The sequence below is a fragment of the Saccopteryx bilineata genome, chromosome 2, assembly GCF_036850765.1.
Source record: "Saccopteryx bilineata isolate mSacBil1 chromosome 2, mSacBil1_pri_phased_curated, whole genome shotgun sequence".
NCBI lineage: Eukaryota > Metazoa > Chordata > Mammalia > Chiroptera > Emballonuridae > Saccopteryx > Saccopteryx bilineata.
Genome location: NC_089491.1, coordinates 355,702,257 through 355,774,345, shown reverse-complemented (window position 1 = coordinate 355,774,345; position 72,089 = coordinate 355,702,257). Strand labels below are relative to the sequence as shown.

Genomic DNA, 72,089 nt, shown 5'->3' with positions numbered 1-72,089 from the left:
GCATTGCCAGCACCCCCTCATGTTTCTACTCATTCACACCCTCCTTTTTCCCAAAGGTAACCTGAGATCTGTCATCACAAATTACAATAGTTCCACCTATATTTTTTTCTCAAAAAATTTTCAGTTATTTTTACGTGTTTTTTTTTTCCAAGATAAACTTTGGTTTTATTTCATTGGTTTTTTTTTTCTTACGCCTCTAAATCTTCATTTCTCCATGCATTTTAAGATCATGCTACTCTCTATGACATTGAGTATTTGTATCTAAAACAAGGACTGGCTTCTCATTTGAAGTCAACTTTTGTGTGTCTCTCAATAGGGTTTAGAAGTTTTCACAAGGGGCCTGACTAGGCAGGCAATGGAGCAGTGGACAGAGCATCAGACTGGGATGCAGAAGATCCAGGTTTGAAACTCTGAGGTCACTGGCTTGAGCATAGGCTTACCAGCCCGAGCAAGGAGTCGCTGGCTTGAAGCCCAAAGGTCACCAGCTTGAAGCACAAGGTCACCTGCTTGAAGCCCAAACTCACTGGCTGGAGCAAGGAGTCACTCACTCTGCTGTAGCTCCCAGGTCAAGGCACATATGAGAAAACAATCAGTGAACAACTAAGGTGCTGCAACAAATATATAATTGATGCTTCTCATCTCTCTCCCTTTCTGTCTGTCTGTCCCTATATGTCCCTCTCTGGCTCTCTGTCTGTCAAAAAAAAAAAAAGTCTTCACAAGGATACTGATTGGCTCAGGGTAAATTTTACACAAATGATTTGTGCTTTTCTGTATTTTCCAATGGGCTATTTTTAGCATAGAGCAAAATTCTGGGCCTTGGATATTTATGTTGAATCCAGCACTTAACCAAATTCCCCTATGGCTTCTAACAGTTTTTGTCTGCTCGTTTAGAATCAGTACCAATGTAGTCACATCATTCGTGAATGACACTTGGCCTCCTCTTTTGGAGTATTTTTGTCTCTTGTGTAATCTCATTGACTTGTGCTGTGAGAACAATGTTAACTACACTGTAAGGTCACCCATAAGGCCCTGGGAGGAATTGTAGTTGTAAATAAGTGACTGAGAGAGTGAAGGTGGGGGTTCTCAACAGCTGCACTATTGACATCTTAAACTAGATAAGTCCTTGTTGTGTGCTGGGGGAGGGGTGTTCCTGTACGTTGTAAGATGTTTGGGAGCCTAGCTGACCTTCACTTACTAGATGTCAATAACATCTTCCCCCAAGGGCGACAGTGGGTATGTCTTCAACTATTGCCAAATGTCACCTACAAGGAAAAACCATCATTAGCTGAGAACCACTTGTTTTAGGGAAAGTAGCTGGACCCCCTGTCTCTAAAGCTGATTTTGAGCAAATCACCTCAAGGCATTTCTCTTTTCTGGTCTTTTCGGAGGCCCTAGGGCTGTTGGGCCCTTTCAACCTCACCTTCATTCCACCCTCCTTGACCTCATACTCCCAGAAATCCAGGATTTTTTTAAGGTCACTTTTTGCAAGTACAGCTTTCACTTTGAATGCCCTGCATTTAATGAGAACGCTGCTACTTTTTTACACTAGTTTGAGCTGAGCTTAACTTTTTAAAGTATGCTAAGAAAATATCAATCTGAATCAGATAGAGTATTTTCATTTCCAAGTCATAGAAAACCCATTCAAATTCCTTTAAACAATAAAGAGAATCTATCAGCTGGCATAAAAATAGCCCAGTGGTAGGATAAGCTTCAGGTACAGTGTGCTCAAGGCTCCAGTTTCATTTTTCTGTGACCCTCTGAACTCTACCCTCCTCTGCATGCTGGCTTTGTTGTTTGGTTGGCTTTTCTCTAAACTTGGCTGTCCAGTTCTAAACCTGACATTTGTACATCGTATAGCTCAGAATAGAAAGTGTCTCTTCCTATAACCTTTGAAGAGTTGGATTAGACCATTCAAGGACTCTTTATCCATAATTGAAGCAATCATTGTAGTAAGGAAAATGGTTTGCTGAGTTATTGTCCAGCCCTAATCATTATTCTCCAGGGTGGTACAATTCTACTGGCCAGCTTGGGGCTAAGGAGCCTCCCTTAATTAAGGACAGGGATCAGTGCAACTCAAATCCTGAGCTGCAATGGGGCAGGGGTGCAGCTGGAGAGTATACCACTTACTCTCATTAAGTAGGGTTAGCTAGCTAGCTAGCTAGTTAGTTAAGTAGTTTTAATTAAAAATGAATATTAAATTTGGTTAAAATTCTGTTTTGCTATCTATTGAGTTTGTTGTGTGGTGTTTTTCCCCCTTGGATATATTAATATAATATATCTTATTAACAGATTTTATCATTTTGAAAAGCTTTTGAACTGGAGGAAGAATCCAACTTGAAAGTGGTATTTGATTCTTTTACTAGGCTATGGAAATATCTGCCATTATTTTTAATTTAAGGTTTTGTTCTTGTCCTGAGTGAGATTGCTCTAAACATTTTATTTTTGTGTTAACTTTGTTAAATTTTGGGTATCTGGCTTATGCTAATTTTATAAAAAGAAGTTGGAAGCCACCCTATTTCTCTCTGTTCTGAAAGGGTTTGGGTAGTATCAGAGTCATCTGTTACTTGAACATTAAAAAAAATTTACCTTTGAGACCGTCTGGATCTGACGTTTTTATGGAAAGCTTGCTTTCTTTTTACAACTTTCTTCATTTCTTTAGTCTATGTCAGTTTTCTATCTTTTATGGAGTCAATTTTGATCAGTTATAATTTGTGGAAAATATATCTCTCATCTTTTCAAATTACTTTCAATGAATTTTTGCAAAGTATTTTCCCATTTCTTTTTGAATTTTTGTTATTTTCTCCTATTTATTTCTATTGCAGCACAATTAAGATTTATCAATTTTATTGTTTCCCCTCATAAACTACTTTTAAAATTCATTTCTTAGCTCTACCATTTTTGTTTTTTAATTCATTAAAAGATATTTTCTTAATTTTTTTTGGATTTATTTAGTTGCTGTTTCCTTACTTTTTGAATTGGATGCTTAACTCATTTGTTTTCATTCTTCCTTGTGTAACATGCCCCCAAATTGCAGGGTTTGGGTGAGCAAACAAGAAATTCCACTTATCAGCTGTGCAAGTGAGATGAGCAATGGAGCTCCATGCAGAATACATAAACAAAGTGATCGAGAACTGGTTACATGAGGGACCACAATAAGGATGCATTAGGAGTGGGTGATGAGACAGAATATCCTTTGGAGGAGCATTTATTTGGTGAGAGCTATGCCTTTAAGGAAGACCCCACTCTAGGGGTTGCATGGCCAACAGTCTCCTCAACCTCAGCTAGTAGATGGGTTAGAGGGGGATTTGTGAGTTCTCTGAAGTTTGGAAGTACAGACAACTAAAGCCTTAACTGCCCCTGAGAAAGCTAAAGCAGTCTGTGACAGCAGAGCAGAAAGCTGCACCTAGAAAGTCAGAGCATTCCCATCAGATAAGACTGAGGGGAGCCAGGGAGGCAGAATAAAAAGGCTCTGCCCAAGAAACAAGAAACAAGAGTTGTAGCTGAGTGATACAGCAGAGGGACCTGTTAGAAACTTAGGAAAGTGCTATGTCCCAGACTTAACCAGATAGTGGGAATATTATGGAGAGCAAAACAGACATGGTCCCTGACTTTGTGGTGTTTACAGCCTGGTGGGGAAGACAGACAACTCAGGAAACAATAACCATTCAGGGTGTCAAGTGTTATGACTGGAAGGCAAGGTCTCATGGGAGCAGTGGACTGGGAGCCCAGCCTGGGGGCTGAGGGGGAAGGGTGGCACCTATACTGAATAATGAGGTATCTAGGTGAAGGGGTGGGGCAGGGACAGATGCTAGCCGAAGAGAACAATATGTAGAAAAGCCCACAAGTCAGAGAGAACCATGGATCCTGCGAACAGACCAGTAGGGCTAGAACATGGACATGAGGCGGGGAGATAGAGGGTTGCTGCTGAGCCATGGGACCGGAGGAGGGAATAGAGACCAAGTCATGAAGTGCCCAGTATCCAGGCTCTGTCCTGAAATCAGTGGTGACCCAATGACGAACTCTGAGCAGAGTGGCCACAGTTAGGTCTGCCTTTCAGGAGAATTTCCTGGTTGCTGTTGGAGAATGGGTTGAAAGAACACACCTGGAGCCAGAGAGCTGAGGTAGGAGGCCAGGTAACAGTCCAAGCAAGAGAAGGTGTTGGTTTGGGCTGGGGATAGAGAGAAATAAACAAGCTCAAGAGACAACAAAGTAAAATTGACATGCCTTGGTGACAGAAGAGGGTGCTGCTATGACTGAGGAGAGGTCCTGGCCAGTAACAGACCACAGTTCGCAGTACTAAGAGGTCAGAACCAAATGGTGGTGCATCTGAGTGAGTCTGAGGAGGGAGAAGCAGGAAAAGATCCAAACTAGGTCATCAAGGAGCCTAGAATGTGCTGAGGAAGGAAGCCAGGTAGGGTCAGGGCACCAAAAAAGTGAGCTTCTGGGGAAGTGAGCCAAGTGGAGGTGGGACAAGGAGCACACTCCCAGCCCACCAGCTGGGATCCTGCTGCCCTTTACTGTGGGTTAGGTTCAGTGCAGGAAGGATAGCACTGAAGTGCAGTGGAAGTGAAGGCCCACATCACAAGGTCGGAGCGCAATGCCTGCTCAACAGCTAGACAGCAGGCTGGAAGTGTCAGGTTCTCAGCTGCTCCTGTGAGCAGTCTGGGTGTCTCCGTCTGGCTGTAAGGTCTGGGTGAGCTGTCAGCTGCAAGCGACTGCCAAGGAAGCAATTTGCCTTCTGTGACTACATTAATAGAAGCTTAGTGTCCCGATCAATGTGGCTGAGGGTTCCGTGCAATTGGCACTTGTCAAGCTGTATCTGGAACCTGGGTGCTGCGAGGAGCCTTCTCTGAGGGTTCCCCAAACCCAGGTCCAAAGAGCTTACACTTTCCCTTTGGAGGACAGTGACCCCACCTTCTTGGCTACAGGGCTTGGCCCCCCAGGAGATGACCCACCCCCAGCAGAATTGGCTGGGAGGCTCTGAAATAAGCAGGGGTGCCAGTCCAGTATTGCCAGATCACCTCACTTTTTAAGATAAGTCAGAACTTCAGGCTTAACATGAAACCGAATGATGATTAAAGGTTGGTCTAAATGTGCTAAAAAAAAAAAAAAAAAAAAAAAAAAAGAATGACATGTCAAATGTGTGTATGGACTGAATCAAGCCCACAACCCCAGTCTGTGACTTTGATCTAACCATGACCTCTGTGGTAGCTGATTTTATGTGTCACCATAACAGGCCACAGGTGCCCAGATTAAACATTATTTCTGGGCCCTGGCTGGTTGGCTCAGTGGTAGAGCATCAGCCCAGCGTGTGGAAGTCCTGGGTTGATTCCCAGTCAGGGCACACTGGAGATGCACCCATCTGCTTCTCCACTCTTCCCCCTCTCCTTCCTCTCTCTCTCTCTCCTCCTCCCGCAGCCAAGGCTCCATTGGAGCAAAGTTTGCCCAGGCACTGAGGATGGCTCCACGGCCTCCACCTCAGTTGCTAGAATGACTCCAGCCACAATGGAGCAACTCCCCAGATGGGCAGAGCATCACCTCATGGTGGGCATGCCGGGTGGATCCCGGTCGGGTGCATGCAAGAGTCTGACTGCCTCCCTGCTTCTAACTTCAGAAAGATACAAAAAAAAAAAAAACACCCCATAAAACATTATTTCTGGGTGGGTCTGTGAGGGTTCTCTGGATGAGATGAGCTTTTGAATCGGTGGACTCAGTAAAGCAGATTGCCCTCCCCAGTGTGGGTGGGCCTCATCCAATCCATTGAGGGCCTGAATAGAACAAAAGGCAGAGAAAGAGGCAATTACCCCTTTTTCCTGACTCACTGCTTGAACTGGGATATTTTATCTCATCTTCTTTGGCCTTAGACCAGGGGTCGGGAACCTATGGCTCGTGAGCCAGATGAGGCTCTTTTTATGGCTGCATCTGGCTTGCAGACAAATCTTTAATAAAAATAATAACATCAAAAATATAAAATATTCTCATGTATTACAATCCATTCATTTCCTACCGCTCACGGTCATGGTTGCAGGTGGCTGGAGCCAATCACAGCTGTCCTCCGGGACAACACCAAATTTTTATTGGATAATGCCTAATGTACACGGGTTGTTGTATGGCTCTCACAGAATTACACTTTAAAATATGTGGCGTTCATGGCTCTCTCAGCCAAAAAGTTTCCCTACCCCTGCCTTAGACTGAGGTTTACACCATCAGCTCCCCTGGTTCTCAGGCCTTCACACGCAGACTGGAACAACACCACTTGCTTTCCTGGGTCTCCAGCCTGCACACAGCAGATCAGGGACTTGTCAGCCTTCATAATCGCATAAGCCAATTCCATGGCAAAGAAATAAACACATAAATAAATAAATAAATAAATAGGCTGAAATTAAGGTTTCAGCAGAGCTGAGTTCCTTCTAAAGTTTTTGGAGGAGAATCTGTTCTCTTGACTTTTTTACCTTCTAGAAGCTGCTTGCATACTTTGGTTCATGGCCCCCTTCTTCCATCGTCAAAGTGCATGTCTCAAGCTTCTGGCTCCCTCATTATAGCTCCTGACTCTCACCATCCTGTCCCCCTCTTACAGTGACCCTTATAATTACATCTGGCCTTACATTTGCCACGTAAGAAAACAGATTCCCATTCCAGGGATTAAGATGTAGATATCTCTGGTGAGGGGGGTCATTATTCTGTTCACCACACTTCTCAACCTTCAATCTGAAGGACTGTCCACCCCAAAATGCTCATTATTTGTCTATCTTGGTGGGTGAGCCTGGCCACTGAATCCTGGTGAGCTGTGATGGCAACAGGCTGACAGACAGGTGGAAAGACATGGGCAGAGGTTCAGATCTAGAGCCAGAGCGGAAAGACAGCGCACAAACGCCTAAGTGCGTGTGCGGGTGTCCATGTGCGGGTGCGTGTGTGCACGAGCCGATGTGTGCATGTACATGTGTGGTTGTGTGTGTGTCACAGCAGGAGAGGCAGGGAATCCTGGTCCACAAGCAGGTTCTCTCCCCCTTCTGCTCACTGTCCCATGTGTACTGCTGCCTAAGCACCTTACTCTGAGTCCACTCTCTGAAATATCAGGTCAGCATCTTTCCCCACCCCCAAGTCACTTACCAAATTTGATCAGCTGTGGACAGAACCCATTAAACAAATGCATCTCCCAGTCTTGATTTACTGGAAGAAAATAAGAGATGTTTTCCTTTCTGGGAAGGTATCTTTCTTTGTGTGCTAACATGCTGACTGCCTCCTGCAAGGTTTCTGAGTAACCCATCTCAGTCAGGCTACCCAGAGTCGTAGAATTAGAGCATAAGCACCGAGAAGAGGCTGGTGGTCCACTCAGCCTGGAGACGGCCAAGGATTTGAACAGGCAATGCCACCCGGCAGGAGATGAATGGTCACCAAAAGCCTGTATCATAGCTCTAAGGAACCAAGGATCAGGGGATGCTCAGAAGTTGAGACTGTCTGGGGCATGAAAATTGACATCAGTAGGTGACAGGACTTTGGGTGCTGCCCACCTCATCCCAGACCCAAGCAGGAGCTCAAGGTGGGGCCACACTGGCCAAGGAGCTGCTACGGAGCTACAGCCCAAACATGTGACCTGAACTCAATGAATAAGGCAGCCTGCACATGGTTCAGAGGACAGTCAGGATTTAGACCAAACTAGCCTCAACTCCTGGCTCTATAGCACTCACTAGCCCTGGGATCTCAGGCATGTCATCTAGCCACTCTGTTGCCTCAGTTTACTCATATGTAAAATAGAAATACAACCCACTTCTTATAGTCAGTAGAGGAAAAAAGTGACAGTACATACAAAGCCAGGAGTATAGTGTTTGGCCTAGAATGATTATTATTCATATTTGTAGTGGTAGTACATGAGGGTAGGACCAGACTAGTAACCTGAAGCCTTGACTCCAACTCCGAGTTCTCAGGGAGACACTAGAAAGGCCTCAATCCCTCCTCCCTGAGTCTGGGCTGAAGGCTCCAGGGGCCTGGGCTGGGACTGCACCTGACGTGCACTCCAAAGGCCCTGCCTGTGGGGTGCTGAGCCGAGCAGGTTATTCAGCATGTTACTCCCACTGCAAAATGCAGGTCTGAGTCACCTAGAACCAAGAGGCCCTGTCCCGGACACCAGCAGGGCCTCTCTCTCTAGGCAAAGCTGGTAAGAGTTCCTTTGAGGCTAGAACACAGCAGCTCAGTCCCAGGCTCCCCGGTCAGTTTTGAGTGGACAGAGAACATGACACTGGAATAGGGAAACCAGTGTGGTTTTGGGGACATGGCAATCTCCCCTCTGGGCCACTGCTGCCTCCCTGGTAAATGTAGGAGTTGGGCCCTCTGAGCCTTTGAGTTCCTGGAGTCAGTAGCACACAGACCTGCTGTCCGGGTCACTCCAACAGAGAAGGGGTTTGTCAGTGTGGAGACACAGCTGACCCTTGTTCTTGCCACTGTCATGAATAAGTGAGCAAATGATGTCCCCAGCCAGGAAAAAGAAACCAGAAGGAAGAAGATCATGCTGTTTAGTTCTGGCCCCCAAAACAAATGAAATCTCTAGCCTTCCCCAAGGTTGGCCAACTTCACAAAGCCAACTCTATCCCTGACTTCTGCAACACTGATGTCTGGAAGGCAGTCACAGTCTCTGAGGGTGTTATGACAGGTGAGTTCCTGACTCTTTTCCACCATAAAGGACCCAGATCTTCCATCCTCAAGGAATGGGCTTTTTCTTCTCGGCCTCAACTGCACCTTGCAGTCAGCTTGCTCGGCCTCCCTGTCAGTCAGATGAGCAAGCTGACTCTGCAGGGGCCTTCTCAGGAGGTTTCATCTAGGAGACTTCCCAAAGTCCTGGGTCACACCACTTATAGATTTGTTATGAGTTCTCTTCAAAAAAATGATCATGCTCGGGTTTTGGGGCAACATCAGCTGCACACTTACACACGTGAGTTATTTCTCTTTCCTCACCACAAGAGAGCAAAGTCACCAGAAATCAGGCAAAGGTCACTTTCAGTTCTCCATCAACAGAAGCAACAGAAAAAGCCAAGCCTTCAAGTTCTGGTTCAGCTGCCTTGATCATGTGGCTTTGGGTGAAGTGGCTCAGCTTCCTGACCTCCATTAGTCATCTTTAAAATGGGAATGATGCTATCACCACCGCTACTTCCATCTCAGCATACCTCAAGACCTTGTTGCAGACCTGGCCATGTTAGATCCTCAACTTCCCCTCCCAGGCCCTCCTGGAAAAGAGAAGGCCTACTCCGGGTCCTCTTCCTGGCCTTCCTGATCCACAGCCCTCCAGTTCCCAGCCTCCGCTCAAACCTAATTTACCCAGAGCCAAGACATGCCACGGGCCAGCGCGGCTCCTCATAACTGTGCGGAATTAAGGAAACATACTCATTAAGAAAAATTGGGACTGGGAGGACTCTTCAAATGCTGATAGCAATATCTGAGAGCTCCATAGTCCCAGTTTGCTTTATTATATAGCCATATGGAAATCAAGGAAGTCCTTGTTACAAAGTTACACATCTGAGGCTAAAGCAGGAACTCTTCCCAAGGCAAAAATAGGATGCATTAGTGAAATCTACCAACATCTGAAAACAAACAGTCAGTCAGAGAAAGGGCATGTAAAGTGCTTCCAGCAACCCAAGGAAGCAAGTGAAATGGGTGCAAATACTCAGTATCACAGCCAATATGGAGGTGAAGGGGGGAAAATTTAGCCTTTTGCTAAGCCTTGAATTTACAAAGGCTTTTTGCCATTACGGTCTACAACAAAGACAAGAAACTCAGGTCAATGGAATAATATGGAATAATCAACCCAAGCAATTGTCTGACCAAATTGACTTGTCAGTCACCCCCCACTTTTCTCCCCTTTCCCTCCCTCCTCTTCCCCCCCTTTCCCTCCCTCCTCTTCCCCCCTTTCCCCCCTTTCCCCCCTTTCCCTCCCTTTCCCCTTTTCCCCCCTCCCCCCCTTTCCCTCCCTTCCCCCCCTTTCCCTCCCTTCCCCCCCTTTCCCTCATCCCTTCCCCCCCTTTCCCTCATCCCTTCCCTCCTCCCCGTCTGAAGAATCCCCCATGTATGCCGCGGGCTTAATCAATAAAACTCAAAATTTATTCTCCCCTTTTCCCTCCCTCCTCATCTCCCCCCCTTTCCCCCTTCCCCCTCCCCTTCTCCTCCCCTTCCTCCCCCCCCCCTTCTTCTTTCCAAGGTAATCACAGCTTCAACTTTCACATTCATTTTTAGGTGGGGAAAACAAGGCCCAGAAAGGTTGAGAACCAAAAAGTACTTTTTGCTTTTTTCCCTGCACTGGTCTGCAAACCCCAGCTGGCGAGCCACGTGCTCACTCAACTTGTGCCTCCCCCGCGCTGTTTATCCTGCAGCGCGTCTCCCTGGCGCCTGACCGACCAACACCCCCGCATACCTGCACCTGCGTCTGCCTGACCGACAAACACCCCCCGCCCCGCCCCCGCGTACTTGCACATGCTCTGCTGGTAGGCAGCACCATGGATTCACTTGCAAAGCCAGCTGCCAGAGACCCCGCGTCCTAACAGTGGGCTTGAGAAAGTTGATCAAGTAGACGGGGGCCGCGGGGTCTCGCTTACCCTCCAACCCCCGAATCCCCCCAACCCTCGCTCCGGGGGAACTTCAGCTCCACGGGTATTGGCCGTGAAGACGCGCCACGCTCTCCCCAGTGTGAGCCGCACAGGGCGCAGGGCGGAATCAGCGCCCGCACCCCCGTGCGGGAAGGGGGGTTAAAGGGGGAAGGGAGGGAAAGGGGGGAAAGGGGGGGAAGAGGAGGGAGGGAAAGGGGGGGAAGAGGAGGGAGGGAAAGGGGAGAAAAGCAAGCAGAAGCGCACCTTCAGGATTTAGAACTCAACGGTGGCCAAAAAGCGGATATGAAACCGGGGCGGACGTGGGAGCTGGCTCAGCAGGAGCGGTCGCGGCAGCGGCACAGGGAGCCGCGGGGCTGGCGGACCTCCCGGGGGGCCTGGGCGAGAATCCGCCCGCGGTCACAGCAGTCCGGCGTGAGGCTACAGCGGGGGCCGGCCATGGCCTGCCGGGGTTGCGGCTGCAGCTGCGGCCCGGGCCACCTGAACGAGGACAACGCGCTCATCGTGCTCTACCTGCTGGGCGGCGCCGCCGTCTTCCCCGCGCTGGAGCTGGCGCACGAGCGCCTGGCCAACTTCAGCCGCCGCCACAACCTGAGCCGCGAGGAGCTGCGCGGCTTCTTTCGCCACTGAGGAGGCCACCGAGGCCAGCATCGCGTGGACAACACCCGGTCGCGCTAGGACTTCACCGGCGCTTTCTACTTCGAGGGCACCGTGGTGTCCACCATAGGTACGTGACCCGCACGGGACAGTGGAGGGGCGGGAGGACCCAGTCCTAGTAATTTTTACAGAAAGGAGTTAATTTATTGTCAGGTCTGATTCACAGGGCTTCTAGCACATGCAGCGAATGCTTGGTGGAAGTCTGGCCTAGGCTAGGGAGGGGGGTGTGGGCACATATGGCAGTGGGCTGAGGTGTCCAGCTGTGCTGGTCAGTTAATCAGTCTCTTGTTCCTGCTTCTTCATCAGAGCCTGGGATGGGGGTATTGGACTGGTGGGGAAGCTCCCACACAGAACTTGACTGAAGAGAGGGTTTTGGTTGGCCACTGTTAGAACTGATCTTCCTGTCTTAATTTTTAACCTGTACAAGAGTGAAGCAGGAAGTTTTGTATATTTCTCGGGAATAATTTTATATGTTGTAACAATGCATATGTTGCATTATAATTTTCTTTTTAAAATTTATTGTGTTTACATAGATTCTAGTGTTGCCCCGATTGATCTCCCTGCCCCCGTATCCCCCTCAACATCTTTTTTGCCCCCTCCTCATAGCGCTATCCCCCCTTCCCTTCAGGTTTATCCCATCCTATCTCCCCTTTCCCTCTGTTCTCTTTTCCTCTGGTCCCTTTGATACCTCCTCTGTCTCAATTCAGTTCCTCAGTTCATATTGTTCATTGGATTCCTCAAATGAGTGAGATCATATGATATTTTACTTTTTCTGCCTGGGTTATTTCACTTAACATAAGTTTCCAGGTCCATCCATGTTGTTGTGAAAGGTAAGATTTCCTTCTGTTTCCAGATCTACGCTATTGTGAACAATGCTGCCATAAACATGGGGGTGCATTTCTCCTTTTGGAACAGTGCTATGGTGTTCTTAGTGTATATTCCTAAAAGTGGGATAGTTGGGTCAAAAGGCAGTTGGATTTTCAATTTTCTGAGGAATCTCCATAGTGTTTTCCACAGTGGCTGCACCAGTCTGCATTCCCACCAGCAGTGCAGGAGGGTTCCCCTTTCTCCACATCCTCACCAGCACTTATTCTGTGTTTTGTTGATGAGCGCCATTCTGACTGGTGTGAGGTGATAGCTCATTGTGGTTTTAATTTGCATTTCTCTAATGATTAGTGATGTTGAGCATTTTTTCATATATGCCTATTGGCCATCTGTATGTCTTCTTTGGAGAAGTGTCTATTCATCTTTTGCTCATTTTTTGATTGGATTGTTTGTCTTCCTGGTGTTGAGTTTTACAAGTTCTTTATAAATTTTGGATGTTAACCCCTTATTAGACCTATTGTCAAATATGTTATCCCATTGTGTGGTTTGTCTTTTTATTCTGTTCTTACTGTCTTTAGCTGTGCAAAAGTTTTTTAGTTTGATATAGTCTCATTTGTTTATCTTGTCTTTTATTTCACTTGCCCATGGAGATAAATCAGCAAATATATTGGTCCGAGAGATGTCGGAGAACTTACTGCCTATGTTTTCTTCTAAGATGCTTATGGTTTCATGGCTTACATTTAAGTCTTTTATCCATTTTGAGCTTATTTTTGTGAATGGTGTAAGTTGGTGGTCTAGTTTCATTTTTTTGCAGGTAGTTGTCCAATTTTCCCAACACCATTTGTTGAACAGGCTGTCTCTACTCCATTGTATTTCCTTTTCTCTTTTGTCAAATATCAGTTGTCCATAAAGCTGTGGTTTATTTCTGGGTTCTCTGTCCTGTTCCATTGATCTATATGCCTGTTCTTATGCCAGTACCAAACTGTTTTGAATACAGTGGCTTTGTAGTATAACTTGGTATCAGGAAGTGTGATGCCTCCCACTTTATTCTTCCTTTTCAAGATTGCTGAGGCTATTCGTGTTCTTTTTTGGTTCCGTATAAATTTTTGGAATATGTGTTCTATATCTTTGAAGTACGTCATTGGTATTTTAGTTGGTATTGCATTGAATTTTTAAATTGCTTTGGGTAATATAGACATTTTAATGATGTTTATTCTAACTAACCTTGAGCATGGTAAATGCTTCCACTTGTTTGTATCTTCCTTTATTTCTTTTATCAATGTTTTATAATTTTCCGAGTACAAGTCTTTAATCTTCTTCCTTAAATTTACTCCTAGGTATTTTATTTTTTTGGTTGCAATAGTGAAGGGGATTGTTTCCTTTATTTCTCTTTCTGACAGTTCATTATTGGTGTATAAAAATGCCTCTGATTTCTGAGTATTAATTTTATATCCTGCCACCTTGCTGAATTCATTTATCAGGTCCAGTAGATTTTTGACTGAGCCTTTAGGGTTTTCTATATACAGTATCATATCATCTGTAAATAATAATAGTTTTACTTCTTCTTTTCCAATTTGGATGCCTTTTATTTCTTCTTCCTGTCTGATTGCTGTGGCTAGGACTTCCAGAACTATGTCAAATAAGAGTGGTGAAAGGGGGCACCCCTGCCTTGTTCCAGATCTTAAAGAGATTGCTTTTAATTTTTGTCCATTGAGTATGATGTTGGGTGTGGGTTTGTCATAAGTGGTTTTTATCATGTTGAAGTATGTTCCCTGTATTCCCACTTTGCTGAGAGTTTTGATCATGAATGGGTGCAAGATTTTATCAAATGCTTTTTCTGCATCTATTGAAATTATCATGTGGTTTTTCTCCTTCCTTTTGTTTATGTGATGAATCGCATTGATTGATTTGCGAATATTGTACTAGCCTTGCCTCTCCAGAATAAATCCCACTTGATCATGTTGTATGATTTTTTCATATATTGTTGGATCTGGTTTGCTAACATTTTGTTGAGGATTTTAGCATCTAAATTCATCAGAGATCTTGGGCTATAATTTTCTTTCTTTGTGTTATCTTTGCCTGGTTTTGGAATCAGAACTATGCTCGCCTCATAAAAGGAGCTTGGAAGTCTTCCTTCCTCTTGAATTTTTTGAATAGCTTGAGAAGGATAGGAGTTAGTTCTTCTTTGAATATTTGGTAGAGTTTACTTATGAAGCCATCAGGCCCCGGACTTTTCTTTGTTGGGAGGTTTTTGATAACTGTTTTGATCTCATTTGGTATAATTGGTCTTTATAGGTTTTTTGATTCTTCCAGACTGATTTTTGGAAGATTGTATGTTTCAAGGAATTTGTCCATTTCATCTAGGTTGTTTAGTTTTTTGGCATACAGTTCTTCATAGTATTTTCTTACAATATTTTGTATTTCTGTTGTGTCAGTTGTTATTTTTCCACTCTGATTTCTAATTTTTTTTGAGTCCTCTCTCTTTTTTTCTTGGTGAGTCTAGTTAAAAGTTCATTGATCTTGTTTACCTTTTCAAAGAACCAGCTCCTAGTTTCATTGATCTTCTGTATTGTTTCTTTAGCCTCTATGTCATTTATTTCTGCTCTGATCTTTGTTATTTCCTTCCTTCTACTACATTTGGGCTTTACTTGCTGTTCTTTTTCTAGTTCTTTTAGATGCAGGGTTAAGTTGTTTATTTGAGCTTTTTCTAGCTTCTTAAAGTGTGCATTAAGTGCTATGAACTTCCCTCTCAGTACTGCTTTTGCTGTGTCCCATAAATTTGAGTTGTTGTGTATGCTCATTATCATTCGTTTCTAGGATTTTTTTTATTTCTTCTTTGATCTCATTCTTCATCCATTTCTTATTTAACAACCTGCTATTTAGTTTCCATGTGTTTGAGAATTTTTGAGCTTTTCTGTTGTGGTTGATTTCTAGTTTCATGCCATTGTGATCAGAGGAAGTGCTTGATATGATTTCAATCTTCTTAAATTGGTTGAGACCACTTTTGTGCCCTAATATGTGGTCTATCCTAGAGAATGTACCATGAGCACTTGAAAAGAATGTATATTCTGCTGCTTTAAGGTGAAAGGTTCTGAACATATCTATTAAATAAAGTTGATGCAGGCATCCCCAAACTATGGCCCACAGGCCGCATGTGGCCCCCTGAGGTCATTTATCCGGCTCCCCGCCGCACTTCCAGAAGGGGCACCTCTTTCATTGGTGGTCAGTGAGAGGAGCACTGTATGTGGCGGCCCTCCAACCGTCTGAGGGACAGTGAACTGGCCCCTTGTGTAAAAAGTTTGGGGACCCCTGATCTAGTCTGTCCTTTAAGTCTGCTGTTTCTTTGTTAATTTTTCTTCTTGAGGATCTATCTAGTGATGTTAGTGGGGTATTGAAATCCCCTACTATTATAGTGTTGCTGTTGATCTCGCCCTTTATATCCATCAAAGTCTGCTTTATATATATATTTAGGTGCTCCTATATTAGGTGCATAGATATTTATAATAGTTATATCTTTCTGTTGGATTATTCCCTTTATCATTATGTAGTGGCCTTCTTTATCTCTTACTATATCCTTTGTTTTAAAGTCCAATTTGTCTGATATAAGTATTGCTACCCCAGCTTTTTTTTTCATTTTCATTTGCATGAAATGGTTTTTTTTTTATTTTTTTACCTTCAATTTATGTGCATCTTTTGTTTTAAGGTGGTCTCTTGTAGACAGCATATGTACTGTTTTCTTATCCATGTTCCTGTTTTCTTATCCATGCAGCTACCCTGTGTGTTTTGATTGGATCATTTAATCTGTTTACATTTAAGGTTATTAGTGATATGTAGTTGTTTATTGCCATTTTATTCTTTAAAGCTGTATTCCTCTTTTGCTAAATTCTTTTCTCACTTTGATCTGTTTACAACAGGCCTTTCTTTTTTTTTTTTTTTTTTTTTTGATTTTTCTGAAGTTGGAAACTGGGAGAGACAGTCAGACAGACTCCCGCATGCGCCTGAATGGGATCCACTCGGCACGCCCACCAGGGGGCGATGCTCTGCCCCTATGGGGGGTCGCTCTGTTGTGACCAGAGCCACTCTAGCGCCTGGGGCAGAGGCCAAAGAGCCATCCCCAGCGCCCTGGCCATCTTTGCTCCAATGGAGCCTCGGCTGTGGGAGGGGAAGAGAGAGACAGAGAGGAAGGAGAGGGGGAAGGGTGGAGAAGCAGATGGGCACTTCTCCTGTGTGCCCTGGCCGGGAATCGAACCCGGGACTTCTGCACGCCAGGCCGACACTCTACCACTGAGCCAACTGGCCAGGGCCACAACAGGACTCTTAACATTTCCTGCAGCATTGGTTTGGTTGTAATGAATTCCTTGAGTTTTTTTTTGTCTAGCAAGCTTTATTTCTTCTTTAATTCTAAATGACAGCCTTGCTGGATAAAGTAGTCTTGGTTGTATGCTCTTCTTCTGCATTACTTTGAATATTTCTTGCCATTCCCTTCTGGCCTCAGTGTTTCTGTTGAGAAGTCCGTTGTCATCCTTATGGGGGCTCCTTTGTAGGTGATAGCTTTTTTTTTCTCTTGCTTGCAGCTTTAATATTTTCTCTTTATCACTTAGCTTGGTATTTTAATTATGATGTATCTTGGTGTAGATTTCTTTGGGTTTCTCTTTAATGGACTTCTTTGTGCTTCTTGAACTTGGGAGAGTTTGTCCTGCATTAATTTAGGGAAGTTTTCAGCTATGATATGATTGAACAAAGTCTCTATCCCTTGTTCTTTCTCTTCTTCTTCAGGAACTCCTTTGATGTGGATGTTACTTCCCTTCATGTTGTCACAGAGCTCTCTAAGAGTTTCCTCAGACTTTTTTTTTCTTTTTCATTTTTTTTCTTTTAGCTTTCTCAGTTCTTTTATTGACAGGACTTAAGGTAAAACTTGGTCTCATCAAAGGCATATATTTCTATATAGGTGTATGTGTGTTGAAGACCAAGTATTTTCTCCATTTAGTTGTGTTATGCTACACATGAACACGTGGTACCTGATGAAATTCACTTCCCTTCTTCCCAAAGATATACCAATATTGCCAGAAGAGTTGACTCCCTGGTCGGTATTTTAAACATTTACTTCTTGTTGTCCAATCACAGGATCCTCCTCTATACCTGGAACTAAATAGAGGCTGAAGCTTGCAGTGTATCCTCTCCATTTCAGTAGAGTTGGGTTACAGATGAAATGCCACTTGAGATCATCTCTTTAAGGGGTGTGGTGTCAGACTCTGGCTTCTAACTTTGTCACGAATTTCATAAGACCCTAGGAGAGCCCCAGGATCCGGCAATCTAGGGCAAGCGCGCCCTCTGCTGGCCAGAAGAAATGGGGTGCCTGCTGGTAGACGATTTGCATCCTTTTTCCATCCAAAGCTAAATTGGGAAAACTCATTGAGATGCAACAGGATTTTCATAAAAATATTTTAAGAATAAAAAAAAAGGATTTGAAGTAACATGGAAATTATAGGAAAGGAGAAGTAGAGCAGGTAACAAATAAGATATGACCAGACACAATCGCTTCCAGGAGAGGGATAGGGCTATTGCTCTCGATCTTCGGTTAGCTAATTAATTCAGGGGCCCTCAGATCTGGCCTGTAACTCACCTTCTAGCCCCCTGACTTTAACAACAGAAAGGGGCTGCTCTCAGTGATAGTTTTTCCTGCCAATGCCTAAAAATTCAGGTAACCAAAAGGAAAAAAAATTCCTAAAACATTTAAAGTGCTCTCTTACAGTTTGCAATATAGCCTTCTGAGACTTCATATTCAATCTAGTAAGTAATGGATCAGTTCAATAATACATGTTGGGTGCTACATGCCTGGATCTCATTTTAGACTTTTAGATTAGTTTACTTAAAAACAACAGGATTGTTGAAGGAGACAAACAATTTCTGGTGAATTTTCTGTCCAAAATATTGGATGGATTTGAGAAAAGAAGCAACATAAAAGACCCAGGGTCTTCATCTGTTCTCTTGTGGAGACCGAATGGGTGGGAGGGTAAGGCCCCCTTTCTTATGCAAAACAGCAATCTCTTCCTGTAAGGCCAAAATCCTTTCTGCCTGGAGTTGGACCAACTCAGTGACCTTCTCTCTTGCCACAATATCGGCTTTCCGAGAGCTCTGAAAGACATTGCCCTGCTGGTTCCGTAGTGTATTCAACTGAGAATCGAGCTTCTTCTTTTCAATACATAGATCATTCACCTGGTGAAGCTTTTTGGTGTGTTCTTTTGTCTTCGTCATCAGTTCCCATCACGCTTGAGCAATCTTTTCCTCCCACTTCTTCATTTCCTTTGCATTGAATAGCTCCTTTCGAAGTTTTTTGATCTTGAGTTCTTCAGGCGTTGTATTCACAGAAAGTGTCTGAAGAGCTGCTAGGTCTATCACACGACCAAACTTGCTAATCATTAGTTGACGGACTGTTTCTTCTATTTTGTGTATAGTTTTTGCCATGTCTCTCTTCTCTCGAAAAAGCTGTTTACGTCTCTGCCGGAATTCTGTGTTAAGTTTCTGCTGCTTGGAATTCTCCTCCTGGAGTTGTACGATTCGTTCCTGAAGCTGTCCCAAGGAGTGGTTAGAAAAGACCAAAGTTCCAGAAAGATCACTGGGTATTTCTCCAGATATCACATGCTCTATCTGGTGCAGCTTGAGCGGAATTACAACCAGCAGTTCATTCAGCCTCTGCTGCTTCTCTCGTTGATACGCCTCCAGGGCCTCCTCTGCAGCATTCAGATTCCTCACCACAGTTTTGACTTTTTTTGGACAATGTATCATAATCCTTTTTGAAGTTATCAATAATTTTCCTTTCTTCTACTAAGGCCGCCTCAATGTCCAACCTTTTCTCTCGAAGTTGAAGCGCCAGTTCAAAAAGACCCGCATCACAATTGGTTGGACAGATAGAATAATCAAAGACCTCATCTTCAGATTCAGACTCATCTTCTTCACTCTCCAGGCTAGATTTATCCTCACTCTCCTCATCTTCATCGGCATCATGTTCAACCTCCTTTTTCTTTATCCGCTTTATCATCTTCTTTAGGACCTTCATAAGGAAGCTGGCAAATTTATTATCTTCTCCAAGGACTGTTTGGAAACCAGCATAGACGGCTTTTTCTTGATCCTGGAGCCTGGTGATTTCATTCTTTTTCTCTTCCATATCCTTAAGAATTTCGTTTATTCTCCATTGCATATCCTGTTCCTCTTTGTCTAATGAATTAACAAGCTCTTGAAATAGGTTCTCCTGTTTTTCAAAATTCTTGAGGAGAAGCAGTTCTTGAAATAATGTGACATGGTGTAGGTCAGATAATTTCACCTGAGTATCTAGTTTCAGTTTCTGATGTCTCAGGAAATGGAATTCTGCATCAAAAGTGACAATCAGTTCTTTGATCCTGTTGGTCAAATACTGTTGCATATACAGATTTTTAATCTCTTTTCTCTTCATAATCTCTAGGTCTACATCAATTGGATCTGCTTTTGCAAATTCCGTTAACTTTGGAATATCTAGAGTGACCGACGATGCCTTTGATGATCTAGATAATGAATCTCGTGTTGTCAAATCCCCATCCTTTACAGAAGTGAGTCTAAGGAATCGTCCACTTGAGCCAGTGGACCCTTCCTGTTCCACTTGAGGGGTCTTTCCATCCTCATATTTCATCTGCTGTTGCTTAAAAGCTAGGAGAGTTTCTTCTCATCATAGTGAAATCTCTTTTCAGGAACTTCTTCTGGGTGTATCTGAGGGATTTGCGGAATGGGGATGTGCTTGGATACGTGAAGAGTTGACTGAATGTTCACAGCTCTTGTACCAGGCACTGTATTTCCTCGATGACAGCCACTTTAGGTCTCAAAGAGAGAGGATGGACTTGTTCATGTGCTTTTTCTTTGCATAGGTCATAGAGTCTAGCTGTCCCAGTTCCTCTTCTTTCTTGGCAGCATTTATTCTCATGTGCTCAGGTATCTTTTTTTTTTTTTTTTTTTTTATAATTTTATTTTTTTAATGGGGTGACATCAATAAATCAGGATACATATATTCAAAGATAACAAGTCCAGGTTATCTTGTCGTTCAATTATGTTGCATACCCACCACCCAAAGTCAGATTGTCCTCCGTCACCCTCTATCTTGTTCTCTCTGTGCCCCTCCCCCTCCCCCATTCCCTCTCCCATTCCCCCTCCCCCCTGTAACCACCACACTCTTATCAATATCTCTTAGTTTCACTATTATGTCCCACCTACGTATGGAATAATACAGTTCCTGTTTTTTTCTGATTTACTTATTTCGCTTCGTATCATGTTATCAAGATCCCACCATTTTGCTGTAAATGTTCCGATGTCATCATTTCTTATGGCTGAGTAGTATTCCATAGTGTATATGTGCCACATCTTCTTTATCCAGTCATCTATTGATGGGCTTTTTGGTTGTTTCCATGTCCTGGCCACTGTGAACAATGCTGCAATAAACATGGGGCTGCATGTGTCTTTACGTATCAATGTTTCTGAGTTTTGGGGATATATACCCAGTAGAGGAATTGCTGGGTCATAAGGTAGTTCTATTTTCAGTTTTTTAAGGAACCACCATACTTTCTTCCATAATGGTTGTACTACTTTACATTCCCACCAACAGTGGATGAGGGTTCCTTTTTCTCCACAGCCTCTCCAACATTTGCTATTACCTGACTTGCTAATAACAGCTAATCGAACAGGTGTGAGGTGGTATCTCATTGCCGTTTTGATTTGCATTTCTCTAATAGCTAAAGAAGATGAGCATCTTTTCATATATCTGTTGGCCATTTGTATTTCTTCCTGGGAGAAGTGTCTATTCATATCCTCTTCCCATTTTTTTATTGGATTGTTTGTTTGTTTGTTGTTGAGTTTTATGAGTTCTTTGTATATTTTGGATATTAAGCCCTTATCTGAGCTGTTGTTTGAAAATATCATTTCCCATTTAGTTGGCTTTCTGTTTATTTTGTTATCAGTTTCTCTTGCTGAGCAAAAACTTCTTAGTCTGATGTAGTCCCATTCATTAATTTTTGCCTTCACTTCTCTTGCCATTGGAGTCAAATTCATAAAATGCTCTTTAAAACCCAGGTCCATGAGTTGAGTACCTATGTCTTCTTCTATGTACTTAATTGTTTCAGGTCTTATGTTTAGATCTTTGATCCATTTTGAGTTAATTTTTGTACAGGGGGAGAGACTGTAGTCCAGTTTCATTCTTTTGCATGTGGCTTTCCAGTTTTCCCAGCACCATTTATTGAAGAGGCTTTCTTTTCTCCATTGTGTGTTGTTGGCCCCTTTATCAAAAATTATTTGACTATATATATGTGGTTTTATTTCTGGACTTTCTATTCTGTTCCATTGGTCTGAGTGTCTATTTTTCTGCCAATACCATGCTGTTTTGATTGTCGTGGCCCTATAATAGAGTTTGAAGTCAGGTATTGTTATGCCCCCAGCTTCATTCTTTTTCTTTAGGATTGCTTTGGCTATTCGGGGTTTTTTATAGTTCCATATAAATCTGATGATTTTTTGCTCTATTTCTTTAAAAAATGTCATTGGAATTTTGATGGGAATTGCATTAAATTTGTATATTGCTTTGAGTAATATGGCCATCTTGATTATATTTATTCTTCCTAGCCAAGAACAAGGTATATTCTTCCATCTCATTATATCTTTTTCAATTTCCCTTAACAATGGTTTATAGTTTTCATTATATAAGTCCTTTACATTCTTTGTTATGTTTATTCCTAAGTATTTTATTTTTTTTGTTGCAATCGTGAAGGGGATTATTCTTTTGAGTTCCTTCTCAGTTGTTTCATTGTTGGCATATAGAAAGGCTATTGACTTCTGTATGTTAATTTTGTATCCTGCGACCTTACTGTATTGGCTTATTGTTTGTAGTAGTCTTTTTGTGGATTCTTTGGGGTTTTCGATGTATAGGATCATATCATCTGAAAAAAGTGATACCTTTACTTCTTCTTTTCCAATATGGATGCCTTTTATTTCTTTGTCTTGTCTGATTGCTCTGGCTAGAACCTCTAGTACCACATTAAATAAGAGTGGAGAGAGTGGACAACCCTGTCTTGTTCCTGATTTAAGGGGGAAAGCCTTCAGTTTAGTGCCATTTAATATGATGTTAGCTGATGGTTTATCATATATGGCCTTTATCATGTTGAGATATTTTCCTTCTATACCCATTTTGTTGAGAGTCTTAAACATAAAATTGTGTTGTATTTTATCGAAAGCCTTTTCTGCATCTATTGATAAGATCATGTGGTTTTTGTTCTTTGTTTTGTTGATATGGTGTATTACATTAACCGTTTTACGTATGTTGAACCATCCTTGAGATTCTGGGATGAATCCCACTTGATCATGATGTATTATTTTTTTAATATGTTGTATTCGATTTGCTAGTATTTTGTTTAGTATTTTAGCATCTGTATTCATTAGAGATATTGGTCTGTAGTTTTCTTTTTTTGTGCCATCCTTGCCTGGTTTTGGTATGAGGGTTATATTGGCCTCATAAAATGTGTTTGGAAGTATTGCTTCTTCAATTTTTTGGAAGACTTTGAGTAGAATAGGAACCAAGTCTTCTTTGAATGTTTGATAAAACTCGCTGGTATAGCCGTCAGGGCCTGGACTTTTATTTTTGGGGAGGTTTTTAATGGTTTTTTCTATTTCTTCTCTACTGATAGGTCTGTTTAGGCTTTCTGCTTCTTCTTGACTCAGTCTAGGAAGGTTGTATATTTCTAGGAATTTATCCATTTCTTCTAGGTTGTTGAATTTAGTGGCATAAAGTTTTTCATAGTATTCTACAATAATTCTTTGTATATCTACGGTGTCCGTGTTGATTTCTCCTCTTTCATTTTGGATTTTGTTTATATGAGTTCTTTCTCTTTTTTCCTTGGTAAGTCTTGCCAAGGGTTTGTCAATTTTGTTGATCTTTTCAAAGAACCAGCTCCTTGTTCTATTAATTTTTTCTATAGTTTTTCTGTTCTCTAATTCATTTATTTCTGCTCTGATTTTTATTATCTCCTTTCTTCGGCTGGTTTTGGGTTGTCTTTGTTCTTCTTTTTCTAGTTCCTTAAGGTGAGAAGTTAAGTGGTTCACTTGGGCTCTCTCTTGTTTGTTCATATATGCCTGAAGCGATATGAACTTCCCTCTTATCACTGCTTTTGCTGCATCCCATAAATTCTGATATGTCGTATTGTCATTTTCATTAGTCTGTATATATCTTTTGATCTCTGCACTTATTTCTTCTTTGACCCATTCATTTTTTAAAAGTATGTTGTTTAGTTTCCACATTTTTGTGGGATTTTTTTCCTCTTTTTTGCAGTTGAATTCTAGTTTCAAGGCTTTATGATCAGAAAATATGCTTGGTACAACTTCAATTTTTCTGAATTTGCTGATGTTGTTTTTGTGGCCCAACATATGGTCAATTCTTGAGAATGATCCATGTACACTGGAGAAAAATGTATACTCAGTCACTTTGGGATGAAATGTCCTGTAGATGTCTATCATATCCAGGTGCTCTAGTGTTTTGTTTAAGGCCACTATGTCTTTGTTGATTCTCTGTTTGGATGACCGATCTAGAGCCGTCAGCGGTGTATTGAGGTCTCCAAGTATGATTGTATTTTTGTCAGTTTTTGTTTTAAGGTCAATAAGTAGCTGTCTTATATATTTTGGTGCTCCTTGGTTTGGTGCATATATATTAAGAATTGTTATGTCTTCTTGATTCAGTGTCCCCTTAGCCATTATGAAATGGCCATTTTTGTCTCTGAGTACTTTTCCTGTCTTGTAGTCAGCATTATCCGATATGAGTATTGCTACACCTGCTTTTTTTTGGATGTTATTTGCTTGGAGTATTGTTTTCTAGCCTTTCACTTTGAATTTGTTTTTATCCTTGTTACTTAGATGAGTTTCCTGTAGGCAGCATACAGTTGGATTTTCTTTTTTAATCCATTCTGCTACTCTGTGCCTTTTTATTGGTGAGTTTAATCCGTTTACATTTAGTGTAATTATTGATACTTGTGAGTTCCCTATTGCCATTTTATATCTTGCTTTCTGTTAGTTTTGTGTCTTGTTTGATCCTTCTCTTTCGTTTTTCTATCTTTTGTTTTTATTTGGTTGTATTCCATACATCTTTCCTCTGTTGCTATCTTTTTTATCTCATGTGCTTCTGTGGTGGTTTTTTCAATGGTGGTTACCTTTGAGTAATGAAAAGGGTCCCTACCCTGTTCATTGTAGCGAACTATTTTGTGAGTACTTTTGCACTCCATCGTCCTTTGCTACTGTTAATCTCCATCTTCTCCCCCTCTTTCTTTTTGTTGTTGTCACAGTTTAAATTTGGTTTTATTGTGTTCTTCTTGGAGCTTTTACTTGTGGCTCTGTTTTTTTTTGTTCTTTGTATCTGATTGGAGAACCCCCTTTAGTTATTCCTGGAGTGGGGGTTTTCTGATGATAAATTCCCTCATCTTTTCTGTATCTGTGAATGTTTTTATTTCTCCTTCGTATTTGAAGGATAGCTTTGATGGGTATAGTATTCGTGGCTGAAAGTTCCTCTCTTTCAGGACTTTAAATATTGGGGTCCACTCTCTTCTAGCTTGTAGAGTTTCTGCTGAGAAATCTGATGATAATCTAATGGGCCTTCCTTTATATGTTGTATTCTTCTTTTCCCTGGCTGCCTTGAGAATTTTTTCTTTGCTGTTGGTTTGTGTCAATTTCATTATGATATGCCTTGGAGTAGGTTTGTTGGGGTTAAGAAAACTCAGAGTTCTGTTTGCTTCTTGAACTTGAGGCTTTAGTTCTTTCCACAGGCTTGGGAAGTTCTCATCAATTATTTGTTTAAGTATGTTCTCCATTCCATTTTCTCTCTCTTCTCCCTCTGATATACCTATTATTCTTATGTTATTCTTTTTGATGGAGTCAGATAATTCTTGTAGGGCTATCTCATTTTTTTTAATTTTTGAGTCTCTTTCTTCTCTCTGTTGTGCCTCAAGTTGCTTGTCTTCTATTTCACTAATCCTCTCTTCTATCTGACCTGTTCTATTAGCTAAGCTTGTTATTTCGTTTTTCAGCTCGTGAATTGAGTTTTTCATCTCTGTTTGATTTGTTTTTATAGTTTCAATTTCCTTGGACATATATTCTTTGTGTTCATTGAGTTGTTTTCTGAGCTCCCTATATTGCCTTTCTGTGTTTTCTTGTATATCTCGGAGGATTTTTAGTATTTCTATCTTGAATTCTCTGTCATTTAGCTCCAAGGTTTCCAATATATTAAATTTTTTCTCCATAGATTTTTCCTCATCTAGCTGTGTTACCTCTCTTTCTTTTGTATCCATGATATTCGATTTTCTCTTCCTTAATGGCATCTGAGGGTGGTTTTGTTGATAGTATTAATGAGATTTAATAAAGAATAAAAAGTTAAAAAAAATAAAAATAAAAAAATAAAAAATCGGAAAGAGTTGTTTTTTTTTAAAAAAAAAATTAATAATGAAATAAAGAAAAATAAAATAAAAATTAAAAAAAAGGAAATTATTCCCCCCCTCCTTTTTTCCTCTCCTCTCCTCTCCCCTCTTTTTTGAGAAAATCTTGTGGTGGACTGTGAATTATAACAAACAATGCCTGTGATGGAGGGCCTGAATTGGGGAAAAGTAATAAAGGGGCAAAAAAAAAAAACAAAAAAAAAAGAAAAGGAAAAAAAAAAAAAAAAGGAAAGAAAAAAGAAAAAAAAAGAGCGTATGGACCCACAAAAAGCAAATAAGGAAAAAATTGGGGTCAAGAATGAAATGATTTGCTTTTAGGTGTTGGTTGTCTAAGAGTTATGATGAGAGGAATAAGAGGAAAACGGAAAAATGGGGGGACAAATTAAAAAATTACTATTGTATTTAGTGGAATAAGAACTAGATAATATGGAGAGCCAGGGATGAGAGCACTGCTAGTGAGTTAAAAAGGTGAAGTAAAAACCCCCCAAAATGCCACAAACATAGGTTTGAGTCCCAGATAAGATAATTTGTTTGTTATTGAGGTTTGAATGAGAGGAGATGTAAAGGAGAAAGGAAGAAACTAATATAGAGGGAGAAAAGAAAGAGAGAGAGAGAAAAAAAGAGGTAACCACTAAAAGAAGAAAAAAGAAAGGAGAGAGAGAGAGAGAGTTAAGGGTTTTGGAGTGCAACCCTCATAGAGAAAAGGGAAGAGAAGAGAAAAGATAATGGGAGATGTAACACTTATGGGTAGTGTAGTTCAAGGAGAGGAGAGAGTAAGACCGGTAGAGAATTAATCGGCCAAATTGGAGGAGGAAAAAAAAGTATCAAGAATGAAGATAAGAGAAACAAACGAACAAATATAATAAAATGGGATAGGTTATAAAGTCTGCAGATTATTCTTGATTTTGAGAGGTTATCTTCTTGCTTTTTCTTTTCTCTCCCTCTTCCTGGTCGGTGACTCTGTACCCCGGGTTCTGCCCCTTTGGCACGGTCAGGTAGAGGTTTGCAGTTGATAAGTCTCTATGGCAATGTCATGTATTGTGCTTTAGTCTCGGCAGTCGAAGCTCAATAGCATTTATAGGCTTCGACAGTGAGAGAGTCCGTGTAACGCAAGCGGGCGCCCACTTCCGGGGTGCTTGGAGGAAACTCTCACTCACTGTCTGCGACCAGGATATCCGGCCAGCAGTCTCACGCTCTGAGTGAAACCCCCAACCGCAGGGAAAAGTTGTAGCATTGGAATTGAGTCTCACTCCGTCCCCGTGCGCGGCTTTTGCAAGGCGCTGGGGCGGCTCGAGATTCCGCTTTGGCCCACACAAAGGCCCCTGACTCTGCCCCTCTGTGCGATAACACGGGCGTGCACTGCCGAGGCACTCGGAGGAATTGCTCACTCCTTATCTGCGTGCGCAAACCAGGATATGAGGCCGGCCGCGTTTCCCTGAGTGAAACCCTCACCAGCACGGAAAATTTCCACCGTTGGAATTAGTTCTCCCTCCCGTGCGTGGCTTTCCCAGGAAGAAATTCTCGCCCGCTAACTGCGCACTGACCAGGAGACCGGGTAAAATGGCCGCTCTGCTTTTCTTTCTTTGTTTGGGTTTGGCGCAAGTGTTAGCTTGTATTGCCCGGGTTGCCACAGGATCAGTTTTTCCTCGGCTTGGATCTCCGTGCCACAGCCTGGTTCAGCCGTTTGTGCCGTGGCCTGGATCTATTCACCCCCTTTGCCCGCCTCAGTTTCTATATTCACAGTTACCAGAGAAAGCCGCCCTGTTTAGGTTAGTGAGGAAGGAGGAGCATTTCTTACTCCCTATTTCCTTCGGGGTTTGGTTATATATTTAGCCAATTTTTCACTCAATCATACCTTTGGGTGTATTGCGAAGCATCTGGAAGCTCCAAGTATAGGTTTTTCTGTTTCTGGTTGAAGATCTTGTTGAGTTTTGGGGGAGATTTATCGGTATCGCTTCCTACCCCGCCATTACTCTGACGTCATCCGCCTCAGGTATCTTATAGTCTGGGGCTGTCTTTAGATTGAAGTCTCCCATGTACATCTGAGCCTCTTTGATGGCTTGAATATTTTTAAGATCTTCATAGTTATCAGCCGGTTTACTTTTGTCCAGTTCCTCCCATTCTTTTTTTCGCTGCTGAATCTTCATCTGGGCCCTTTCAGCTTTTAACTTAAGTTTCTTAGTTTTCTCAATTTGACTGCGCACCATAATTTAACTCAGGGTTTTAGGCCGAAAAGGCTACCTTTTTCAATAATTGATTCTTCTGGTTGACTAATACTTGCACCTATATCCTTCTGGCTGTCCTTTCTTCCAGTTCCTTCTTTTTGAAACTTCTCCCATTTGCTTGGTCTTCTGTCTGACTGACCTTTTTGGATTTGGAGTACTTAGAGCACTTCACAAGCCTGTAGGAGGATATCTTGTGACCACTTTCTATGGCATAAACCACAATAGTATCACCTTCCAGAGGATCATGAAACCTATTCTGTAACTTCTTTAGGCCGGTGATATTTCTCTTTTCCCAAAGCCAATTCCTTTTCCACTTTTTTTTTTTTTTTGTATTTTTCTGAAGCTGGAAAAGGGAGGCAGTCAGACGGACTCCCAGATGCGCCCGACCGGGATCCACTCAGCACGCCCAACAGGGGGCAATGCTCTGCCCATCCGGAGCATCACTCTGTTGTGACCAGAGCCACCCTAGCGCCTGGGGCAGAGGCCAAGGAGCCATCCCCAGAACCCGGGCCATCTTTTGATCCAATAAAGCCTTGGCTGTGGAAAGAAAAGAGAGAGACAGAGAGGAAGGAGACGGAGAGGGGTAGAGAAGCAGATGGGCGCCTCTACTGTGTGCCCTGGCCGGGAATTGAACCCGGGACTTTCAAATGCCAGGCCGACACTCTACCACTGAGCCAAACCGGCCAGGGCCCATATTACCTTTCTTTATTCATCTTTTTAGCTCATCACTTCTTTCCTTAACTTAAACTCTCCCACTCTTGATACATTCCTTTCACAGCCACGTGGCCAACCTTCAGCAGACTACAGTGTCTCTAGGACACCCGGAATGACACCTCCTCATCGAGAGACTGCTCAAGCTCAGTAGTCAACGTCTGCTCAGTTCACACTTCAATCTTTGGACCTGGGGCTCAGTGTCAACCCACATCCTATGGAGGAGGATGCACAACCTGCAGCAGACTAGTTCGTCCAGAGCACCCTAAGGTGTCACTTTCACATCTGAATTTTCTTCAAAGTTTGAAATGAAGCTTGCCCGGAGTCATGGAAGGTATTATATAATTATCCCTGTATCCAGAACCAGTGGAACTACTTTCTTCTACAACTGAAGAGAAAGCCAGCACGAGTGTGTGTAACCTCTCTTTTTGCAGGAATGAGACGCTGTCCTGGGTGGCTCTCAGCCCAAAGCAAACTCTCCACACCGGGCCTGTGCTGCAGCCCGGCACGGACAGTGACACCTTTGCCATTTTGTAAGTTTCCCCTATCCTGATTTGTTCTCTGCATCCTGCTGCTCAAGGCAGTCTTTTCCTTAGGTCTTGGTGAGCTTCCCACATCCTCCCCAGCTCATCATGACTGATGTGATTTCCTCTTGTCCTTGAACTCTCCTTTTCTTCATTACCCTTCTTACTATTGTTCCCAGTTTACCAGTATTTTACTTGAAATTGCCCATATTATCTATCCTTATTTATCTTTTTAGCTCATCACTTCATTTCTTAACCTCCACTCTCCTACTTTTGCTCCAATTTCTTTTACAGCAATTTGGTCATGCTGCAGCAGAATGTAGTGTCTCGAGGACACCATAAATGCCACCTCCTCATGGAGAGACTACTCAAGCTCAGCAGTCAACCGCTCTTCAGGTCACAGTCCAATTTTGGACCTGGGGCTTCTGTCAACCCACAGCCTCTGGAAAAGGCTGAACAACCTGCAGCAGAGTAGAGCTCCTGCAGAACACCCTGAGGTGGCACTTTCACATCTGGATTTTCTTCAGAGTCCGCAGCCAAGCTTGCCTGCCATCATGGAAGGTATTATATCATTATCTCTGTAAACAGACCAGCCCGACTACTGTCTTCTATAATTGAAGACAAAGCCACCACGAGTGTGTGTAACCTCTCCTCCTGCAGGAATGAGGCTCTGTCCTGAGTGTCTTTCGGCCCAAAGCTGACTCTTCGCAGCGTGCCTGTGCTGCAACCCAGCACCGACAGTGACACCTTTACGGCCTTGTAAGTTTCCCGTAACCTCGTTTGTTCTCTGCATTCTGCTGCACAAGGCAGTCTTATCCTTAGATCTTCGGGAGTTTCCCACTTCCTCCCCAGCTCATCTTGACTGATGCGATTTTCTCTTGTTCGTGAGGTCTTCTTTTCTTCATTACCTTCGTACTATTCTTTCCCGTTTACTAGTATTTTACTGGTAATTTCCCATATTATGTATCATTCTTTTTTTCTTTTGTGAATCTGGAAACGGGGAGGCAATCAGACAAACTCCTGCATGCGCTTGACTGAAATTACCGGGCACGCCCACCAGGGGGCGATGCTCCGCCCATCCGGGGCCGTGCTCTGTGGAGACCAAAGCCTCTCTAGCGTCTGAGGCAGAGGCCACAGAGCCATCCTCAGCGCCCGGGCAAACTGCTCCAATGGAGTTTCGGCTTCGAGAGGGGAAGAGACAGAGGGGAAAAAGAGGGGTAGGGGTGGAGAAGCAGATGGGCGCTTCTCCTGTGTTCCTTTGCCTGGACTCGAGGCTTGGACTTTTGCTCGCCAGGCCGACGCTCTGGCACTGAGCCAACCGGCCAGGGCGCATATTATCTTTCTTTATTCATCGTTTTGGCCCATCACTTCTTTCCTTAACCTCAACTATCCCACTTTTGATGCATTCCTTTCACAGCAATGTGGCCAACCTTCAGCAGACTGCAGTGTCTCGAGGACACGCGGAATGACACCTCCTCATCGAGAGACTGCTCAAGCTCAGTAGTCAACGTCTGCTCAGTTCACACTTCAATCTTTGGACCTGGTTCTCAGTGTCAACCCACATCCTATGGAGGAGGCTGCACAACCTGCAGCAGACTAGCTCGTCCAGAACACCCTAAGGTGTCACTTTCACATCTGAATTTTCTTCAGAGTTTGAAATGAAGCTTGCCTGAAGTCATGGAAGGTATTGTATAATTATTTCTGTATCTAGAACCAGTGGAACTATTTTCTTCTACAACTGAAGAGAAAGCCAGCACGAGTGTGTGTAACCTCTCTTTTTCCAGGAATGAGACGCTGTCCTGGGTGGCTCTCGGCCCAAAGCAGACTCTCCACACCAGGCCTGTGCTGCAGCCCGGCACCGACAATGACACCTTTGCCATTTTGTAAGTTTCCCCTATCCTGATTTGTTCTCTGCATCCTGCCGCCCAAGTCAGTCTTTTCCTTAGGTCTTGGTGAGCTTCCCACATCCTCCCCAGCTCATCATGACTGATGTGATTTCCTCTTGTCCTTGAAATCTCCTTATTTTCATTACCCTTTTTACTATTGTTCCCAGTTTACCAGTATTTTACTTGTAATGCCCATATTATCTATCCTTATTTATCTTTTTAGCTCATCACTTCATTCCTTTACCTCCACTCTCCCACTTTTGTTCCAATTTCTTTTACAGCAATGTGGTCACGGTGCAGCAGAGTGTAGTGTCTCGAGGACACCTTAAATGCCACCTCCTCATGCAGAGACTACTCAAGCTCAGCAGTCAACCTCTCTTGAGGTCACAGTTTAATTGTGAACCTGGGGCTCTGTCAACCCACAGCCTCTTGAAAAGGCTGAACAACCTGCAGCAGACTACAGCTCCTGCAGAACACCCTGAGGTGGCACTTTCACATCTGGATTTTCTTCAAAGTCCGCAGCTAAGCTTGCCTGAAATCATGGTATTATATAATTTTCTGTGTAAACAGACCAGCCCAACTACTGTCTTCTATAATTGAAGAGAAAGCCACCACGAGTGTGTGTAACCTCTACTCCTGCAGGAATGAGGTTCTGTCCTGAGTGGCTTTCTGCCCAAAGCAGACTCTTAGAGCGTGCCTGTGCTGCTACAGTGACACCTTTACGGCCTTGTAAGTTTCCCGTATCCTCATTTGTTCTCTGCATTCTGCTGCACAAGGCAGTGTTATCCTTAGATCTTCGGGAGCTTCCCACATCCTCCCCAGCTCATCTTGACTGATGCGATTTTCTCTTATTCGTGTGGTCTTCTTTTTTTTTTTTTTTTTTTTTAGATTTTATTTATTCATTTATAGAGAGGAGAGAGAGAGAGAGAGAGAGAGAGAGAGAGAGAATGGGGGAGGAGCAGGAAGCATCAACTCCCATATGCGCCTTGACCAGGCAAGCCCAGGGTTTCGAACCGGCAACCTCAGTGTTTCCAGGTTGACGCTTTATCCACTGCGCCACCACAGGTCAGGCTCGTGTGGTTTTCTTTTCTTCATTACGCTTCTTACTATTCATTCCCATTTACTAGTATTTTACTAGTAATTTCCCATATTATGTATCTGGTTTTTTTTTCTTTTGTGAATCTGGAAACGGGGAGGCAGTCAGACAAATTCGGGACTGCTCCCGCTGGAAATTCACCGGGCATGCCCACCAGGGGACGATCCTCCGCCCATTTGGGGTGTTGCCCTGTGGAGACCAGAGCCTCTCTAGTGCCTGAGGCAGGGGCCACAGAGCCATTCTCAGCACCCGGGAAAACTTTTCTTCAATGGAGTTTGGGCTGCGTCAGGGGAAGAGAGAGTCAGAGAGGAAAAAGAGGGGTAGGGGTGGAGAAGCATTTGGGCGCTTCTCCTGTGTGCCTTTGCCTGGAATCGAGCCTTGGACTTCTGCACGCCAGGTCGACGCTCTGGCACTGAGCCAACCGGCCAGGGCCCATATTATCTTTCTTTATTCATCGTTTTAGCCCATCACTTCTTTCCTTAACCTCAACTCTCCCACTTTTGATGCATTCCTTTCACAGCAATGTGGCCAACCTGCAGCAGACTCCAGTGTCTCTAGGACACCCGGAATGACACCTCCTCATCGAGAGACTGCTCAAGCTCAGTAGTCAACCGCTGCTCAGGTCACAGTTCAATCTTTGGACCTGGTGCTCAGTGTCAACCCACATCCTATGGAGGAGGATGCACAACCTGCAGCAGACTAGTTTGTCCAGAGCACCCTAAGGTGTCACTTTCACATCTGAATTTTTTTCAAAGTTTGAAATGAAGCTTTCCTGGCGTCATGGAAGGTATTATATAATTATCTCTGGATCCAGACCAGCCTGACTACTGTCTTTTACAACTAAAGAGAAAGGCAGCACGGGTGTGTGTAACCTCTACTCCTGCAGGAATGAGACGCTGTCCTGAGTTGCTTTTGGCCCAAAGCATACTCTTCGCGCGTGCCTGTGCTGCAGCTGAGCACCGACAGTGTTACCCTTACCGCCTTGTAAGTTTCCAGTATCCTCATTTGTTCTCTGCATCCTGCCGCACAATGCTGTCTTTTACTGAGATTGTCCTGAGCTTCCCACATCTTGCCCAGCTCATCTTGACTGACGTGGCTTTTTTTTGGTGCACTATCCCTTATCTTCATTATACTTCTTGCTATTGTTCCTTCACCCATCACTAGTCTTTTACTTATAATTGCCTTGTTTTTTTTTCTTTATTCGTTTTTGTAGGGCAGCTGTGTTAGGCTTGCTCGCAGGGTTACCAGCTGCAAGAATTTTGCCTCATTGGTATGTGAGTGCGTGGCTGCGCCATGTGTGTATATGGCCTGTATACGGCTCTGGGTGCTTGCGATTGAGAGGCTGGGGATTGTGGATAGCAGGTTGCCTGCCTGCCACTCTGGGAGCCATTCTTGCTGTTTGTTTGCTGGAGTAGAGGTTTTCTCCTGTTGTATGCTTGTCTGCTGTTGTGAGACTTTTTTAAACGGAATGGCCCAATTCTTTTCAACTTTGCAGGATCCCCCAGCAATTCCCATTTGGGGGTTGCTTGAATCCACCGAGCTGACCTCAGCGCCCAGGGCCAACACTGAAACCAGTCGAGCCCCTGGCTATTAGAGAGCAAGAGAGAAGGGGAGAGGGAGGGGAAGAGAAGCAGATGGTTACTTCTCATGTGTGCCCTCTCTGGGGATCGAACCCCGGGCATCTCTACACCGGGCTGATGCTCTATCTACAAAGCCAACCAACAAGCGCCATCTTTTCTTTTTTCATATTTATGTTCTAAATGGTTGTTTGGATATAGAAAAGATGGCTGCCTCATTGAAACATCTTTTTGTTAAGTAGTTTTTTAATTAATCTCTTGGTTTTCAAGTATACAGTCATCTACATATTACATGGCTGAAATAACTAACAAAAGGAAGAGAATGAGCCTCAGAGCTCTGATTTCGCCAATGTAGAACCTGTCTCACTTTTTATAATTTTTGTACTTTCTGTTACTTTTATCGGGTTGCAACAGCCAGTAGTTTTCCTTTGTTTAGCGTGAGGATGTAGCGTGTTTGCTACACCGTCGAATGTTGCACTTAAAATCTTTTAATTTTAAAAATACATTTTAGAAATTACTTCAGAAGAAGATGATTCTATTATACAGTGGATTATATCATCTGTGGAAGCAAAGATTGAAGATAAAAGTTAAGAGAAAATAAAGTAACTATAGGAAAGTTGAATCATATCAGAAATGAAAAGGTTAAAAAAAAAATCTTAGCCCCAATTTCTGACCTAGTGACTTTTTCACTGCCCTTGGGATATTTAATTGATAAAAGGGAGTAGTATGGTTTTGTTAAAATAGAAGATTAATTAGTTTGAATTCTACTTTAACCCTTTGAGTAGTGAGTTTTTTTCATGCTCACTGATCCCTGGGAGTGAGTTTTTTTCAAAAATGAAATTAGTTACAGTTATAGTTTTATTAAAGTCATGCTTGTTTGATAACCAATTTATGGAGACAAGAAGAACATACAGTTGCCTTTTTTTAATGTTGCCTTACACATTTTTAAAAAGAAAATTTTTGTTATCTCATGCAATTCTCACATACCTTCCGTCTGTACATAAAGAAGTATTGTTATTAGCAGAATCTCAAATGTGTGCTCGCATATGATGATATTCTTAGGACAGTTTATAGGTATTTCTATTTATTCCTTACGTGTAAAAAATTTTCAAACTGGTATTCCTCAAAACATGGATGCAGCAAAGTGGTTCGTTACGTTCAGTGCACACCACCCTGTGTCCCTCTGTTTACGTCCCTTCTTGTAGTGTGCTGACATATGAAGCATTTTCGTTGTGGCTTATCCTTTGAGGCCGTTGCAAGGACTAGCTTTAGGAAGTGCCACCCTGAAAGACGAAGGCTGTCTCCTACTGACGATGATCGGCCTCCTCTGGGTGATTTCCTGTGTTTCACAGACTCCTCCAAAAGCTGATCCATGAGCTTCAGTCTGAAGTCACATAGCTGTAGTCTTCACCTGATTCACAGTGTGTGAGTTCAAAGCAGCAATGTCAGTTTCATGAAAAAAGTTTTATATACCATTTTATGGTTTTTCTTACATTTCCTGTGAAGCTTATTTGCATATCAGCCTTGTCAGTCAAACCCACATTCTAATTATATCTAACCACACTTAGTGGCTTGGTAATGCTTTGCCCAGTAGTGTAATCACTTATGCCAGTTTTAATCATGAAGTCCTCATGAACTGTAGTTAGCATGTTGACCTCTCTTTTGTCACGCCGTCTTTGAGCTCACATGATTGTACTATGTCTTGAGATGCATTCACCCTTTTTTATATTCTCCAGCTCAAAGTTTAAAGATGTACATGTATGATCGTACTCTGGGTGGTCAGGAGGCATGAGGATGTACACGAATGTTCATACTACTCAAAGGGTTAATGAAAATTTAAAGTGTTTGTGCCTTTAAATTCTTAAGTTTAGAATTTTGACATTTGAATAGATCAATAATATATAATTCTTGAAAAATTTTATAGATATAAATATTATTATAGTACATATGTTATTTAATTCTTCACCTGTTCAAGTCAGGCTCACAGGTTTAGAAGAATTTCCTCTGAGAGGAATTTGAGAGTTAGAATTTTTAAGAAACCTACTTTATAGCTTGGGACTATGTGGGACTAGAACACGGAAGAAACAACAAGCCACTGTCATATCTGCTGCTCACATGCTATGTTGTAGATCAGGGGTCCCCAAACTACGGCCCACAGGCCACATGCGGCCCCCTGAGGCCATTTATCCGGCCCCCGCCGCACTTCCAGAAGGGGCACCTCTTTCATTGGTGGTCAGTGAGAGGAGCATAGTTCCCATTGAAATACTGGTCAGTTTGTTGATTTAAATTTACTTGTTCTTTATTTTAAATATTGTATTTGTTCCTGTTTTGTTTTTTTACTTTAAAATAAGATATGTGCAGTGTGCATAGGGATTTGTTCATAGTTTTTTTTTTATAGTCCGGCCCTCCAACGGTCTGAGGGACAGTGAACTGGCCCTCTGTGTAAAAAGTTTGGGGACCCCTGTTGTAGATGGAGAACAGTGTTCGACTTACTTCAGTGACCCAGGATCCAGAACTTGGCTGTCTCTGGGTCAGAGAATGGGAAATCACAGACCAAATCAACACCACTTTTGGCACTCAGTTTTAAGAAGTAGAGTGTAGAGTAAATTATCAGAAAGCACTGGCCCTTGTAGGATACGTGCCATATAATGAAAACAGATGCAATCAGTGCCTACTTTCTAGAAGTTTATATAAGATTATAGATTATGACTCTGACAGTAGGAAATTAGTATAAATAACATTCATAACATTGATACATTAATATGAAGAAAGTATATCTCATTGTTACGAAGGTCTCCTGTCTATGAAAGGACATGTGATGTACCTAATACTTGTATGTTTAGGGCTTCGAATTTAATCAGAAAGTTTTATATGCTACTAAAGCTTATCCTCAGCTGTTGCTTTATAATATCTGACAGTATTTTTTACCATATCCATGGAGAACCCTTTCTTTCACTTTTCAGATAAACTTTTTGCGTAACAAACACAAAATTTACATCCAAGGAACTGATCTTCCTGACCCAATTGCTACGTTACAGCAACTTGAACAGGAATGTAAAATCAATTCCCGACTGCTTCAGAACATTCTGGGTGGAGGCTTCCAGATGCCTACGCCCATCCAAATGCAAGCCATTCCAGTTATGCTGCATGTGAGTATGAAGGTTTAGTATGCCTCTAACATTCTTTCTTGTGTTTCCTTACTCTCTTTTCTCTGTCTTTGAAATCTTCCTTTCTACCTCATCCCTTCCTCTGTTGAGTTCCTTACCTTGCTTTTAAGGTGTTTCTCCAGTGTGTGTGCCTTCATAAAACTTGTCCTGATCACTACAGCTAGATGTGATTTTTTTTTTTTTTTTTTACCAATACTCCACTATCACCCTGGTCTCCATGGTATTGTGTTTTTTTCTTGCAAAATTTGTCTTATACTTCACACTACCATGTATTTGCACTAATTATATTTATCTTTTCCTTTTACTAGAGCATAAACACTCTGAGGATAGGGACGATGTTGTTTATTCATCCATGATTTAGTTTATAATTTCCAGGAACTATTTTAGAAATACAGAATTTTTGTACTAACCTAATATTTCCCCCCAATACTATTTATTATTGCAGTATACTTTACATATAATAAAATACATGGATTTTAAGGGCACAGTTTAGTGAGTTGCAGTGATGCATATCCTATGTACTCATCTCCCCAGTGAAGAATGTAACACCTCTGTTACCCCAGAAAATTCTTGTGCCCTTTCCATTCTTCCCTCATCCCACCCCTGCCCAGAGGTAACCACTCTTCTGATTTCAATTGCCATATATTAGATTTGTCTCTAGAATGTCATGGAAGTGGAATTATTCATTATTTATTCTTTCATTTCTGGTTTCTTTTACTCTTCATACTGTTTTTGAGATTCGTGTTGTTACTGAGTAGTAGTCTGTTGTATGAATGTATCACGATTTGCATACCTACTTGTTGATAGATGAGTGAACCTAAATATTTGGAAATTTTTTTCTAATATTTCTTTTTGTAGTGATGAGAGCTGACTTTTTTCCCCTACATAACCAAGGTGGCCTTCAGTTCTGGTAGTCATAAGATACCATACTGGTTCTTTTCATTTTCTTCGGGAACTAAAATGAGAATACATTTGAATGATGTTACTGACACAAAAGTAAATTTGCTTTTAATTTTTTTTGAAGATTATTTCTGTCATGACTTAAGCTCAAAGCTTTAAAAATCATAGTAACTTACTGAAGAGTGGAACCTGTTAATTACTCTGTCACTCAGGTTATCATCACTTTTTATTTCTTTCAGCCATTTTGTTACTTATTACACCTTACCTGGGGATTGAGCAGAACAACTATCAGGACAAAAAGTTGGTTTTGTAATTTTGTTTTGATACATAGTTTAGTGGGAACGAACAATTGAAATAATAGAGCCTGGCCTGTGGTGGCGCAGTGGACAAAGCACTGACCCAGAACACTGAGGTCGCCAGTTTGAAACCCTGGGCTTGCCTGGTCAAGGCACTTACGACAGGTAACTACTACAAGTTGATGCTTCCTGCTCCCCCTCCTCTCTCTCTTTCTAAAGTCAATCTAAAAATAAATCAATCTCTAAATAAAATCTAAAAATTAAAAAAAATGAAAATAATTAAGATTCTGGACTGTTTTTGGATTTTAGTTACATTCTTTCCCCTGTTGAAATGGATCCACAGGCAGTACTGAGAAACTCCGTTGGGGTGGTAGTGGCAGGAGAGTATTATATTAGAAAAGTGGATGTGGGAGAAGTAAGCAGAGTGATAACATGAATGATTGGATTTAGCACATATGTTTTATTTGTTCTTTGTTTGGTTGGTACTATTTGACCAGGCTCTGAAAAATTTGTGTAGTTTTCCTTGTATTTAATATACTCTGTTTTTAGGGTTGAGAACTTCTGGCTTCTGCTTCTACTGGGTCTGGAAAGACATTGGCTTTCAGCATTCCCATTTTAATGCAACTGAAACAACCCACCAATAAAGGCTTCAGAGCCCTGATTATATCACTAACACGAGAACTTGCCAGCCAGGTATGAGCTGTAGCGTCAGTCATCTTTCTTATTTGAGGACAATAAAAACTCTCAAAAGAGTAAGGCTGTGTTTTTGTCATGGTCAAGTATTCTGTACAGAGCACACTTTAGGTATATATTTTATTGCATATGGGCAAATCTTTTCTAAAACATGATTTTAACATTTGTGCTTTGGCAAATGCTTAAAGATTCTTAAATTTGAAAGGCTATATTAGCTAGGTGCTCTAAAATTTATTTTTCTAGCCTAGAAAAATGAAAACTTGCCTAAGTTTTTGAGAAAGTAAAACTTTACAGTCATCTGCCCCACCCTCCAATGTGCTTAATGTAAAATACATGTCAAGTATGAAATACCTTTATAACAGGACTATATTCTGAAAACAATACAATATGTAACAGTTTGGAAGAGTTTGGGTTTTATGTCTTGGAACTCTTACTAGACCTGAAGAAACTACTGAATCTTACTAGTCACTGAAGTTCAAGACTGCTGAGATTCCAGGTTAATCGGCACATTATTACAGGTTTAATTTCAGGTATTTATGGAGTGGTAAAGGATTTGTTAACATAAAAGAGATACATCTCATCCAAGTAATTTAGCAGGTAATGTTTTTGTCATTTTCTGTTTTAGATTCACCAGGAGTTAGTACAAATATCTGAGGGGACAGGATTCAGGATACACATAATCCACAAAGCAGCAGTTGCAGCCAAGAAATTTGGACCAAAGTCATCTAAGAAATTTGGTAAGGGATTCATGTTTGAGATGTAGAGCATGAAAGGAAATTTAGAAATTACAAATACCGTAACCGACACCTAAGCGTTTGTAAAGTGTAGTCATGCATAGAATTTATTTGATTTTAGATATGCTACAAGAGATCTCCCCTTTCCCACCCAGTTATAGAAATATATACAGTGGTACCTTGAGATACAAGCAGACCAAAATACAAAAATATTAAGATACAAGTTGTGACTTGGTTCATATTTTTGTTCAAGATCCAAGCAAAATTCCAAGATACGAGTTGTAATTCGGGAAGCTGCTGCTAGTTGGCGTGTTGGCACAAGGGTCCAGTATCAGCAGCACAACACCAGCATCTCGTTCTTTCTCACATGTTACCGGCAGTATCAAGTCAAATCTCATGCGCTATATTCGTTCTTGCATCATTTTTGCATTTTTTACTAACTTTTTTTTTTAATAATTTTATTTTTTTAATGGGGCAACATCAATAAATCAGGATACATATATTCAAAGATAACAAGTCCAGGTTATCTTGTCTTTCAATTATGTTGCATACCCATCACCCAAAGTCAGATTCTCCTCTGTCATCTTCTATCTAGTTTTCTTTGTCCCCCTTCCCCTCCCCCTTTCCCTCTCCCTTTACCCCCTCCCCCCGTAACCACCACACTCTTATCAATGTCTCTTAGTTTCACTTTTATGTCCCACCAATGTATGGAATAATGCAGTTCCTGTTTTTTTCTGATTTACTTATTTCACTTCGTATAATGTTATCAAGATCCCACCATTTTGCTGTAAATGATCTGATGTCATCATTTCTTATGGCTGAGTAGTATTCCATAGTGTATATGTGCCACATCTTCTTTATCCAGTCATCTATTGAAGGGCTTTTTGGTTGTTTCCATGTCCTGGCCACTGTGAACAATGCTGCAATGAACATGAGGCTGCATGTGTCTTTACGTATCAATGTTTCTGAGTTTTTGGGGTATATACCCAGTAGAGGGATTGCTGGGTCATAAGGTAGTTCTATTTTCAGTTTTTTGAGGAACCACCATACTTTCTTCCATAATGGTTATACTACTTTACATTCCCACCAACAGGGGATGAGGGTTCCTTTTTCTCCACAGCCTCTCCAATATTTGCTATTACCTGTCTTGTTAATAATAGCTAATCTAACAGGTGTGAGGTGGTATCTCATTGCAGTTTTGATTTGCATTTCTCTAATAACTAAAGAAGATGAGCATCTTTTCATATATCTGTTGGCCATTTGTACTCTTCCTGGGAGAAGTGTCTGTTCATGTCCTCTTCCCATTTTTTTATTGGATTGTGTGTTTGTTTGTTGTTGAGTTTTATGAGTTCTTTGTATATTTTGGATATTAGGCCCTTATCCGAGCTGTTGTTTGAAAATATCATTTCCCATTTAGTTGGCTTTCTGTTTTGTTATCAGTTTCTCTTGCTGAGCAAAAACTTCTTAGTCTGATGTAGTCCCATTCATTAATTTTTGCCTTAACTTCTCTTGCCATTGGAGTCAAATTCATAAAATGCTCTTTAAAACCCAGGTCCATGAGTTTAGTACCTAAGTCGTCTTCTATGTACTTTATTGTTTCAGGTCTTATGTTTAGATCTTTGATCCATTTTGAGTTAATTTTAGTACAGGGGGACAAACTGTAGTCCAGTGTCATTCTTTTGCATGTGGCTTTCCAGTTTTCCCAGCACCATTTACTGAAGAGGCTTTCTTTTCTCCATTGTGTGTTCTTGGCCCCTTTATCAAAAATTATTTGACTATATATATGTGGTTTTATTTCTGGACTTTCTATTCTGTTCCATTGGTCTGAGTGTCTACTTTACTGCCAATACCATGCTGTTTTGATTGTCGTGGCCCTATAATATAGTTTGAAGTCAGGTATTGTTATGCCCCCAGCTTCATTCTTTTTCTTTAGGATTGCTTTGGCTATCCGGGGTTTTTTATACTTCCATATAAATCTGATGATTTTTTGCTCTATTTCTTTAAAAAATGTCATTGGGAATTTCTCTAAAAACTGAAAATCGAACTGCCTTTTGACCCAGCTATTCCACTTTTAGGAATATACCCCAAGGACACCAAAGAATGGCTCGAAAAGGAGAAATGCACCCCCATGTTTGTGGCAGCATTGTTCACAATAGCGAAGATCTGGAAACAACCCAAGTGTCCGTCAGAGGACGAGTGGATTAAAAAGCTTTGGTACATATATACTATGGAGTACTACTCAGCCATAAGAAATGATGACATCGGATCCTTTACAATAACATGGATGGACCTTGATAACATTATACAGAGCGAAATAAGTAAATCAGAAAAAAAACTAAGAACTACATGAATCCATACATAGAAGGGACATAAAAATGAGACTCAGAGACATGAACAAGAATGTGATGGCAACGGTTGGGGGGTGGGGGGAGGGGGGATGGGGTGAAGAAGGAGAGAGGGGTTGGGGGAGGGGAGGGGCACAAGGAAAACCAGATAGAAGGTGACATAAGACAGTTTAACTTTGGGGGAGGGGTATACAGCACAATCAAATGTCAAAATAATCTAGAGATGTTTTCTCAACATATGTACCCTGATTTATCAATGTCACTGCATTAAATTTAATAAATAAATTTTAAAAAAGTCATTGGAATTTTGATGGGAATTGCATTAAATTTGTATATTGCTTTGGGTAATATGGCCATCTTGATTATATTTATTCTTCCTAACCAAGAACAAGGAATATTCTTCCATCTCATTATATCTTTTTCGATTTCTCTTAACAATGGTTTATAGTTTTCATTATATAAGTCCTTTACATTCTTTGTTATGTTTATTCCTAAGTATTTTATTTTTTTATTGCAATCGTGAAGGGGATTATTCTTTTGAGTTCGTTCTCAGTTGTTTCTTGTTGGCATATAGAAAGGCTATTGACTTCTGTATGTTAATTTTGTATCCTGCGACCTTACTGTATTGGCTTATTGTTTGTAGTAGTCTTTTTGTGGATTCTTTGGGGTTTTCGATGTATAGGATCATATCATCTGAAAAAAGTGATACCTTTACTTCTTCTTTTCCAATATGGATGCCTTTTATTTCTTTGTCTTGTCTGATTGCTCTGGCTAGAACCTCTAGTACCACATTAAATAAGAGTGGAGAGAGTGGACAACCCTGTCTTGTTCCTGATTTAAGGGGGAAAGCCTTTAGTTTAGTGCCATTTAATATGATGTTAGCTGATGGTTTATTATATATGGCCTTTGTCATGTTGAGATATTTTCCTTCTATACCCATTTTGTTGAGAGTCTTAAACATAAAATTGTGTTGTATTTTATCAAAAGCCTTTTCTGCGTCTATTGATAAGATCATGTGGTTTTTGTTCTTTGTTTTGTTGATACGGTGTATTACGTTAACCGTTTTACGTATGTTGAACCATCCTTGAGATTCTGGGATGAATCCCACTTGATCATGATGTATTATTTTTTTAATATGTTGTTGTATTCGATTTGCTAGTATTTTAGTATTTTAGCATCTGTATTCATTAGAGATATTGGTCTGTAGTTTTCTTTTTTTGTGCCATCCTTGCCTGGTTTTGGTATGAGGGTTATGTTGGCCTCATAAAATGTGTTTGGAAGTATTGCTTCTTCAATTTTTTTGGAAGACTTTGAGTAGAATAGGAACCAAGTCTTCTTTGAATGTTTGATAAAATTCGCTGGTATAGCTGTCAGTGCCTGGACTTTTATTTTTTAATGGTTTTTTCTATTTCTTCTCTACTAATAGGTCTGTTTAGGCTTTCTGCTTCTTCTTGACTCAGTCTAGGAAGGTTGTATTGTTCTAGAAATTTATCCATTTCTTCTAGATTGTTGAATTTAGTGGCATAAAGTTTTTCATAGTATTCTACAATAATTCTTTGTATATCTACGGTGTCCATGGTGATTTCTCCTCCTTCATTTTGGATTTTGTTTATATGAGTTCTTTCTCTTTTTTCCTTGGTAAGTCTTGCCAAGGGTTTGTCAATTTTGTTGATCTTTTCAAAGAACCAGCTCTTTGTTCTATTAATTTTTTCTATAGTTTTACTGTTCTCTATTTCATTTATTTCTGCTCTGATTTTTATTATCTCCTTTCTTCAGCTGGTTTTGGGTTGTCTTTGTTCTTCTTTTTCTAGTTCCTTAAGGTGGGAAGTTAAGTGGTTCACTTGGGCTCTCTCTTGTTTGTTCATATATGCCTGAAGTGATATGAACTTCCCTCTTATCACTGCTTTTGCTGCATCCCATAGATTCTGATATGTCGTATTGTCATTTTCATTAGTCTGTATATATCTTTTGATCTCTGCACTTATTTCTTCTTTGACCCATTCATTTTTTAAAAGTATGTTTTTTAGTTTCCACATTTTTGTGGGATTTTTTTCCTCTTTTTCAGTTGAATTCTAGTTTCAAGGCTTTATGATCAGAAAATATGCTTGGTACAACTTCGATTTTTCTGAATTCGCTGATGTTTTTGTGGTCCAAAGTATGGTCAATTCTTGAGAATGATCCATGTACACTAGAGAAAAATGTATACTCAGTCACTTTGGGATGAAATGTCTTGTAGATGTCTATCATATCCAGGTGCTCTAGTGTTTTGTTTAAGGCCACTATATCTTTGTTGATTCTCTGTTTGGATGACCGATCTAGAGCCATCAGCAGTGTATTGAGGTCTCCAAGTATGACTGTATTTTTGTCAGTTTTTGTTTTAAGGACAATAAGTAGCTGTCTTATATATTTTGGTGCTCCTTGATTTGGTGCATATATATTAAGAATTGTTATGTCTTCTTGATTCAGTGTCCCCTTAGTCATTATGAAATGGCCATTTTTGTCTCTGAGTACTTTTGTTGTCTTGTAGTCAGCATTATCCGATATGAGTATTGCTATGCCTGCTTTTTTTTGGATGTTATTTGCTTGGAGTATTGTTTTCCAGCCTTTCACTTTGAATTTGTTTTTATACTTGTTACTTAGATGAGTTTCCTGTAGGCAGCATACAGTTGGATTTTCTTTTTTAATCCATTCTGCTACTCTGTGTCTTTTTATTGGTGAGTTTAATCTGTTTACATTTAGTGTAATTATTGACACTTGTGAGTTCCCTATTGCCATTTTATAGATTGCTTTCTGTTAGTTTTATGACTTGTTTGATCCTTCTCTTTCGTTTTTCTATCTTTTGTTTTTATTTGGTTGTATTCCATACATCTTTCCTCTGTTGCTATCTTTTTTATCTCATGTGCATCTGTGGTGGTTTTTTCAATGGTTGTTACCTTTAAGTAATGAAAAGGATTCCTGCCCTGTTCATTGTAGCGCACTATTTTGTGAGTACTTTTGCACTCCATCATCCTTTGCTACTGTTAATCTCCATCTTCTCCCCCTCTTTCTTTTTGTTGTTGTCACAGTTTAAATTTGGTTTTATTGTGTTCTTCTTGGAGCTTTTACTTGTGGCTTTATTTTTTTTGTTGTTCTTTGTATCGATTGGAAAACCCCCTTTAGTAATTCCTGGAGTGGGGGTTTTCTGATGATAAATTCCCTCATCTTTTCTGTATCTGTGAATGTTTTTATTTCTCCTTAATATTTGAAGGATAGCTTTGATGGGTATAGTATTCGTGGCTGAAAGTTCCTCTCTTTCAGGACTTTAAATATTGGGGTCCACTCTCTTCTAGCTTGTAGAGTTTCTGCTGAGAAATCTGATGATAATCTAATGGGCCTTCCTTTATATGTTGTATTCTTCTTCTTTTCCCTGGCTGCCTTGAGAATTTTTTCTTTGCCGTTGGTTTGTGCCAATTTCATTATGATGTGCCTTGGAGTAGGTTTGTTGGGGTTAAGAAAACTCGGAGTTCTGTTTGCTTCATGAATTTGAGTCTTTAGTTCTTTCCACAGGCTTGGGAAGTTCTCATCTATTATTTGTTTGAGTACGTTCTCCATTCCATTTTCTTTCTCTTCTCCCTCTGATATACCTATTATTCTTATGTTATTCTTTCTGATGGAGTCAGATAATTCTTGTAGGGCTATCTCATTTTTTTAAATTTTTGAGTCTCTTTCTTCTTCTCTCTGTTGTGCCTCAAGTTGCTTGTCTTCTATTTCACTAATCCTCTCTTCTATCTGGCCTGTTCTATTAGCTAAGCTTGTTACCTCGTTTTTCAGCTCGTGAATTGAGTTTTTCATCTCTGTTTGATTTTTTTTTTCTTTTTGCATTTTTTTGAAGCTGGAAACAGGGAGAGACAGTCAGACTCCCGCATGCGCCCGACCGAGATCCACCCGGCACGCCCACCAGGGGCGACGCTCTGCCCACCAGGGGGCGATGCTCTGCCCATCCTGGGCGTCGTCTTGTGTGCCCTGGCCAGGAATCGAACCCGGGTCCTCTGCACGCTAGGCCGACGCTCTACCGCTGAGCCAACCGGCCAGGGCTGATTTGTTTTTATAGTTTCAATTTCCTTGGAAATATATTCTTTGTGTTCATTGAGTTGTTTTCTTTCTTTTTCTTTTTTTTGTATTTTTCTGAAGCTGGAAACAGGGAGAGACAGTCAGACAGACTCCCGCATGCGCCCGACCGGGATCCACCCGGCACGCCCACCAGGGGCGACGCTCTGACCACCAGGGGGTGATGCTCTGCCCCTCCAGGGCATCGCTCTGTTGCGACCAGAGCCACTCTAGCGCCTGGGGCAGAGGCCGAGGAGCCATCCCCAGCGCCCGGGCCATCTTTGCTCCAATGGAGCCTTGGCTGCGGGAGGGGAAGAGAGAGACAGAGAGGAAGGAGGGGAGGGGATGGAGAAGCAAATGGGCGCTTCTCCTATGTTCCCTGGCTGGGAATCGAACCCGGGTCCCCCGCACGCCAGGCCGACGCTCTACTGCTGAGCCAACCCGCCAGGGCCCATTGAGTTGTTTTCTGAGCTCCCTAAATTGCCTTTCTGTCTTTTCTTGTATATCTCTGAGTATTTTTAGGATTTCTATCTTGAATTCTCTGTCATTTAGCTCCAAGGTTTCCAATGTATTAAATTTTTTCTCCATAGATTTTTCCTCATCTATCTCTTTCTTTTGTATCCATGATATTCGATTTTCTCTTCCTTAATGGCATCTGAGGGTGGTTTTGTTGATGGTATTAATGAGATTTAATAAAGAATTAAAAGTTAAAAAAATAAAAAATCGAAAAAAGTTGTTTTTTAAAAAAATTAATAATGAAATAAAAATAAAATAAAATAAAAAATTTTAAAAAACGAAATAATTCCCCCCCCTCCTTTTTTCCTCTCCTCTCCTCTCTCCTCTTTCTTGAGAAAATCTTGTGGTGAACTGTGAATTATATTGTATTAAATAGAACAAACAATTCCTGTAATGGAGGGCCTGAATTGGGGAAAAGTAATAAAGGGGCAAAAAAATAATAATAATAATAAATAAATAAATAAAAGGGGGGTATGGACCCACAAAAAGCAAATAAGGAAAAAATTTGGATCAAGAATAAAATGATTTGTGTTTAGGTGTTGGTTGACGATAAGAGTTATGAGAGGAATAAGAGGGAAACAGAAAAATGGGAGGACAAATTTAAAAATTACTATTGTATTTAGTGGAACAAGAGCTTGATAAAATGGAGAGCCAGGGATGGGAGCACTGCTAGTGAGTGAAAAAGGTGAAGTAAAAACCCCCCAAAATGCCACAAACATAAGTTTGAGTCCCAGATAAGATAATTTGTTCGTTATTGAGGTTTGAATGAGAGGAGACGTAAAGGAGAAAGGAAGAAAGTAATATAGAGGGAGAAAAGAAAGAGAGAGAGAAAAAAAGAGGGAACCACTAAAAGAAGAAAAAAGAGAGAGAGAGTTAAGGGTTTTGGAGTGCAACCCTCATAGAGAGAAAGGAAGAGGAAAGAAAAGATAATGGGAGATGTAACACTTATGGGTAGTGTAGTTTAAGGAGAGGAGAGAATAAGACCGGTAGAGAGTTAAACGACTAAATTGGAGGAGGAAAAAAAAAATCAAGGATGAAGATAAGAGAAACAAACGAACATATAAAAAAATGGGATAGGTTATAAAGTCTGCGGATTATTCTTGATTTTGAGAGTTATCTTCTTGCTTTTTCTTTTCTCTCCCTCTTCCTGGTTGGTGTCTCTGTACCCCGTGTTTTGCCCCTTTGGCACGCTCAGGTAGAGGTTTGCAGTTGATAAGTCTCTATGGTGATGTCATATATTGTGCTTTAGTCTCGCTGGCAGTCGAGGCTCATTAGCATTTATAGGCTCCGACAGTGAGAGAGTCTGTGTTCCTGGAGCCTCTCTCCTAGTCTTTCCTTCCTCAATTACTAGCCTAATAATCCAGCTATGGGGTTGCTGCTGCCTCTGCCTGGATAGTAAGAGGCTCAAAGAGCTGGCCACTCCCCACTCTATTCCTACTCAGCACAGGGCTCTGGGTAAGGCTCAGTCAGTCAGAGCTGCTAGCATAATCAGCTAGGGCTTCCTCCCACTCAAAGACCTCTGGCTCTGCCACTCTGTCTGGTAACACGGTGGGCACCCACTCCTGGGGCGCTTGGAGGAAACTCTCGCCACTATCTGTGCACGCAGACCAGGATGTCAGGCCAGAAGTCTCGTCCTCTGAGTGAAACCCCCCGCCCGCACTGAAAAGTTTCAGCGTTGGAATTGGCTCTCGCTCCGTCCCTGTGTGCGGCTTTTTCAAGGCGCTGGGGTGGCCTGAGACTCCGCCCTCAGCCCACACAAAGGCCCCTGACTCTGCCGCTCCATGGGATAACACAGGCTCCCACTCCTGAGATGCTGGGAGGAGTCTCTTGCCCACACTTCGTGTGCGCCGACCAGGATATCAGGCCAGCCGCCTCACCCTCTGAGCAAAACCCCTCCCACACGGACAAGTTCAGTGTTGGAATTAGTTCTCGCTCCCTTCCCATGCGCGGCTCCCTCAGGGCGCTGGGGCAGCCCGAGATTCCGCCTTTGGCCCACACAAAGGCCCCCAACTCTGCCCCTCTGTGGGATAACACAGGCGGGCACTGCCGAGGCACTCAGAGGAATCTCTCGCTCACTATCTGCACACACAGACCAGGATATCAGACCAGCGGCCTCACCCTCTGAGTGAAACCCCCTCCTGCATGGAAAAGTTCCAGCGTTGGAATTAGTTCTCACTCCCTCCCCATGCGCGGCACCCCCAGGGCGCTAGGGCGGCACGGAGATTCCACTTTTGGCCCACACAAATGCCTCTGACTCTGCCTCTCTGTGGGACAACACGGGCGCACACTCCCGGGGCTTTGGAAGGAATCTCTCGCCCACTATCTGCGTGCGCCGACCAGGAGATCGGGTAAAATGGCTGCCCCGCTTGTCTTTCTTTGGGTTTGGTGCGAGTGTTAGCTGTATTGCCTGGGTTGTCACAGAAACAGTTTTTCCTTGGCTTGGATCTCCGTGCCACAGCCTGGTTCAGCCGTTTGTGCCGCGGCCTGGATCTATTCACCCCCTTTGCCCGCCTTAGTTTCTATATTCTCAGTTTCCAGTGAAAGCCACCCTGTTTAGGTTAGTGAGGAAGGTGGAGCATTTCTTACTCCCTATTTCCTTCGGGGTTTGGTTATATAGTTAGCCAATTTTTCGCTCGGTCATACCTTTGGGTGTATTGCGAAACATCTGGAGGCTCCAAGGATAGGTTTTTCTGTTTCTGGTTGAAGATCTTGTTGAGTTTTGGGGGAGATTTATCAGTATCGCTTCCTACCCTGCCATTACTCTGACGTCATCCCCTTTACTAACTTTTTTTGTGTGATATTATGGGGCCAAAGAAAGTGAGTGTAAAGGACAGTGGTGAGAAGAAAAAGAGAATGATGTCGATAGAAGTAAAGCAAGGAATAATGGAAAAACATGAGCGTGGTGTACAAGTGATTGAACTGGCAAGGCTGTACGACCGCAATACATCTACAATTTGTACCATCCTTAAACAAAAAGATGCCATCAAAAGCGTAAATCCAGTGAAAGGAACTACAGTTCTGTCCCAATTAAGGACAAATATCCATGGAGAAATGGAGAAGCTTCTGCTGGTGTGGGTGAAAGAGAAAGAGCTGGCAGGAGATACAGTGACAGAGACTGTAATATGTGAAAAGGTATGTATTATGTACGAAGACTTGAAGAAGAAAGAACCATCAACCTTAAAAGAGGAAGCAGAATATACATTTAAGGCAAGTCACAGCTGGTTTGAAAATTTCAAGAAAAGATCTGGGATCCACTCAGTGGTGAGGCATGGTGAAGCTGCCAGTGCTGATGTTAAGGCAGCTGAGGAGTACATCGCACATTTTGCTGCGCTTATCACAAAGGAAGGCTACATCCTCCAACAAGTGTTCAACTGTGATGAAACAGGATTGTTTTGGAAAAAAATGCCCCAGAGGACTTTCATCACTGCAGAGGAGAAGAAGCTGCCAGGCCATAAACCCATGAAGGACCGTCTGACCTTTGCATTGTGTGCAAATGCTAGCGGTAACTGTAAAGTAAAGCCACTGCTAGTGTACCATTCCGAAAATCCTCAAGCCTTTAAGATTCACAAGATTCTTAAAGAAAAACTGCAGGTTATGTGGTGCACCAATGCTAGGGCATGGGTTACACAGCACTTTTTTATTGAATGGGTAAATCTTATCTTTGGTCCTGCAGTAAAGAAATATCTTCAAAAAAATAAACTCCCCATGAAAGCATTACTAATCCTTGATAATGCTCCAGCCCACCCACCTGGTCTTGAAGATGACATTCTCGATGAGTTCAAGTTCATGAAAGTCCTCTACCTCCCACTCAACACGACTTGAATCTTGCAACCTATGGATCAGCAGGTCATTTCCAACTTTAAAAAGCTTTACACAAAGCACTTGTTCCGCCCCTGCTTTGAGGTGACTGAGAATACAGTTCTAACCCTCCGAGAGTTTTGGAAAGATCACTACAAGATCGTGATATGTTTACGCATTATTGACTTGGCATGGCACGAGGTTACAAGAAGAACCTTGAACTCAGCATGGAAAAAGTTATGGCCTGATGTTGTTGCAGACAGGGACTTCAAAGGATTCAAACCAGAGACTGAGACCGAGGTAGAAGCGTTGGAGGAGATTGTGTCCCTTGGAAAGTCGATGGGTCAGGAGGTAGATGAGGGTGATGTAAACAAGCTCATTAGGAACATGAGGGGGAACTCTCAACTGGGGAGTTAAAGGAGCTACAGATGATGCAACATACGGAGCTTCTGCAAGAGATTAGTAGTGAGGAGGAGGTAGAGTCGGAGGAAGTGATTTCTACAGTGAAATTAAAGATATGCTGGGAGAAGCTCTCAAGTTTCATTGAAAAGGATCACCCAGAAAAAGTTTCAACTGGTCATGTTCAGCACTTTTTAATGACACTTGTTTGTCACATTTCCGTAACATTTTAAAAGGCAGGCAAAAGCAAACCTCTTTGGATAGTTTTTTATTCAAAAGTCCTGCAAGTGAAAGTGCCGAAAGTGCAGCCAAAAAGGCAAAAGCAGGTGATGAAAATATGAAATGAAAAATATGTAATGTTAAGCTTAGGTTAAGTTTAAAATTAAGAAAGTGGGCCCTGGCTGGTTGGCTCAGTGGTAGAGCGTCGGCCTGGCGTGCAGAAGTCCCGGGTTTGAGTCCCAGCCAGGGCACACAGGAGAAGCGCCCATTTGCTTCTCCACCCGCCCCCCTCCTTCCTCTCTTCTCTCTCTTCCCCTCCCGCAGCCAAGGCTCCATTGGAGCAAAGATGGCCCGGGCGCTGGGGATGGCTCCTTGGCCTCTGCCCCAGGCGCTAGAGTGGCTCTGGTCACGGCAGAGTAATGCCCCGGAGGGGCAGAGCATCGCCCCCTGGTGGGCAGAGTGTCGCCCCTGGTGGGCGTGCCAGGTGGATCCCGGTCGGGCGCATGCGGGATTGTTATGCATTGATAAAGTATACATGTGTGTTTCTTAATTAAAAATATATTTTTTCATAATTTAGGATGGTTTGGGGATGTTTCACAGGGCTAGAACAGATTAAATCTATTTCAGTTATTTTAAATGGGAGAAATTTGTTTGATATACAAGTTGACTGACTTACAAACTCAGTTACAGAACGAATTAAACTTGTATCTCAAGGTACCACTGTACTAGTGGTTCTCAACCAAAGGCAGTTCTGCCTTCCATTCCCACCTTACCCTCCAGGGACATGTGGCAATACCTGAAGACATTTTAAGTTGTCACAACCAGGAAAGAGTGCTACTGATCTATAGTGGGCAGAGGCCAGGGATGCTGTTAAACATCCTACAATGCACAAGACAGACCCTGCTGGCCTCTGCTGGTTGGTTCAGCAGTAGAGTTATCAGCTCAGCATGTGGATGTCCCAGGTTCAATTTCTGGTCAGGGCACACAGGAGAAGTGCCCATCTACTTCCCCACACCTCCCACTCCTCTCTCTCGCTTTCTCTCTCTCTCTGTCTGTCTTCTCCTCCCCTCCTACAGCCATGGCTTGATTGGAGCGAGTTGGTCCTGGGCACTGAGGATGGCTCCATGGCCTCTCCCTCAGGCACTAAAAAATGGCTCTGGTTGCAACGAAGCCAGATCCCCAGACAGGCAGAGCATCGCCCCCTAGTGGGATAGGCCCTTGGATAACGGTTGGGGTGCATGCGGGAGTCTGTCTCTGCCTCCCCTCCTCTCACTAAAATAAAAAAAAAAAAGCCCCTACAACGAGAGCTGTCTGACCCGAAAAGTCAATGTGCTGAGGTTGACAAACCCTCCTTTATACTAAATGCCATGGAACTCCTCTGCAAGCAAGAATAGCTTACATCCCTACCCAAAGAATCTGATTTTCCCTGTCTTTTCTTTTCAACTTCTGAATAGAATTTCTTTTAAAAAGGGTGTTCCTTGGAAAATAAAATGAAAATCAAACTGTTGATTACAGTGTTGTTGGCTCTTAGAAGTTGAGAAGATAGTGAAATATAAAAATAGAGAAGGGATATTCTAGTTTGTATTGTGATAGATACAAAAATATGTTTGTTAACTTACTGACAGGGAAGAACTTTTGTGTAGTTGGTGTAGTAAGTATAACCACTCCCTCCTTTTCCCACTTCAGGGGAATTTAACTAAAATTCAGTAGGCTTAATTCTCTAGTTCAAGAGGGATATACTTGTCTTTGAAACTTGTACCATTTGTTTTTGCTATAAATATTCTTGTGACCACTCCCAATCGACTATTTATTAAAGCAAGATCCTCCAGGAATAGACTTCACAAGGTACAGATGATATTTTAATGTCTTTTATGTGTGTTTTCCATCTTTCATCCTTAATTGCTTGTATTGTTGCCTTTTGGAGCTTGCTGTAGGCCATCTTTCAGTAAGTGTTGATGCTGAGAATAATGGTTTTCATTAAATTCATAGAAAAATAACTATCTGGTCTGGAAGAAAGCTACAGATTCTGATAAGCAGCACATAATTCCCCTAGACCAGCGGTTCTCAACCTGTGGGTCGCGACCCCGGCGGGGTTGCCTAAAGCCATCAAAAAATACATAATGCATATCAGGTATTTACATTCCGAATCAAAACTGTAGCAAAATTACAGTTATGAAGTAGTCACCAAAATTATTTTTTGGTTTGGGGTCACCACAACATGAGGAACTGTATTGGGGGGTCACGGCATTAGAAAGGTTGAGAACCACTGCCCTAGACTTTCAGCAATGCTGTTGGGAGTTTATAAGGTTTATGTGAAGCTTTGTTGTTGCTAATGGAACCTCATAACTTTGAGGCTAATGGAATAAGTATATTAATTTGTTATCTTATTTTGGCCCTTTTCCTGCTTATTTTCCTTGTACCTTTTGTGGTATAGATGTGGGTCTGAGAAGCAGCATTACATCTTGACTTCTTCATGCATCCCCAGTTTAGTGAAATGTCTTGGATCTTCCAGTTTAATACCCACAAGTTGTTTTGTTATTTCTTAGTGTTGAATGGCTGGTAGTAGATGAATTGGATAAACTATTTGAAGATGGCAAAACTGGGTTCAGAGACCAGCTGGCTTCCATTTTCCTGGCTTGCACATCCCACAAGGTCAGAAGAGCAGTGTTCAGTGCAACTTTTGCATATGATGTTGAGCAGTGGTGCAGACTCAACCAGGACAGTATCATTACTGTGTCCATTGGAGCAAGGTAATTTTAAGTGCTTATAATACCATGTTAAGTAAAAATGAAGCCAAATGGTAAAGAATACCCTAGGCCCTGGCCAGTTGACTCCGTGGTAGAGCTTCAGCCTGGTGTGTGGCTGTCCCAGGTTCTATTCCAGTCAGGGCACAAAGGAGAAACAACCATTTGCTTCTCCACCCCTCTGCTTCCTCTTCATCCTCTCTCTCTCTTCCCCTACCGCAGCCATGGTTCTATTGGTTCCAGCGAGTTGGCCCTGGGACTAAGGATGGATCTGAGGAGCCTCTGCCACAGGTGCTAAAAATAACTAGATTGCGCTCTGACCTGTGGTGGCACCTTGGATAGAGCATTGAACTGGAACACTGAGATTGCTGGTACAAAACCCTGGGCTTGCCTGGTCAAGGCACATATGGGAGTTGATGCTTCCTTGTCTTCTCCCCCTTCTCTCTCTCTCCTCTAGAAAATAAATAAAAGCTTTAAAAAAATAGCTGAGTTGCTAAGCAACAGCCCCAAGTGGGCAGAGCATCGCCCATAGGAGGCTTGCTGGGTGGAACCCGGTCAGGGCACACGCAGGAGTCTGTCTCTGTCTCCTCTCCTCTCACTTAAAAAACAAAACAAAAAACCCCACAGGGCCCTGGCCGGTTGGCTCAGTGGTAGAGCGTTGGCCTGGCATGCAGGGGTCCCGGGTTCAATTTCCAGCCAGGGCATACAGGAGAAGCGCCCATCTGCTTCTCCGCCCCTCCCCCTCTCCTTCCTCTCTGTCTCTCTCTTCTCCTCCTGCAGCGAGGCTCCATTGGAGCAAAGATGGCCCGGGCGCTGGGGATGGCTCCTTGGCCTCTGCCCCAGGCGCTAGAGTGGCTCTGGTCCCGACAGAGCTACGCCCCGGAGGGGCAGAGCATCGCCCCCTGGTGGGCAGAGCGTCGGCCCTGGTGGGCATGCCGGGTGGATCCCGGTCGGGCGCATGCAGGAGTCTGTCTGACTGTCTCTCCCCATTTTCAGCTTCGGAAAAATACAAAAAAAAAAAAAAAAAAAAAAGCCCACAGAATACCCTGTCTACTTTCAACTTAATTCCTATGTATAAAATGAAAAGAGAACGAACTCACCATAAATATAAAGGCAGACAACAAAATGGAAAAAATAGTTTTGATACAGTGTAATGTATTGCAGCGGCTTATAGAGCGTTAGTTAAAAAACCCTCAGCCCCAATGTTTGTCTATAAATAAACCCTGCTATCATTAAGAAAAAAATTAATGAAAGTATTTAGCAATATGTAATTATAACCTTAAAAATGGTCTATTTTACTGAAAAATATTACTTTTAGAAATAATTTGCTAAGTAGTTAGACATGAAGATTTATTTGACATGTCAAGGTTTATTCTAAAATAGTAGAAGTGTGGGCAATTTATTGTTTACATTTCTTTATATTTTTCAAACTTTCTTGGTAACACTTGTATAACTATAGTAAAATATTTTTAAAATAACTTTGTCTTTAGGTCAGGTATATATAATTAAGTGCTCATATTGACAATGGAAAAGTTCATTCTTTGGAGTTATAAATTTTTTCATTTATTTAGAATTTCAAGGTGGCAGGGAAGCAAAAATTGGCTCTTACAGACAAGCTGGTGTGTTTTCTTCTCAGGAATTCTGCAGTAGAGATTGTAGAACAAGAGCTTCTCTTTGTTGGATCTGAGACTGGAAAACTTCTAGCCATGAGAGAACTTATTAAAAAGGTATATTTCAGAAAGTCTTGAATTTTGATAAAGTTCACTAAGCTTCTATTACTGGTGGGAGGCTGAGCACCTTTCCACATCATCTCATCATCTTTAATAATCCCGTGGTAAACTGTTCTGTACATTGGGCCAGCTCGTGTCCCGAGGCAGAGCGGCTCAACTGTTAGAACAGTAAGCTCTCTATTCTCAGCTCAGGGTGGGCTCGGAAAAGACTGACCTGAAGCCATGAAAGCTTTTTTCAACATCTGCACGTGTTATCTGCTCCCGCATCTCCCCCCATTCCTCTGCTGGTTTCTTATGGAAGAAACCAGTATTGTAGAATGAGGACAATGACTGGGGTTTTCTCTTTGTATCCCTTCAGTAAAAACTGAGCAGAAGCCATAGTTAAAAGGTTAAGTACTGAAGGCTTGGGGTGGGGGCCTTCTAAAAGAAATATAAATCCTAAGCCCTGCCACTAGAATTTAGTGTTTTTAGGGGGTAAAATAAATACGCTTGTGTAAGATTGTTTGTGGTAAAGAGTCATAAAAGGCTATGGAGTGTTTTTCTTAAATATTCATATAGTTATAATGGGACCATCAGGGTGAGTTGAATTGGTTGAGGAAATCCTTGAGGAGGAAATGCTACTAATCAGGGCCTTGAAGGATTTGTGAGATTATTTTATTTTTTATTTTTATTTATTTTTGTATTTTTCTTAAGCTGGAAACAGGGAGAGACAGTCAGACAGACTCCCGCATGCACCCGACCGGGATCCACCTGGCACGCCCACCAGGGGGCGACGCTCTGCCCACCAATGGGTGATGCTCTGCCCCTCCAGGGCATCGCTCTGTTGCGACCAGAGCCACTGTAGCGCCTGAGGCAGAGGCCACAGAGCCATCCCCAGCGCCCGGGCCGTCTTTGCTCCAATGGAGCCTTGGCTGCAGGAGGGGAAGAGAGAGACAGAGAGGAAGGAGAGGGGAAGGGGTGGAGAAGCAAATGGGCGCTTCTCCTGTGTGCCCTGGCCGGGAATCAAACCTGGGACTTCTGCACGCCAGGCCGTTGCTCTACCACTGAGCCAACTGGCCAGGGCCGGATTTGTGGGATTAAAAGGTGAAGGGGGACAGTACTGGTGGCAGGGAGCAGTTGTAAGTCTCAGATGGGGAGGAACAAAATGAATATGTTTGGAGACTAATGAAGAAGTCACCTGCCTAAGGAGACAGTCTGTGGTGGGAATTAAAGACAATCAGTTTGGACAGGAGAGGTGGGGTCGAGTTAAGAGAATTCACCAAACATTGTTGAAGAATGTGGGGCCACATAATTTTTTAAGGAAAACTGAACAGTGGTGCATAAAATGGGTTGTCATGGAAAGAGACTGAAAGTAAAGAAACCAATTAGCAGTCTATTAAATTAGGCTGGTTAGACAGAGGAGGAAATAAATGAAGGTGCCAGTCTTAGTGGTGGAGCGTTAACAGGAGCTGGAGGATGAAAAGGAGAGGCGAGGCAGTTGCAATTACCTGCTGGTGACAAGGGAAGTGGTTAAGAGAATGGGCTCTGGAGCCAGCTACCTGGATGGGAATTCTAGCTTTAGGCAAATTAACCTCTGTTCTACGGTTTCTTCTTTTACAAAGTCAAAATTTTAAAAAGTGTTTTTAACTCATTAGAAACTCACTGTCGTAATGCATTATGAAACACATCAAGACAATAATTTTCATAGCTAACGTTACGGGTTAATCTAAATGAGGAGTACTTTGTAATTTGTTTCTTTCTGTGACAGATCTGGATAGGCTCCAGCAAATCACAGGTTTTATTTTAATTGAATTTAAAGATGAAATAGTAAGTGATGAAAACAATGTCAAGTTGTATATTTCCTCTCACAACTTGCCCCGTATCCTTAGTGTATTGTGTAGTAAATGTTCAGATTTAAAACTTAGAATGCTTGATTTAAAACTTTTTTTGTAATTATGATAGATAATAAAGTGTGAATCAGCACTATTTTTTATAATCAGTTTTATTGAGATATAGTTTACATACACTAAAACTCATCAATTTTAGGTATACAGTTTGATGAGTTTTGACAGTTGTGTACCATCATGTAACCACCATCACAGCCATCACATAGAACAATTCCATCAATTAAAAAAGTTTCCTTATGCCCTTTTGTAGTCAAATCTCCTCCTCCTAAACTCCCTAGCAACCACTGATCTCTTGTTCTGCCTTTTCAATAATTTAATGTAAATAGAATTATATATAGCATGCAGTCTTTGTGTCTGGTTTTTTGCACTTGACAATGCTTTTGAGACTTGTGTTGTACATATTAGTAGTTTGACCATTTTTATTGCTGAATAATATTTCTTTGTATAGAGTATCACAAATTGTTTATTCATTCACCAGATAATTGACTTTGGGTTATTTTCAGCATTTGCCAATTATGAATAAAGTTGTTATAAATATTGTATTACAAGTCTTTGTGTGGACATAATGTTTTTGTTTCTCTTGGGTAGCATGATAAATGTATGCTTGATCTTATTAGAAGTTGATGAAATCTTTTCCTAAGCTATGTATTTGGGTTTCTGTTTTTCCACATCCTCACTAACACTTAGTATTGTCAGTCTTCTTCATTTTAGCCATTCTCATAGGTGTGTAGTTGTATCTCAGTTTTAATTTGCATTTCCTTAATGGCTAGTGATATTGAATATCTTTTCAAGTCCTTGTTTGCAGTTGGTATGTTTTCTTTAATGAATTATCAAATCTTTTGCCCATTTTCAAGTTGAGTTGTTTATCCTTTTATTATTACATTATAATGTTGTGTCAGAACAGTGAGAGAAGATGTCTTGCCACACAATCAATCAGTTAGCCAAGTTAAGAAATTAAGGAGTCTTTTAATTAACCGGCTACATGGACCGCATGGAGACCTAAGTCATTCAAATCAATGTGGTGGTGAACACCACCACATTGGGGGCTGGATTTTAAAGGGAAAATTACATACTGATTGAGGAATGGGGAGGAGAGGAAGCATAGCAGTGAAACAAGCTTTCTTAAAATGTTTATCTATAGGGTTAATTCAGGGAGAAACGTTCTGAGAGCACCTGCAACTTTGCAAAGCTAGCCCAAAGTCACAGTCTGGAAAACCAGCCTCAAGGCCAAGAATAGGGTGTATTTTCAGAAAAAGTAAGTTCTGCTAAAAGTCTCTTTGTTTTAGAGAAAATAAGTTTTGCCAAAAATTATTCATGTTAAGAGCCTTTCTTTTCTACACTTCATTCCCTACTGGTTTTAATTAAATTTTAATCAAATCATTGATTTGTTTTTATTTTCGTAGCTATCCTCTTGTATTCGTGTGTATTGATTTCTGATTACTACAATATTAATTTGATAGAGTTTATTCTCTCTTGAACAAACCTTGTTATAATATTGATTAAACATGATCCTACTGTCAGACAAGTTAAAATCAAAGTAAGAGGACCAATTGCTGCAGACTAAAGGGTAGTGAGCCATGGTAATTAATTAAAACTCTTTGGAACTTATTCTCTGACTGTTCAAATTCTTTTCTTCTTTTTTCTATGTTTGCCCTAACTAAAGATAGGCTTTCTTTAATTATATTAGAATTATTAGCATAGAAAGAAGTTTCCTTTAATGCTACACATAAGCTACCTTGTTGAAGGAAAAGTAAATCTAAGCCTCTTTTATTTTATATACAAATAAACTGGAGGCATAACATTTACTAGAATATATCATATAATAGAGGCTTATTCTGTTACCTAAACCTATTTTTTTCTCTTTGTACAAACCACTTACAACCTGCACAAACCTGCAACTTACATAAACCCTTGGCTTTCATGAACTTTCTTATCCAGAAATAACTAGCTATCATAACAACTTACTTTTTCTCTTTTCTTAAAAGTACATTTATAGCCCGGTGGTCATACGAAATGACTGCTGTTCTAGATATTATAAATTGTAATTAAAATGATTTGTGCAAAGGTGTCTGCTAATTCAAACTAAATTACCCAGGGCAGGCAGTGAGGACGCCCCTTTGCTTACTGCCCCACGGGGTTTCCCCCTTCTACTTGCTTAATTGCTTAAAGTAGAGTGCAATGAAGGAAACCACTGGCGGTACATTTCTTAAGAGCCACCGCTACCTCAATAAATAAAGGTGATTTAAATAATAAAATGTTAATTCACATGTCAAAGATCTCTTTGTACACAACATTTCTTGTGTAGATCTTTCCATCATTTTTAAGCTTGCCTTGCAGAGGACCATCAATTGTTTTTAATTTTACGTCCGTTCTTTCACGAACTCTTGAACAGGCAACATAAAGTTGACCCTGTCCAAATGCAGGCTCAGGTAAAAAAATGCCAACACGCTTAAGCGTTTGGCCCTGAGACTTATTGATGGTCATAGCAAAGGCAAGTTCTACAGGAAATTGTCTACGTCTCAATTGAAACGGCAACCCTGTTTGAGATGGAGCCAAATCAATTCTTGGAATGACATGTATTTCACCTTTAGAGGAGCCAGTCAAAGACTTAGCTATTATGACATTATTTTTCAATTGGAGAACCTCTAGTCTTGTACCATTGCAAAGACCCCTTCTGGTGTTAAGATTTCTTAACAGCATAATGATTGCTCCAATCTTTAACCCAGTTTGTGAGGTAGCATGCCAGAAGGTGGGACTATTTGAATGCTGTGGCAACTTCATCCGATTGGCTAGTACAGTTACGCAAGCAACCAATAAGCTATCGGCGACAAACAGACACTTAAGCCGCATATAATAAAGATTCTCACCTGACCAGGTGGTGGCTCAGTGGATAGAGCGTTGGACTGGGATGCCAAGGACCCAGGTTCGAGACCCCGAGGTCACCAGCTTGAGTGCGGGCTCATCTGGTTTGAGCAAAAGCTCACTAGCTTGGACCCAATGTTGCTGGCTCAAGCAAGGGGTTACTCAGTCTGCTGAAGGCCCGCAGTCAAGGCACATATGAGAAAGCAATCAATGAACAACTAAGGTGTCGCAATGTGCAACAAAAAACTAATGATTGATGCTTCTCATCTCTCCGTTTCTGTCTGTCCCTATCTCTCTCTCTGTTAAAAAATAAATAAATAATAAATAAATAAATAAAAAATAAAACATTCTCATGTTTTACAATCCATTCATTTCCTACTGCTCATGTTTATGGTTGTGGGTGACTGGAGCCAATCACAGCTGTCCTCTGGGACAACACCAAATTTTTATTGGCTAACGTGTAACATACACTTGTTGTTGTATGGCTCTCATGGAATTACATTTTAAAATATGTGGCGTTCATGGCTCTTTCAGCCAAAAAGTTTCCCGACCCCTGGATTAAAAGGTTTTGATTTCTACACTGTAAAATGGGGCAGACCGGGAGCTTGCTGTCTCTCTTGGTTCCTGAGATTAGCATTAGAGAGGAGAGCAGAGACAGGCCACATGGAGGAGAGGAGAAGCAGCCAAGATGGCAGAGTGCTGAAGAGAAGCCAGTTAGTACAGAGTTTGTGCAGAGAGAAGGAGATGCGGAACAGAGGAGAATGAGGCTGGTGAGGTAGACACCTTTGATGCTAGGAAACTCGGATAACTCAGTGGCTTTGAGAGCCCTGAATGGAAAGGGAAGTATTTTCCCACTATTTATATTTTTTGCCTGCCGGGTGAAAACTAGAATTAAAGATAATGGCCCACCAGTTTGTGGCTCTGTTGTTTCATTACTGTCTGTCTGAATCCAATGTGAACCTGCATGGGCCAGGTGGCTGTGATGGTGGCCGCGATTACTGGCTTTACAGGGAGCTTCCTGGATGAATGCAGATATGCAAGGTTTACTTAAAATCGCTTCTTGAGGAATCTTGAACACTTAGCTATTTTGCTACAGCTGATGGGATTACATAGATGGCAAAACCTACGTGTTGTCCTGTGCACATACCAGTGTGTGGAAGCACAAGGCGTGCTCCCTTTGCATCCCAGGCTGTCTGCGCTCACTTGAGGAGGAGGCTGCATGAACACCAGAGATGAGCAGTTCCTCTTGGGGCTCCTCTGCTGGCCCCTGGAGACGAGGTGGGGGTATTTACTAGCCCTGTGATCTTAGCTATGGTTTTCTCAGCTGTTAAAGCCCATTTTTTTCAGTGGTACAAATGATGTTAATTCTCATCGCATTGGGTTGTTGGGATTGCTCAATGAGATAACACAAGCGCAGACCCCTTGCCAGTCTCTGGCTTCTTGGACACAGAAGTGAGGTGGGTTGGGGTCAGGTTGTGGAGGGGCCCCAATTGCTAAGCTGAGGAATTTGTGTTTTATTCTAAGGTAAAGGGAGACCGAAGGGTTTGGACGTTCTGGAGGTCATTCTAGTATTGCGTTTACACTTAGAATCAGATGCATTTTAGCACTTTATGACAGTAATTACCCACCACATGTGATGTGAGGGAACTTCTTTAGAGGTTACAGTGAAACGTCCTATGATTGAACCTACTGGACAGGAATAATTCCTGGTCATTGAAATCCCACCTTTCTAGGCACAGGCAGAGGTGCAATTCCCTTGCAGGCAGGAGATCGATTATAGGCCATTGGCAGTAGAGAAATTATTGTAACCTAGAGAGGCTTTCCCAAGTTTTTGTAGGGAGTAGCTAGCCGGTGTTATTACATTATATTGGTAACTTTCAATTGCTATATTTAACTACAAATGCTAAATATTCCAAGGACATTTTTTATGTATCAGGTGTGGTGTGCTAAAAAACGAAATGGAAATAGTTTGTGTTTTTTGTTATGGGTTTGAGTAGGGATTTTTTAGTACTACACAGAGGAAGAAAGAGATTTCAGGCTCAGCTAAAGACCTAATGTTCCTTCCTTTCTGTGTGTATATAAGGATCAGGGCAAAAAAAAAAAAAAAAAAAAAAAAAAGAAAAGTACATTTATACCTTATATCTTCTATTATTAAAACTATACAATCCCTTTTTAATCAGATCTCTTAATTTTAAAGATCTTAACCTTCAGTGACAACTTGTTAGTAATAAACAATTTTTTTTTAAAATATGCTTCTTTTTGGAGGTGTCCTCCCCCTAAGCAGCTTGTCGGACATGTGATTAATATTTATAGGTTATTTTTCAGGGGTAGCTATGAGCACATATATTTTTTATTTACCTTGTAGCATCTCTCTTAGCAAAGGGACTTAAACTCCCCTTCTGCATGACCCACAGCAGTACATGTATTAAATTTTAAGATGACTTGCTCTAGCCTTCCCCTGACCCACGCTCCCCCCTTTCCCAAAGTTCAATTATAAAAGTTCCATGGTGACATTCCTCAGGCTTCAGTTGCACATAGACCAGCCAGCTTCCAGTTTGTGGCTGGAGCAGGGCATGTCGTCTTTCTTAGGGTCAACTTATAGGGGTTGGTGGGACCCATTTGCACCGTCTCTGAGGGGGTCTTCAAGGGAGCATAGGGAGAAGGCGTGTCACCCTGCCTAATACAATTCTATATTGGGTGAATTTTTCCTAGTAGGGGCTATATTTAGCTTCTAGCAGAACTTGGGGGAGTAAGTCAGTCAGTCTAGTTTTCACCAGTTTCTAAAATGAATTTAGTTAGGACTTCTTTCAGAGTTTGGTTCATTCCTTCAACTTGTCCCGAGCTCTGAGGCCTGTAAGCACAATGCAACTGCCAATTAATGTTGAGTGCCTTTCCTACTAGCTGTGAGACCTTAGATACAAATGCAGGCTTATTATCAGACCCAATATTAATGGGCAAGCCAAATCTGGGAATATTTTCAAATAGCAATTTCTTAACTGTTATTGCGGTCTCATTTCTAGTAGGAAAAGCTTCTACCTATCCTGAAAAGGTGTCAATAAAAACTAATAGATACTTATATCCCTGTGCTGATGGCTTTATCTCCATAAAACCTACCTCCCAATGTTTACCTGGGAAAGCTTCTCTATCCCTATTCCTTTTTACAACTTCTGTTTTGTTTAGTGTTTACTTGGGCACAAATTAGACACTTGGACACTATGCTTTCTGCAATAGCTTCTAAGCCTGGCAAGTAGTAATTTTTCTTAAATGATTAGCTTAGTTTGGCCTAAATGAGTTTAATGTAGCTGACTGATAATCTCTCTGCCCAAGGCTTCAGGTAAGAATGGTCTTTTGTCTGGCAACTCTAACTATCCTTCTTTATTTTTAGACATTCCTTTTCTTACAGCAAAATCCTCCTCTAGTTGTTTATAAAATGACTTCTCTGGCAATAAGCATTCTGGTAAAGTCACTAAGACTTCTAAAGGCCCTACTGGTTGTAAAGCGACTTCTTTGGCTGCCTTATCTGCTGCCCGATGTCCTTTTGCCTCTGTTGAGTTCCCTTTCTGGTGTCCTGGGCAATGAATAAGTGCTACAGTTTCCGGCAACCACACAGCTTCTAGTAAAGCTAAAATATCTTCTTTGTTTTTAATGTCCTTACCAGTAGATGTCAGGAATTCTGTCTCCTTATAGGTTGCTGCGTGAACATGGGCAGTAGCAAAAGCATACCTACTGTCAGTGTAAATGTTGACCTTCTTTCTTTTGGCCCACCTGGGTGAGAGTGATAAGTTCTGCCTGCTGAGCTGAGGTCCCGTGGGGCAAGGCTTCATTCAGCCTATATGGTCTCATCAGGAGTTACTGCAGCCACTCTAGCATATCAAACCCCATCTAGGACAAAACTGAATAGCTGTACTTCTGCATTAAATAGAGATACATCTGGTCTTGCAGTTCGAACAGAGTCTAACACTTCAGAGCAGTCATGCAAGGGATGTTTGGTTCTTCATCAGGCATCAGGCTTGCTGGGTTGATAGCCTGCATCTGAACAAACTTAATGCGAGGCTGATCTATGAGCAGGGCTTGATACTGCGTGATCCTGGCACTAGATATCTACCTAAGCAAAGTCTCTACTGCATGTGGGGCTGTCAGGAACAATTCTTGCCCCATGGTTAGTTTATCTGCCTCTCTTACTAGTATGGCAGTGGCTGCTATGGTCTGAAACAGTTTGGCCATCTAGATGCAAAAGGGTCCAGCCACTTAGAGAAGTAAGCAATAGGCCTGCTCTATGGTCATGGCCCTAAAGTTTGGGTCAAAACCCCTTTTGCTATTCCCTTCCTTTCGTGAACAAAGAGCTGGAAAGGCTTGGTAATGTCTGGCAAAGCCAGGGCAGGGGCCTCGTGAGGGCCTTCTTGAGGGTTTCAAAAGCTTGTTCCATAGCTGTCCAAATTAACTCTTGGGTTCCTGCTGTACAGGAGTATAAAGGCTTGGCTATCTCTGCAAATGTAGGGATCCACACCCTGCAGTATCCAATTGCCCTGAGAAATTCTCGAACTTGTCTCCTGCTAGTGGGAGTTGGAATTTCAAGGATTGCCTCTATACAACTGGAAGAGTATGCTTCCCCGCCTCAATGTGGTAGCCTAGATAGGTCACCTTAGAGGTGCAGCATTGTGCCTTTTTAGCTGACTCCCGGTACCCCAGAGTCTGCAGTGTTTGTAAAAGTCCCTCAGTGGCTGTCTGGCAGCTTACCTCTGTTTCTGCAGCTAGAAGCAAATCCTCTACATACTGTAGCAGCGTGCATTCTGGATGTTCCTGGTGGAAGGTGAGCAGGTCCTGATGTAGTGCCTTATCAAAGAAGGTTGGTGAATTCTTGAAGCCCTGCGGTAATCTGGCCCAGGTTAGTTGTCCTGAAATGCCTGTCTCTGGGTCATTCCACTTGAAGGCAAAAAATGGGCTGACTTATAGGGGGCCAGGGGAATACTGAAGAAAGCATCTCTTAAATCTAAAACCCTGTAAATTTTCAAGTCCAGTGACAACAGGCTTAAAAGTTCGTAGGGGTTAGGCACAGTTGGGCGTATTGTCTCAACCCACTTATTTACCTCTTGTAAGTCCTGGACTGGATGACAGTCTTTGGTGCCTGGCTTCTGGACAGGCAGTAAAGGAGTATTCCATTGGGATTGGCAAGGAACATGAATACCAGCTTCTACCAGTCTCTTAATATGGAGGGTGATTCCCTTTTTAGCTTCCCTTGACATAGGGCCCTGGTTGGCAAACTGAGGCTTGTGAGCCACATGTGGCTCTTTGGCCTCTTGAGTGTGGCTATTCCACAAAATACCACATGCGGGCACTACCTCGATAAGGAATGTACCTATCTATATACTTTAAGTTTAAAAAATTTGGCTCTCAAAAGAAATTTCAATCATTGTACTGTTGATATTTGGCTCTGTTGCTTAAGGAGTTTGCCGACCACTGACATAGGGTATTGCTTCGCCCGTATGGGGATGGCACTTGCAGTAGACTGAATAACTACTGGGGTTTGATGCTTTGCAAGTCCAGGGGGCTTGGTTTCTGCCCAAACTGAAGGGAATCTATGCTGTAGGTCTGTTAAATAGTCATGTGAAACTCCTTGTTCTTCCTTAGTATCTATATTTAATAGATATTCTTCTGACAAAGTGCAAGTGACCATAAACCAAACCTGACTATCAGCCTCAGCGTGGAACTCGGCAGAGTTATGACTAAAAGAGATAGTAGCCTTTAGTTTTCTTAACAAGTCCCTCCCAAGTAAAGGATAAGGACAGTCTGGAATAACCAAGAACGAATGGGTGACAGTGTTATCTCCTAAATTTGCAGTCCACCAGGAAGTCCATGGACAAAGAATTGAGTTCCCAGTAGTACCTTGTATGGGCACTTGCTCCCCTGAGAGCGATCCAAGAGGGGCAGTGAGAACAGAGGAGAAGCTCTAGTGCTAGTGAGGAAGTCTACCAGGTAGCCTCCTACTTGTAAAGGCTAACAGGTATGGAACCCCATCAATCCTTTTTTTTTTTTTTTCTGAAGTTGGAAACGGGGAGGCAGTCAGACTCCTGCATGCGCCCGACCGGGATCCACCCGGCACGCTCACCAGGGGGCGATGCTCTGCCCACCAGGGGCATCGCTCTGCCGCAATCAGAGTCATTCTAGCACCTGAGGCAGAGGCCACAGAGCCATCCTCAGCGCCCGGGCAAACTTCGCTCCAATGGAGCCTTGGCTGCGGGAGGGGAAGAGAGAAACAGAGAGGAAGGAGAGGGGGAGGGATGGAGAAGTAGATGGGCGCTTCTCCTGTGTGCCCTGGCTGGGAATCGAACCCGGGACTCCCGCATGCCAGGCCGATGCTCTACCATTGAGCTAACCAGCCAGGGCCTATCCTCTTTTAGGTAAGGATTCTTGCAGTCTGCTGTGACTTTCAGCTTTGGACAGTCTTCTTCCAATGTCCTTCTTCTTTACAAGATGCGCACTGATTCTGCTTAACTTAGGCTTCCTTTTTGTTTTAATCTGGTGTTCTAAAACAGCTACAACTACCTTTGTTATTTTCTTAGTCTGTTTCTCCTCAAGGGTGTCTCTGTTATTATAAACTTTCTGAGCTACTTCAGACAGTTGGGAAATTACAATCCCTGGGAAGCTAATTTTTGTAGCTTCCTTCTGATGATATCTGGAGTGGACTGTGACACAAAAGCTAGTTAACTGCCCTAGCATTTTCTGGTCCTTCAAGGTCTAGAGGTGTGTAGACCCTGTGAACTTCTTGCAGTCTCTCTAAGAAAGCTGAGGGAGTTTCCTGGGGGCCCTGGATAACCTCCGACACCTTCGATAAATTCATGGGTTTCTTAGCAGCTCCCCTGATCCCGGGTAACAGAAACTGGTGAAAAGTGTTCAAAGCTTCCCATCCCGCAACAGTAGGGTCCTATTTAGGCCAGACAGTGAGGAACACCTTCTCAAGGTGGTCCCAATTGTCCTCCTCAGAGCCATTTGTCCCCAGCATAACAGCTTTTCTTGCCTCTGATTTGATTTTTCTCTCTCTTCAGTAGTAAACAAAGTAACTAAAAGCTGCTGACAGTCGTCCCAGATGGGGCGATGTGTGTACAGCATAGAGTCTAACAGTCCTGTTAGAACCTGAGGCTTCTCCGAGGTGGATGGAGCCAATGGAGGAGGAAGATATGGAGGGGGCAACCCTGAATCTTCCTGAACAGCTTGTAAAACAGGGACCTTCTTTTCTGATTTTGGGGCTATTGCTAGCAAAACATGATGACCGTCTCTGACAGCACAGCCTTTCAGCCAGGGAGGGGGGTTCTCTACTAGAGCCCTCCACTGGTCTATATATGGGAACTGGTCTGGGTGGCCTGGTGGCTTAGCTATTACATTCTATATAGCTCTGACATCTCGAGGATCTAATGAGCCCTGTTTTGGCCACTTTACCCCAAAGGATGGCCATTCTAGTTCACAAAGAGTTTGAAGTCTCCCCTTGCTTAGTTTTACACTATAATCATCAGAAAATCCAATTTTGAAATTTTTAAACATACACTCAAGAGGAGTTTGACTCTTACTTTGCCCTTCCCCCATTGTTACAAACAACATGAGTACAAATGAACTTCCCAAGATCACAAAAGGGATCAAGAACCAAAGTTTATGCCAGTTTTCTAAAATGTCCCCCGTTGGATCATATCCTGGAGAACCAAAGGACAAAGAACTTTCAGACAAAAGGGAAGGGGGTGCCCATGAAGAGCCACAAACTGGAAACTCAGGCTCAGGTGCCTGAGCTCTTTATTCACACATTCACTCAGGGGTTTTCAACACAGAGAATAACAAAACAGAAGTGAAGAACGATATCTCGACAGAAGTAAAATCATAGAGGGACCCTTGAAAATAGAGGTCCTCTATTCAGTGAAGAATGCAGGAAGGAGATCCCAAAGAGGGACCAAAGCAGGAGATGTCTTTTGGGATATCCTGTAAAAATAAACAAAAGTGGCAAAACAAACAGAGGGCAAACATATGAGAGCAAATCCAAATGAGTCCTGGGAAGCTTGAGGTGGGACTCAGTCCCAGCAACTGTCCCCCGGGAGCACACAGATCCCTCTTCCAGATTACTCTCCACCAATGTCTTGGCACTGGAGAGCCTATTGTGTGAGTTCGATCCTGTCCGATCCTCGATCACAATAGTACAGAGACAGCTAGCCATAAACAAACAAACCACAAATTGCTTACCTCTGGAGGCTTTCTTGTTGACTCCAAATGGATGGATGGGCATGCTGATTGTCCGCGGCTGACTGTTGGCCAGACCGAAAAGACCAGCGGGGCCCTGGAATGTCTCAGGTGGTGCCTCCCCTGCTGGGTTTCCACTCCTGGCAGTCAGGCCGAGGAGGTCAGCCACCCTGCTTGTGTTGCAAAGACAAAAAGACAAATGTGTCCAGAGGACAGTAATCTTACTGGGACCTCAAATAATATGTTGTATCAAACAGCAGGAAACAGACGTCTTGCCACACAATAAATTAGCCAAATTAGGGAGTCTTTAATTAACCAGCTGCACGACCGCATGGAGACCTAAGTTCTTCAAATCAATGTGGCCCCGACTGCAATTTTGAATTAGGTTTTATAGGCAGAATTACATACTGATTGAGGAATGGGGAGGAGAGAAAGCAGAGCAGTAAAGCAGAGCAGTGAAACAAGCTTTCTTACAATGTTCGTCTATAGGGTTAATTCAGGGAGAAACATTCTGAGAACACCTGCAACTTTGCAAAGTTATCCCAAGGCCACAGTCGTGAGACCAGCCTCAAGGCCAGGAATAGGGAGTCTTTTCAGAAAAAGTAAGACTGAAAAGTCTCTAAAAGTCTGCTAAAAGTCTCTTTGTTTTACAGAAAGTATTATTTTGCCAAAAATTATTCATGTTAAAAGACTTTTTCTACACTTCAGTAGAAGGTGTTGTATATATCTTAATTTTTTAAAGCTTAATTTTTCATTTTGACAATTTAAGATATATAAACATTTTTTTCTAATGTAGAAAAATCCAGTTGCACTCTTACAGGAATTGTCAGCAATAAAGTCTCAATATCAAACTTTGTGTGCACGCTTTAAGCCAATTGCTGATGAGCAGAACGTGACTAAGAGCCGCATTTGTGCCACTTTCAATAAGACTATGACCATGATACAAGAACTACGAAAGCAAACAGACTTGGAAGTAATCCTTTCAATTGATACATTGGATTTGTACAGTTTTTATTCTGAATGTTGCTTTGAAAAATAAATCCTCAGTAACTTTCATTTAATATTCAGCAGTCAGTTTCAACTGTTGATAGAAATAAGATTCTCTTGACTCTCTTTTATTTTATTAGCTCCTTTTATTTTAAAATGAGCATGTAGACTTGGCATGGCTGATTAAGAGGTATGCTGTCTTGGATTATATGGCCATGACTGAAGAGAAAAGATGATAATATTTATTAAATCTGCCTGACTAGACCCTGGCCAGTTGGCTCAGTGGTAGAGTGTTGGCTTGGCACGTGGAAGCCCAGGTTCAATTCTGGCCAGGGCACACATGAGAAGTGCCCACCTGCTTCTCCACCCTTCCCCCTCTCCTTCCTCTCTCTCTCTCTCTTTCCCTCCTGCAGCCAGGGCTCCATTGAAGCATTGTTGGCCCTGGGCACTGAGGAGGGCTCTATGGCTTCCACCTCAGGCATTACCATTGCTCCAGTTGCAACGAAGCAACACCCCAGAAGGACAGAGCATTGCCCCATGGTGGGCATGCTGGCTGAATCCCGGTCAGGTGCATGTGGGAGTCTGTCCCTCTGCCTCCCTGCTTCTCACTTCAGAAAAATACAAAAAGAAAATCTGCCTGACTATGTGGTGGTGCAGTGGATAGAGTGTTGAACTAGAACGCAGAGGACCCAGATTCAAAACCCCAAGGTCACCGGCTTGAACGCAGGCTTATCTGGCTTGAGCACAGGCTCACCAGATTGTGAGTGGGGCCACCTGTTTGAGCATGGGATCATAGAAATGACACCATGGTTGCTGGCTTGAGGCCAAAGGTCCCTGGTTTAAAGTCCCAGGTCACTGGCTTGAGCCCAAGGTCACTTGCTTGAGCAAGGGGTCAGTTGCTTTGCTGAACCCCACCCCTGTAAAGACACATATGAGAAAGCAATTACTGAAAAACTAAGGTGCTGCAATGAAAAATTGATGTTTTTCATCTCTCTCCTTCCTGCCTGTCTGTCCCTACCTGTCCTTCTCTATTACAAAAAAATTAAATGTAAAATGATAATTTAGATGTTTCTGTTATGTCATGAGAGATGAATATTGGGGAGGGAAGGGCAATTAAAAATGGCACAGAGGGGTCCTGGCTGGTTAGATTTATCGTAGGTATGTATGTATGTATGTATGTATGTATGTATAAGAAAAAGCATATTTAGGGTTCAGAACTAGCTCCAAGTTCAGGCATCCACTGGGGGTCTTGGAACACATCTTAGGACGACTGGATATGGTTAGGCAGACTTCTGTCTCAGTGATTCTTTAGCTTCTGCCTCCTGTTAGTTCCCTGTTCCAGCCCCCCTGTGTGTTGGTGCTCTGTGACAGTCCTTTACAAGTCCCCCTTCAGCGTCTCTTCCTCCCTTTGCGTTTGCTCCTACCGGCTTTCATGGATACTGTGCACTGGTTGTTTTCTCGGCATCTGCTCTCCCTTCCTGCCCGAGAGTGATGCTTTTCTTAAGATATGTGCTGTCCCTCACAGCCTCATGCCTGAGGTAAATAAACTTGGCACTAACCTCAGCTTTTCAGTGTGCATTATTGGCAAGGTGAATGGATCTCCCCTTAAACTTGATTCAGGAATGGATTTCTGTCCCCTGTGACATGTGAGGAGGGAAAGTCTGGAAGTAGGAAATGAGGAAGAGTTTCCTCACCACTGAGAGCGCCCTGGGAAGAGACACTTTTCTTCTTCTAAATATTTTGTATAGATGTGATGCCTAGCACTGCTAGATCTATTTTCCTCTCAGCTTGAGGATAAGCCACCATCAAGGATGGTAGAGCCATGAGAAGGAAAACACAGAGTCCCTATGTTCTTGAGCTGCTGAATAAACCAGCCCTGACATCTGCCCTTTTTCTGTATTTCTTTTGCAATGATGATAACTTTTCTTATTATTTATCCATTTTAGAATGTTTCTCTGTTACTTGCAGATCAAAGTATCTTAATTACCCTTCAAAATTTAGCCAAAGTTTCTACTCTGAGGAAACTTGCAGATTATTTTGTTCACTTTTTTTTTATCAAAATACTTTACTAAGCCCTGGCTGGTTGGTTCAGTGGTAGAGCTTTGGCCTGGTGTATGGAAGTCTCAGGTGCGATTTCCAGCCAGGGCACACAGAAGAAATGCCTATCTGATTCTCCACCCTTCCCCCTCTTTTTTCTCTCTCTCGCTCTCTTCCACTCCCACAGCCAAGGCTCCATTGAAGTTCGCCCAGGTGCTGAGGATAGCACCTCAGGTGCTAGAATGGATTCGGTTGCAGCAGAGCAATGCCCCAGATGGGCAGAGCATCACCCCCTGGTGGGCATGCTGGGTGGATCCTGGTCAGGCGCATGAGGGAGTCTGTCTGTCTGCCTCCCCCCACTTCTCACTTCGGAAAAATACAAAAAAAAACCCCATATGTTTTACTAATATGACATTCAAATGTGACTTCTTTGGTTCTGTTCAATTGTAGTCCTTCAGTTCTTTGATTTCTTGATCTGTTTTCTTCAACTTAATTGCAAATTATTTGGGAGCTGAAACATCAAAGTACTTTATATGTGGATAGCCAAATAATCTATCTTTTCCTTGTTTTTCTAAATTTTGTGATGAAATAAATAGTATGATGTGGGTGGAGTGCAGAGCACATTCCTAGAAGCTGTGGCTGATGCAATGCTGTGAGAATACTCCAGCTCCCAGAAGCCTCCTGGGCATACCCAGGAAGGAAGCTTGCCCGCTATAAGGAAGTGACTTTGCGCCAACCACGCAGCTCCCTGATATTTTCAGCCATTGGCCATAAAGGACACGCTGTAACACCCTATAGGCTGCACCTGTGTATATACGCTAGCTTACTTCCTGAATAAAGTGGATCTGCGTCACTGAACCTGGTCCCCGGAGTCGGGTCTCTGCATCTCCGTCGTCCTCACCCCC

The 72,089-nt window shown here is 42.2% G+C and overlaps 2 pseudogenes; one reads left to right on the top strand and one right to left on the bottom strand.

Annotated features, from left to right (window-relative positions):
- Positions 1-17,918: 17,918 nt before the first annotated feature.
- LOC136322644 (cilia- and flagella-associated protein 44-like) lies at positions 17,919-29,015 on the bottom strand (annotated as a pseudogene).
- A 3,756-nt stretch (positions 29,016-32,771) lies between these two features.
- Positions 32,772-64,203, top strand: LOC136322643 (probable ATP-dependent RNA helicase DDX52; annotated as a pseudogene).
- The last annotated feature ends 7,886 nt before the right edge of the window (positions 64,204-72,089 follow it).